Source organism: Macaca mulatta, chromosome 3 (genome assembly GCF_049350105.2).
Source record: "Macaca mulatta isolate MMU2019108-1 chromosome 3, T2T-MMU8v2.0, whole genome shotgun sequence".
NCBI classification, from domain to species: domain Eukaryota; kingdom Metazoa; phylum Chordata; class Mammalia; order Primates; family Cercopithecidae; genus Macaca; species Macaca mulatta.
This window is the reverse complement of record NC_133408.1, coordinates 70512963-70573910: the sequence shown is the minus strand read 5'-3', so window position 1 is coordinate 70573910 and position 60948 is coordinate 70512963. Positions and strand designations below refer to the sequence as shown.

At 43.2% G+C, this 60948-nt stretch overlaps 1 pseudogene; it reads left to right on the top strand.

Moving 5' to 3' along the window:
* Positions 1-3808: 3808 nt before the first annotated feature.
* LOC100424508 (glycine cleavage system H protein, mitochondrial pseudogene) lies at positions 3809-4311 on the top strand (annotated as a pseudogene).
* The last annotated feature ends 56637 nt before the right edge of the window (positions 4312-60948 follow it).

The window sequence follows — 60948 nt, the reverse complement described above, 5'->3', positions numbered from 1 at the left end:
TTTATATTCTGTATTTTAATCATTTTTTGATAAAGTGTTGAATGGCACTTTCTGTTTGAAAATATTTTCCATGAGAAGAAAGCAAAGAATAATACCCCTGACGCTTTATTGTAAAAATCTCTGTGCCTCTTTTCCATTTATTTATTTATTTATTTATTTATTTATTTATTTATTTTAAGACGGAGTCTCTCCCTGTCGCCCAGGCTGGAGTGCAGTGGCCGGATCTCAGCTCACTGCAAGCTCCGCCTCCCAGGTTCCCGCCATTCTCCTGCCTCAGCCTCCTGAGTAGCTGGGACTACAGGCGCCCGCCACCCCCTCCGCCAATTTTTTGTTTTTTTGATAGAGACGGGGTTACACCGTGTTAGCCAGGATAGATTTGATCTCCTGACCTCGTGATCCGCCTGCCTCGGCCTCCCAAAGTGCTGGGATTACAGGCGTGTGCTCGGCCTAATTTTTGTGTTTTTAGTAGAGACGGGGTTTTGTCATGTTGGCCAGGCTGGTCCCAAACTCCTGACCATAGGTATTCTGCCCATCTCTGTCTCCCAAAGTGCTGGGATTACAGGTGTGAGCTACCATGCCCAGGCTTTTTTAGATACTGATTGTCTTCACCCAACCCAGCTTATTTCTTGGAGACACATTGCTGGTTAGCCAATCAGATGCTGCCATTGAGGGTAAAGCACAGAAATAATTTCTGCCCTCTGTATTCTCTAAGATTTGTGAAAGAAAAAATAGTATCCCCAAAGACAAAAAACCCAAACACGACCCCAGTGAAATGGTACAAGAACTTGGAAAGTAAAAAGCACCTGGGGCACTCACTGAGGCACAGGGCAGTGTCTCCTGAGAGGGTGGTCTTTGAGAACTTAAGCAGGATGGAGTGGGAGAATCAAGTGATTAGATGGCCTGATTTGACATGTGAGTCAGACACATTTGTTTCCTTATTAGTACTGCGGCTCATTAGGTTTGTTACCTTGAGAAAATTTATTCACTTATTTTGACTTCAGCTTTTAAACTGTAATTGGCATTTTATTAGTAGGACTTAAAAGGTAAGAAAATGTTCACAAAGGGCATCAAAGAGGTGGGTTTCAGAGTAAATTAATATCTGATTTCATACTCCATTTGTTAACAATTCTCATTTACCTTTTTCTTGCCCAGAGTGAGTTCTGGAATTTTCTGAGGTGTGTGTGTCTTTTTTAAATGGCTGGGTGATTAAAAACAGAATTCCAAGACTTAGCTTTTAGAATGCTACCAAGGAAAAGAATAGAAAAAATGTCTTTCATTTTGACTGCAGAAAATAAATACAAGAAAATGTGGTAAATAATTAGTGAGTTTCATAGATTTATTTAAACATCACTTCCTCTTTTGGCAGAGTAAATTTGTGACACTGACTATGTTTTATATCCTATCATCTTGATTTCTGAGATTTATGCTAAATTTTATGAGCTGAAACTTGGTACTCCTAGAAGTGTTGCCATATGACTAGTTGTTTACTACATAATTTTTATTTTATTTTATTATGAGACAGTCTCGCTCTGTTGCCTAGGCTGGAGTGCAGTGGCACAAGCTGGACTCACTGCAATCTCTGCCTCCCATGCTGAAGTAATTCTCCTGCCTCAGCCTCCCGAGTAGCTGGGACTACAGGAGAGTGCCACCACGCCCGGCTAATTTTTTTTTTTTTATTTTTAGTAGAGACGGGTTTTCACCGTGTTATCCAGGATGGTCTCGATCTCCTAACCTTGTGATCCACCTGTCTCAGCCTCCCAAAGTGTTGGGATCACAGGTGTGAGCCACCGTGCCTGGCCTACTACATAATTTTTAATAGAAATAATAATGGGTTTATTTTCTGAGAGGAATATATACTTTTGCATTTCTTATTGAGGTATAAAATATAACTGTTGGCCGGGTGTGGTGGCTCATGCCTGTAATTCCAGCACTTTGGGAGTCCAAAGCAGGCGGATCACCTGAGGTCAGGAGTTCAAGACCAGCCTGGCCAACATGGTGAAACCCTGTCTCTACTAAATATACAAAAATTAGGCGTGGTGGTGGGTGCCTGTAATCTCAGCTACTCAGGAGCCTGAGGGAGGAGAATCGCTTGAACCTGGGAGGCAGAGATTGCAGTGAGCTGAGATTGTGCTACTGCGCTCCAGCCTAGGCGACACAGCAAGACTCTGTTTCAAAAAAAAAAAAAAAAAAATTCTTATATTAACACCATGTTTGAGTAATTTTGCTGGATTTTTCAAACAGTTTCAAAAACCAAATTAATAACTGACATGGAATAAAGGCTTGAGCCCAGTGACTTCAAGCTAAGGCTAATATTGAGTCTGCAAAAGGAGGTTATTAAAGGCCCAGTTAGTTCTTTCTGGGGAGCCGCCCCTGCAGATGTCCCAGCTTGCTCACCCCAGGCATGGAAGAAGGCTTTATACTGAGAGAAGCTACAGAGCCCTGGAAAGGTGGGGACCCACAGGCAGATGCAGTTAAGGTTAAAATGGAAAAGGAATGGGAGGGTCTTACTGAAAATAAAGTTGTTATTTTGAGGCAGTTTCTAGATTTTGTAAAATAAAACAAAATTAGGTTTATGTTAAAACATTTGAATTTTAAAAGAGTATTGCAACAGAAGGAAGTACCAACTATAAAATCTTTAAGGATTGCAAAGCTTAGGCAGACAAAGGCTTTCATAGGGAGGAGCAAACAAGATTAGAAAGAAGGTGGAAGGGGAATGGCAAATGGAGTGAGAAAATATCAGATTTTGGATTAGAAAGTGTTGTACCCTGAAGTCAGCATGTTTTTAGGAAGGGCATAAAATGGAATTGTATGTTGGCTCAGACTGGTGGGAGGCATCGGGGCAGTATGGCTTGCTGCCTGGATGGATGTTGATAAGATGTTCTTGTGGCCGGGCGCGGTGGCTCAAGCCTGTAATCCCAGCACTTTGGGAGGCCGAGACGGGTGGATCACGAGGTCAGGAGATCGAGACCATCCTGGCTAACCCGGTGAAACCCCGTCTCTACTAAAAAATACAAAAAACTAGCCGGGCGAGGTGGCGGGCGCCTGTAGTCCCAGCTACTTGGGAGGCTGAGGCAGGAGAATGGCATGAACCCGGGAGGCGGAGCTTGCAGTGAGCTGAGATCCGGCCACTGCACTCCAGCCTGGGTGACAGAGAGAGACTCCGTCTCAAAAAAAAAAAAAAAAAAAAAAAAAAAAAAAAAAAAAAAAGATGTTCTTGTAATCAGGCAGTTTGGCCGTTTTTCCAGCAAGATGTAATAAGGAGGTTGCTTGGACTTTTACACAGACGGGTGTGATAAGAAAGTCCGGTGGTTGGGCAGGATGTTTGTCACGGCCCGAACCCCTGTGGAATGTTTCATTCTGACCATTGTCTGCGAAATGGTGGGGCTTACAAAATGGTGCAGCTTGGACTAACAGAATTCAAGTTTTAGACAGTGCATTGGTGTTGGACAATTACTTGATATTTAGCAAACTACGGATTTGGTGCCAGAAGAAAGATATCTCAGAGGCCTAGCCTGGAATGGAACTCTAGGTCTGGGAATGGGAGGCTCTGCTCTCCTGTACACAGGCTGTCACACTGCCCAGTGTCCTGTGATTCCAGGTTACCTCCCAGGGTGAGAGAGGACTGAAAACTTAAGAGGAAAGGAGCGCTGATAACAGATTCCCTTTTCCCCACAGCTGCCACCACAGGATTTTCACCCACTAGCAAAGATACCTACTAGAGGCCCCGCCCCGCCCCGCCCCGCCCCTCCCCCCCTCCCCGCGCAGTTGGCGTAGGCGTAGCGCTGCGACCCCCAGCACCCCTGCGAACATGGCGCTGAGCATGCGGGCTGTGCTCTGCACCCTGCGCGGCAGTCCTGTCGCCTGCCACGCCCTGCCCGCCTAGGCCCTGGCAGCTGGGGGTGGGCGCCGTCCGGAAGCTGCGCACGGGACCCGCTCTGCTCTCGCTGTGTAAATTCACAGAGAAACATGATAACAACAGAAAATGGTATTGGAACACTGGGAATCAGCAATTTTGCACAGGAAGCGTTGGGAGATGTTTACTGTAGTCTGCCTGAAGTTGGGACAAAAGTGAACAAACAAGATGAGTTCGGTGCTTTGGAAAGTGTGAAAGCTGCTAGTGAACTCTATTCTCCTTTATCAGGAGAAGTAACTGAAATTAATGAAACTCTTGGAGAAAATCCAGGACTTGTAAACAAATCTTGTTAAGAAGATGGTTGGCCGATCAAGATGACACTGAGTAACCCTTCAGAACTAGAAGAACTTATGAGTGAAGAAGCATATGAGAGATACATAAAATCTATTGAGGAGTGAAAATGGAACCCCTACATAAACTAGTGTGAAATAACGCAACCCAGCAGAGTTGTCCTGAATTAGTAGTGGATGGAAGACTTAGAATAGCAACTTTTAGCATTACCAATGGGGATAAAAAACTGTTAACACTGCTAATGAAAGAAAATGCCCTGAGGCCGGGCGCGGTGGCTCAAGTCTGTAATCCCAGCACTTTGGGAGGCCGAGACGGGCGGATCACGAGGTCAGGAGATCGAGACCATCCTGGCTAACACGGTGAAACCCCGTCTCTACCAAAAAAATACAAAAAATTAGCCGGGCGAGGTGGCGGGCGCCTGTAGTCCCAGCTACTGGGGAGGCTGAGGCAGGAGAATGGCTTAAACCCGGGAGGCGGAGCTTGTAATGAGCTGAGATCCGGCCACTGCACTCCAGCCTGGGCGACAGAGCGAGACTCCGTCTCAAAAAAAAAAAAAAAAAAAGAAAATGCCCTTTAACTTTCTAATGATTATGGATAAATATATTACGTGTCTTTTTCACAATATCCTATGATTTTTAGTCTAGGCTCTAGTATTCAGAAGTCATGAAATTATCCATGGTAAAAACTGGCTATAAAAATTACATAATTCAAAGATAACGTTATTATTCTTAAGCCTTATATAATATTGTAAATTTGGGCTGAAATAATGATCTTTCTACTGGAAATAACTGAGAGTGAAGAGGTTTCTGTTGCTTGTACAGTGTCAGATGAGGAACAACACTATCTTAATTTTGCAATACACTGCATTTGCTGATGGTATTTTTATACAGTGAAGCAACAGCTTTGCAGCAAAATAATAAAATACTTCTTAATCATGTTTTTTGTTTTGATGTTAATAGTTCATTTAGTGACTCTGCTAGTATTTGTGAAAGTGCTAACTTTAACTTATGGAAAGTTACTTTTTAAAAGAAAATATAAGCCAGAACAATGAAAAGCTCCAAGAAAATGTTTCCTTTAGTCACAAATCTGGTTTTTCTTAAGCCAAGATCTGTCACCTTTAACATAATAAAAAATAAAAATAAATCACCAACTTTGATTTTCTAAAAGAAAAGATACTAGACATTGACGTGCTCACACCCCTTCCAGGACTAGGCACCACCTGCAGGAATTTTGCCACAGCATATTTTATCCTGGTATTTCTTGCCAAAACCCACAAAAGTGTCTACAAGACTCCTGACATATTCCTGTACCAAGACACTGAATCTGCAGTACGAACCTGTTTTCTCCACCAGCCTAGGATTCTGGACCATCAGTTCATAATCTCGTCTGCCTGCATGGACACAAATCAGAGGACAGCCCTACCTGGGCCACTGTCTGTAGCACAGACCAGTCCTTCCACCTACATTGTACTCTCCCCAACCCATGGATTTTGTTTTTTCTTTTTCTTTTCTTGTCTTTTTTTTTTTTTTTTAAGATGGAGTCTTGCTCTTTTTGTCCAGGCTGAAGTGCAATGATACAATCTCAGCTCACTGCAACCTTCACCTCCCGGATTCAAGTGATTCTCCTGCCTCAGCCTCTCGAGTAACTGGGATTACAGGCGTGCGCCACCACACCCGGCTAATTTTGTGTTTTTAGTAGAGATGGGTTTCACCGTGTTGGCCAGGCTGGTCTCGAACTCCTGACCTCAGGTGATCTGCCCACCTTGGCCTCCCAAAGTGCTCTGGGATTACAGGTGTGAGCCACCATGCCTGGCTGATTTTTTTTTTCTTTTAACTTTCATTTTTGATTCAGGGGTACACGTGCAGGATTATTATATAGGTAAAATTGTGTCACGGGGTTTTGGCGTGCAGATTAGTTTGTCACTGAGGTACTAAGCATAGCGCTAAACAAGTATTGATTTGATCCTTTTTGTCCTTTCATCCTCCACCCTAAACTAGGCCTCAGTGTCTGTTGTTCCTCTCTTTGTGTCCATGTGTTCTTCTTATTTAGCTCTTATAAATGAGAAAATGCATTTGGTTTTCTGTTTCTGTATTAATTTTCTAAAGATAGTGGTCTGCAGCTTTATCCATGTTGCTGCAAAAGAAAATAATCTTGGTCTTTTTTATGGCCACACAGTATTCCATGATGTTTATGTACCATATTTTGTTTTTATTAAGTCTTTTGTTTTATTTATTTTTAGAGGCAGGGTCTCATGCTGTACCCCAGGTTGGAGTGCAGTGGTGTGATCTTGGCTCGCTGCAGCCTCAACCTTCTGGGCTCAAGAAATCCTCCTACCTCAGCCCCCCAGGTACTTGGGACTACAGGCATGCACCATTATGCCTGGCTAATTTTTCTTTTCTTTCTTTCTTTCTTTCTTTCTTTCTTTCTTTCTTTCTTTCTTTCTTTCTTTCTTTCTTTTCTTTCTTTTCTTTCTTTTCTTTCTTTTCTTTCTTTTCTTTCTTTCCTTTCTTTCTTTCTTTCTTTTCTTTTCTTTCTCTTTCTTTCTTTCTCTTTCTTTCTTTCTCTCTCTCTCTCTTTCTTTCTTTCTCTCTCTCTCTTTCTCTCTCTCTCTCTTTCTTTCTTTCTTTCTTTCTTTCTTTCTTTCTTTCTTTCTTTCTTTCTTTCTTTCTTTTCTTTCTTTCTCCTTCCATCCATCCTTCCTTCCTTCCTTCCCTCCTTCCCTCCTTCCCTCCTTCCCTCCTTCCCTCCTTCCCTCCTTCCCTCCTTCCCTCCTTCCCTCCTTCCCTCCTTCCTTCCTTCCTTCCTTCCTTCCTTCCTTCCTTCCTTCCTTCCTTCCTTTCCTCTTTCAACAGAGCCTCCCTCTGTTGCCAGGCTGCAGTGCAGTGGCGCAATCTTGGCTTACTGCAACCTCCGCCTTCTGGGTTCAAGTGATTCTTGTGCCTCAGCCTCTTGAGTAGCTGGGATTACAGACACACCACACGACACCCAGCTAATTTTTGTATTTTTAGTAGAGACAGGATTTCACCATGTTGGCCAGGCTGATCTTGAACTCCTGACCTTATGATTTGCCTGCCTCAGCCCCCCCCAAAGTGCTGGGATTACAGGCGTGAGCCACCGCACCCGGCCTAATTTTTCATTTTGTATTTTTTGTAGAGATGGGGTTTTTCCACATTTCCCAGACTGGTCTCGAACTTTTGAGCTCAGGCAATCCAAATCCCTTGGCCTCCCAAACAGGCATGAGCCGACATACCCTACTATATTATATTTTCTTTATCCAGTCTGTCATTGATAGGCATACCAGGTGATTCCATGTTTTTGTTATTGTGAATAGGGCTGCAGTGAACATGCATGTGCATTGTCTTTACGATAAAATATATTACTTTGGGTATATATCCAATTATGAGGTTGCTTTGTCAAATGGTAATTCTCTTTTTAGTTTTGTGACAAATTGTCACACTGCTTTTCACAGTGGTTGAACTAATTTATACTCCCACTAATAGTGTATAACCATTCCCTTCTCCAACCTTGCCAGCATCTGTGATTTTTTGACTTTAATAATAGCAATTCTGACTGATGTGAGATGGTATCTCATTGTAGTTTTTCTCTGCATTTCTCTGATAACTAGTGATGTGCATTTTTTTCATATGCTTGTTAGCCACATGTATGTCTTTTTTGAAAAGCATCTGTTCATGTCTTTTGCCTATTTTTTAACAAGGTTGTTTTTTCTTATAAATTTATTTATGTTCCTTATGGATGCTGGATATTAGACCTTTTTCAAAAGCATAGTTTGCAAACATTTTCTTTTGGTTTGTGGGTTGACTGTTTACTGTTGATAGTTTGCTGTGAAATAGCTCTTTAATTAGGTCCCATTAGTCAATTTTTGCTTTTGTTTCAATTGTTTTTCTTATCTTCATCATAAAATCATTGCCAGTTTCTATGTCTAGAATGGTATTTTCTAGGTTGTCTTCCAGGGTATTTAAAAAAAAATATATATATATATATATATATATATATATATATATATATATATATATATATTTTTTTTTTTTTTTTTTTTTTTTTTTTTTTTTTTTGAGACAGAGTCTCGCTCTGTCACCCAGGCTGGAGTGCAGTGGTGTGATCTCGGCTCACTGCAAGCTCCTCCTCCTGGGTTCACGCCATTCTCCTGCCTCAGCCTCCCCAGCAGCTGGGACCACAGGTGTACATCACCATGACCTGCTAATTTTTGTATTTTTAGTAGAGACAGGGTTTCACCATGTTAGTCAGGATGGTCTCAATCTCCTGACCTTGCGATCCACCTGCCCCGGTCTCCCAAAGTGCTGGGATTACAGGCGTGAGCCATTGTGCCTGGCTGGGTATTTTATAATTTTAAGTTTCACATTTAAGTCCTTAATTTATCTTGAGTTGATTTTGGTACATGGTGTAATAAAGGCATTTGGTTTCAATTTTCTACATAGTGTTAGCTATCCAGCACTATTTATTAAATAGGGAATTCTTCCCACATTCCCCTTGTCAGCTTTGTTGAAGATCAGATGGTTGTAGATGTGTGGCATTATTTCTGGGCTCTATACTGTTGCATTGGCCTATGAGTCTGTTTTTGCACTAGTGCCATGCTGCTTTAATTACTATAGTTCTGTAGTATAGTTTGAAATCAGATAATGCCTCCAGCTTTGTTCTTTTTGCTTAGAAGTGCCTTGGCTATTTGGGCTCTTTGTTGGTTCCATGTGAATTTTTAACTAGTTTTTGTTGTTGTTGTTGAGCATGTTTTTGGTAGTTTGGTAACAATAACGTTAGCTCTGTACATTTCTTTGGGCAGTATGGCCATTTTAATTATGTTAATCTTTTATATCCATGAGTACAAAATAACTTTTTATTTTTGTCATTTCTGACTTCTTTGTTTTTCTTTTTCTTTTCTTTTCTTTTTTTTTTTTTTTTTTTTAAGAAGGATTTCCACTTTGTCTCCCAAGCCAGAGTGCAGTGGTGTGATCTCGGCCCACTGCAACCTCTGCTTCCCAGGTTCAAGTGATTCTTCTGCCTCAGCCTCCAGAGTGGCTGGGATTACAGGTGCCCACCACCACACCCAGCTGATTTTTGTATTTTTAGTAGAGATGGGATTTTGCCATGTTGGCGAGGCTGGTCTTGAACTCCTGACCTCAAGTGATCTTCCTGCTTTGGCCTCCCAAAGTGCTGGGATTATAGACATGAGCCATTGTGCCCAGCCCATTTCTGACTTCTTTAAGCAGTGTTTTGCAGTCTTTGTGGTAGTGATCTTTCACCTCCCTGTGTAGCTGTATTCCTAGATATTTTATTCTTTTTGTGGCTATTGTGAATGGGATTTTTTTTTTTTTTTTTTTTTTTTTTGGCTTTTGGCTTTTGGCTTGGATGGTGTTGATGTACAGGGATGCTAATGATTTCTGTACATTTGTTTTGTATCCTGAAATTTTGCTGCAGTTGTTTCAGTTTAAAGAGCGCTTCTTCTGAGACTATAGAATTTTCTAGATATAGAATCATGTTGTCTGAAAATAGGAATAGTTTAACTTCCTATTTTCCTGATTAGATGCCTTTTATTTTTGTCTCTTGCCTGATTGCTCTGTCCAGGACTTTTTTTTTTTTTTTTTTTTTTGAGATGGAGTCTCACTCCATCACCCAGGCTGGAATGCAGTGGCACGGTCTCAGCTCACTGCAACCTCTGCCTCCTGGGTTCACACGATTTTCCCACCTCAGCCTCCCGAGTGTCTGGGACTACAGGGACATGCTACCACACCTGGATGGTTTTTGTATTGTTATTAGAGATGGGGTTTCACCATATTGGCCAGGCTGGTCTTGAACTCCTAACCTCGTGATCTGCCTGCCTCGGCATAGGAGTGGTGAGGAAAGGCATTCTTGTCTTGTGCCAGTTTTAATGGAGGAATGCTTCTGGCTTATGTCCATTCATTATGTTGGCTCTGGGTTTATCATAGATAACTCATTATTTTGAAGTATGTACCTTCAATGCCTAGTTTGTTGAGGGTTTCTAAGAGAATGTTAAATTTCATTAAAAGCTTTCTGCATCTACTGGGATACTCTTGTGGTTTTTGTCTTTATTTTTGTTTATGTGATGAATCATATTTATTAATTTGTGAATGTTGAATCAACCTCATATCTCAGGGATAAAGCCTGATTGATTATAGTGGGTTAGCTTTTTGATGTGCTGCTGGATTCAATTTGCCAGTATTTTGTTGACGATTTTTGCACCAGTAGTCATCAAGAATATTGACCTGAAGTTTTCTTTTCTTTCTGTTTGGTTTTTTTTTTTTTTTTTGAGACGGAGTCTCGCTCCATCGTCCAGGCTGGAGTGCAGTGGTGCCATCTCGGCTCACTGCAACCTCCGCCTCCTGGGTTCATACCATTCTTCTGCGTCAGCCTCCCGAGTAGCTGGGACTACAAGCACCTGCCACCATGCCCGGCCAATTTTTTTTTGTATTTTTAGTAGAGATGGGGTTTCACTGTGTTAGCCAGGATAGTCTCTACCTCCTGACCTTGTGATCCACCTGCCTCGGCCTCCCAAAGTGCTGGAATTACAGGTGTGAGGCACCGTGCCCGGCTGAAGTTTTCTTTTTCTGTTTTAGCTCTGCTAGGTTTTGGTATCAGAATGATGCTATTCTTATATAATATGTTGGGGGTGGAGTGCCTTTTTTGTACTCTGGTAAAATTCAGCTGTGAAACTCTCTGGTCCTGGGGCTTTCTTGGTTGCTTGGCTAGTTATTAGTAATTCAGTTTTGGAGCTTGTTATTGGTCTATTCAGGGATTCAATTTTTGTTGTTGTTCAGTCTTGTTAGGATATATTCAGAAATTTATTTGTTTCTTTTATATTTTCTAGTTTGTGTGCATAGAGATGTTCATAGTAGATTTCAATAGTTATTTGTATTTCAGTGGGGTCAGTGATAAGGTCCCTTTTGTCATTTCTAATTATGTTTATTTGAACCTTCTTCATTAATCTAGTTAGTGGTTTACTAGCTTATTAAATTGTTCAAAGATTTACTTCCTGAATTTCTTGAATTTTTTTGGTATAGTTTTTTTTAATGTCTAAACCTCCTTTAGTACAGATCTAGTTTTGGTAATTTCTTGCCTTCTGCTGGCTTAGGGGTTGGTTTTCTCTTCTCATTCTTTTATTATGTTAGGTTGTTGAGGGCTTTTTAACTTTTTGATGTGAGCATTTAGTGCTATAAATTTTCCTCTTAACACTGCCTTAGCTGTGTTGCAGAGATTCTAGTATGTTGTATTTAGTTCTCATTTGTATCAAATAACGTTTTGATTTCTGCCTTAATTTCCTTATTTACCCAAACGTCATTCAGGTGCAGCTTATTTAATTTCCATGTAATTATATGGTTTCAAGTGGTTATCTTTGTGTTGAATTACATTTTTATCAGTCTGTCATCTGAGTGTGTGGTTGGTATGATTTTGGGATGTTTGAATTTGCTCAGTGGCTCAGTGACTCACATCTGTAATCCAAGCAGTTTGAATTCTCAGTCTAAGCTCAGGAGTTCAAGACCAGCCTGGGCAACATGGTGAAACCCCATCTCTACTAAAATACAAAAGTTAGCTGGGCGTGATGACACGGGTCTCTAATCCCAGCTACTAGGTTAGGCCGAGACAGGAGAATCGCTTGAACCTGGGAGGCAGAGGTTGCAGTGTGCCGAGATCGTGCCATTGCACTCCAGCCTGGGTGACAGAGTGAGACTCCGTCTCAAAAAAAAAAAAAAAAAGATTAACTCCCACTCTAACCACATGTGTTATCTATAGATTTCAGACTTAGTATAGAAAAACATTCTTTAAGAAGCATTGTTCCTGCTCACCATCCCCACCTGGTCACGTACCTCATGCTTGCTTAATCTATCACAAGCTTTTCACATAGACCCTTTAGAGTTGTAAGCCCTTAAAAAGGGCCAGGAACTGCATGGGGGGAGCTCAGTTCTTGAGACGCAAGTCTGCCGACGCTTCCGGCTGAATATAAGCCTCTTCCTTCTTTAACCCGATGTCTGAGGGGTTTTGTCTGTGGCCCGTCCTGCTGCTGGTATGATTTTGGGATGTTTGGATTTGCTGAGGATTGTTTTATTTCTGATTGTGTGGTCAATATTTTAGAGTATGTGCCACATGGTGATGAGAATAATGTATATTACGTTGTTTTTAGATACATTTCTGTAGATGTCTATTTAGGAGAGTTTTGTGGATGTCTGTTAGGACTATTTGTTCAAGTGTTGAGTTTAGGTCCTAGTATCTTTGTAAAATTCTTGCCTCAATGATCTATTAGTGTTTCTGGGGTGTTTTAGTTGTCCCTTGTTACTGTGTGAGAATCCAAGTTTCTTCATAAATCTCAAAGAACTTGCTTTGTTATGTGCAGCCATATATTTTAAAATAACACCTTTCTCTCTTCTGCTTTTTTCCCCACAAACATTCTTGCAGTGTGCAAAATTCAGATGTCCTGGAGTTCAATAATATGTCTAGAGACCTGGCTATTGTAGGAGAAAATATAAATCAGAAACAAGAGGCTTTGGCTGGGCGTGGTGGCTCATGCCTGTAATCCCAGCACTTTGGGAGGCTGAGGCGGGCAGATGACAAGGTCAGGAGTTTGAGACCAGCCTGGCCAATATGGGTGAAACCCCGTCTCTACTAAATTACAAAAATTAGCTGGGCGTGGTGGCGCGCGCCTGTAGTCCCAGCTACTCGGGAAGCTGAGGCAGGGGAATTGCTTGAACCCCGGGAGGCAGAGGTTGCAGTGAGCCAAGATTGGGCCACTGCACTCCTTCCTGGGCTACAGAGCAAGACTCTGTCGCCCAAAAAAAAGAAACGAGGCTTTATTCTCCTTTGTAAAAATAAGAGAGGATATTTTGCCAATTTCTCTTTTCTTAAAGCATTCAGATTATATGTAGATTTTTTTCTTTGTTGTTTTGAAAGATATGTAAATCTTAGTAACCACTGTAGAAACCTTTTGTTATTATTTTTGACTCAGGATTGTCTTTATCGAGGACCTCAGATTAGTTTTTGTTTTGACAAAGGTTTTTTTTTTTAATTTTTAGTCTTTTAAAGTAGACAGATTTGTTTAGATTAAAGCTCATTTCAAGAGCACACAAAAATTGAGCACAAAGATAGGATTAAATTTAGCAGTACAGAATGATACACTTTAATATACCCAGTTCCTTTGACAAAAAATACTGATTATCCAAAGTAATTATGTAATATTTGCGGGCTGATGTACTTACACTGCAAAAGGTTCAGTGTATGAAAAGTGAAGTCTGTAGTTGTACTTTAGTTTCTGTTTATTACTTCAGAACAATAAGAATAGTTATGTGTAGTGTTTGTAGAAAAAAATTAAACAGTATTTTCTATAATAGTATAAATATAAAGCCACAGTATTTACTTTGAATAGATCCCTTAAATAGTCATTTTAATATTTTATTCATACTTTTGAAATATAAAGGGTTTTAATTGAATTATGGTTACAGACAACTTAAAAAATGTTTATGTACATTATGGGTAGTATACAAATTATTTATACTTAGATATTTACATCTAATATCCAAAGAAAATTCACTACCAAATTGTTACAGTAGATATTAGTCTCACATGCTTATTAATTTATCCAAAGGCATAATTATGGGTAAGCGTGATTTTAGTGTCTTTCATTTCACTAAATTGGAATGCTGCCGTTACAGGACAAGGGTGATGTGGGCACCCAAAAACCATAATACTTTGTTAGTTAGCCATGTTGCAAGCTCAAATATATGCCACCAAATGAACAGTCATATTTCAATTCTTCATCAAAAAGTGCTGATGGAAATGGCCAGATATATTTCAATATAAATCCCCTATTCAATGGCTAGGAGATGAGAGCCCCAGAGATGGGAGAGAAACCACGTTACATTCTGGTAAGAATATGCCCCATTTCTTCATAACGCTCATGTTTCTCATGCTGAGAGTAGCTGTGCACTTTGAGTGTTTAGAAAGAAATTTCATTTAGGGGAATAGTTTCTGGTAAACTTGATCAATCTTATATCTAATCTGAGTTTTTTAAAGAATGCTTTTAACTTCTTTTTCTCAAGTAGGCTGAGACAGGAGGATCACTTGAACCTGGGAGACAGAGGTTGCAGTGAGCTGAGATCGCGCCAACCCCGTCTCAAAAAAAAAAAAAAAAAGAAATCAGCCTTGAGTCTCTGCTCTTTGGCTTATCATTGGGCCATCAGCCCAGGGTCACTAGGAATCCTCTCACTGTCACCTAGACATCTTCGAGACATTTGAGGATGCCAGGGCAGAACTGTGTCAGGCAGACAAGAGTGGTTAATTATGCTTCTGATTATGAATCATCCTGTGTTTGTTTTTCCCTTCATACAAGAGATGTTTTTGGTTGGTATCCAGATGAGAGTTTCTCAGTTTCCTGGTATTTGGGTCAAAAACAAGGAGGAGGCCTGGAGACTCAAACAGATTAACTAATTGCTTTTGCTTCATATGGTCATTAGAAAAATAGATTAAGCAGTCATCATCCTTACCATTCAGAAACTGTTAGTCTAGACTTGCTACTAAATAAATGGGTAAATTCAGCATCATGGTTGGCACAATGAATAGATGTGTGCAAAAAAACTTTACTTGGGCCACTTTATGTTGTTGTGACTTCTGAAGTTGTCACCTGAAGAGATATTTATGGACACAAGAGTTATTTCTATTTATTTTACCTTGCTAAGAATACATATTTATCTTCTAATAAAATTACCCTAGAAAACCCTAAAAACATTAAAATTACACAAACGGTGGGATTTAAGTTTCTCTTAGGTAAGCTTAGGGAAAACAACTGGAAATACCTCTGTGGCATAGAGAGCAGAATTCTACATAGAGTCCACTACCTGCCCCCAGCCCTGTTCAAATTTACTCTTTTTGGAGGCCTTATTTAGGTCTGGCCCCACCCTGGAGTCATGCCTCACAGAACTCTCATTAGAAGAGATTAGAGTATGAATCCTGCAGCCTTTCTAGAGCCAGTGCTCACAATTGCCTGAAACCTAAAAGTAGACACATTTAAAAAAAAGTATTTATTTTAGGGTCATAATTTAAAAAAATTTTTTTTAAAATTAAAACCAGTACTTGCAGACATTCCATTTAGCGACCTGTTTTCTATTTCTGCAGATCCTGTAGTTGCTTCACAAGTCACAAAAAAGTAAATATAAACACAATTACACTTTTTCTAAACTACATTAACCTCTTGTGTATCCCTCTTTCTATATTTACCTTTTATACATTATTTTAAAAATCAATGACAGAAACAAAAGAAAACATAAAAATACTGGGCCCTTTATCTGAATTCTAGGAATTTTTGAACACTTAGTACCAGCTCCCAAGGTGTTATGAGGATTAAATTGCATAATGTGTAATTTCCAGCAATGTGCCCTATAACAATCTCTTCAGCACATGGCACCTGCTTAATAAACATTGCATTAGTACATGTGAAAATGTTGTTTTCCCAATGCACATTTATTCAGACATGGCTGCTTTTTGTTTGTTCTGTAAACTTTAAAGAGCCAGCAAAAAATATGAAAATCAGTTGTCTTCATTTGTCCTAAAGTTGGCTTATTGAATTCACTTGTTCTGCCTTGGTTGGGAAGAAACATGACCTCTGATCTACTTCTGAGGCTTTATTACCAAACATATGCATATATGGGCATTACCTAAACAAACCCATGAAACACATTTTGTGTGTATACGTCTTTATTTTTTATTATTATTTTTTTGAAACGGAGTTTCGCTCTTGCTGCTCAGGCTGAAGTGCAATGGCGCAATCTTGGTTCACTGCAACCTCCACCTCCCAGGTTCAAGCGATTCTTCTGCCTCAGCCTCCCAAGTAGTTGGGATTATAGGCACCCGTGACCACGCCTAGCCAATTTTTGTATTTTAAATAGAGACAAGGTTTCACCATGTTGGTCGGGCTGGTTTTGAACCCCTGACCTCAGGTGATCCACCCACCTCGGCCTCCCAAAGTGCTGGAATTACAGGCGTGAGCCAGCACCCGGCCAGTGTGTATCTGTTTATCCACAATCTTATATTTAAATGTAAATTTAAAAATCCCCCACGAATAACTAAGTCAGAGGTTCTTTCCATAGCCTTTACCTCCAGGCCAGGTGAATCCAGTCAGCCAATTCACTTTGTGAAGATTTATGTATTCCAAGCCAAACACCAAACCACATTTTTTAATGTGAAAATGTCCTTGATACTGGCTCCAAGTGTTTCACATTTAGTTTTTCATTAAATGAGCCCGCTTGTGGTTCTAACCATTCATCTATAAACAGTCAGAGATGCCTAACAACAGTGGGCCTAGACTTTCTCACAAACAAGCTCTGACCTGCTTAATAAAATCCACCTTTGACACTTCAGCACATGTTCACTATTACCTGGTAGAAATGTGGTAAGGTATGCTGGGCACCGTGGCTCACACCTGTAATCCCAGCACTTTGAGAGGTGGAGGCAGGTGGATAAACTCAGGTCAGGAGTTCGAGACCAGCCTGGCCAACATGGTGAAACCCCATCTCTACTAAAAATATAAAAATTAGCTGAGCATGGTGGTGCACACCTGTGATCCCAGCTACTTGGGAGGCTGAGGCAGGAGAATCGCTTGAACTTGGGAGGCGAAGGTTGCAGTGAGTCGAGATCATGCCACTGTACTCTAGCCTGGGTGACAGAGTGAGACTGTGTTTCAGAAAAAAAAAAGTGGTCAGGTACCATATACCATAATTTTAGTAACACAGTGTATCTTCTGAAAACAGACTTAGACTTTCTTTTCTTTACCATGAAGACCCTACTCTAGTCACAAAGATGTAAATACAAAAGTGTACTTTTACATCCCACACTCATAGAAACAAATTAGCCCCTATCTTGACAGAAGCTATAAGAAGAAATAAGCATTCTCAAATTTGGGTGAGTGCCTTTATGCTCAGGCTGGTTCATATGCGAGCCCATTTTTACCAGAAAAAGAAGAGTCAACCTTGACCTGGCAATGAATGATTCCCACGACCTTTTATTTTCAACTTTAGTCTCACATAATTGAGCAAAATGGACCAATGCTTCGTTTATATATATTAAATGCAACAGGATGTTGTACTATTGTAGATATAGTTTTTAGGGTATAGAAGTTTATACCTGCATGAAAGTTTTAAAAATTAATTTCGGTATCAATACCTATCAAATACTTCTACCACCTATATCTTTATTCTGTATAAATATGGTTACAAAATTGCATCGAATACATCTGCATATAGACGTATTTAGGTAGATAAACACAAACAGGATTATGTGGGTATGTTTATATAAATATGTATACAAAGCATGTTTCCAAAAGACATTTTTAATACCCAACTATATACTAAAAATGCAGATGTACACTTGCTGTTCTACTCTGTGGCACAATAGCATCCCAGAATGAAACACAGCCATACAATGTTGTTTGTATAAAACATAAGCAAAGTTCACCTTCAAGGGCAAGGTCTGGAAAGGAAGCTGCCAGTATAGAAATGTATTGCTTTATGTCCAGGTTAACACTTCAGGGTCCTGCTTTCTTTCTAGGTGTGTGAATGTGCTATTCACATCTAGCATTTGGGGTCTCAGTTGAGGAATCTGCAGTTCCTATTTAGATAATTGACTGGATGTACCCACCTAGGCTGAGTTGATTGGCTGATAGAAATCATCTAAGGTGAGCTAATTGGCTAATAGATACACCTGGGCTGAGGTAACTGGCTAGTTGAAGTCACCTAATTTTACTCCCTTTGAAAGTCAGGTGCCGGGCGCGGTGGCTCACGCCTGTAATCCCAGCACTTTGGGAGGCCGAGATGGGCGGATCACGAGGTCAGGAGATCGAGACCATCCTGGCTAACACGGTGAAACCCCGTCTCTACTACAAAAATACAAAAAAACTAGCCGGGCGAGGTGGCGGGTGCCTGTAGTCCCAGCTACTCGGGAGGCTGAGGCAGGAGAATGGCTTGAACCCGGGAGGCGGAGCTTGCAGTGAAGCCAAGATCCGGCCACTGCACTCCAGCCTGGGTGACAGAGCCAGACTCTGTCTCAAGAGAAAAAAAAAAAAAAAAAAGTCAGGTGCCTACTTAGGTTTCTCCCAAGTGCACTTTCCTTCTTGCCCACTCCTGCTCTGGGGGGCGGGGGGAAGAACCTAATTTTTTGTTTTTTTTTGAGACTGAGTCTCGTTCTGTCACCCAGGCTGGAGGGCAATGGCGCGGTTTCAGCTTACTGCAACCTCTGCTTCCTGGGTTTAAGCCATTCTCCTGCCTCAGCCTCTTGAGTCCCTGGGATTATAGGTGCCCGCCACCACACCCAGCTAATTTTTTTTTTTTTTTTTTTTAAGTAGAGACGGGGTTGTGCACTTTGGCTAGTCTGGTCTTGAACTCCCGACCTCGTGATCCGCCCATCTCGGCCTCCCAAAGTGCTGGGATTACAGGCATGAGCCACCTCACCCCGCCTGAAATAACCTATTTTTATAATTTATAATTTTTATAATTAAATTATACTTTATAATTAAATTTTATAATTTGCTGATTGGAATTACCTGGGCTGAGATAATTTGCTAATTTTAAAAAAACTGTCCTGGCCGGGCGAGGTGGCTCACTCCTGTAATCCCAGTGCTTTGTGAGGCCTAGGCGGGTAGATCACCTGATGTCAGGAGTTTGAGACCAGCTGGCCAACATGGTGAAACCCCATCTCTACTAAAAATACAAAAATTAGCCAGGTGTGGTGGCCCATGCCTGTAATCCCAGCTACTCAGGGGGCTGAAGCAGGAGAATCGCTTGAACCCGGGAAGTGGAGGTTATAGTGAGCTGAGATCGCGCCACTGCACTCCAGCCTCCGAGACAGAGGGAGATTCCGTTCCCTTCCCCGTCCTCCACCCCCACTCAAAGAAAAACCAACTGACCTGAGCTAATTAGCTGGTTGGATTTACAAGTACTGAGTGGCTGGGATGAGTAGAGAATTCACATCTGACTCAGTTTTATTTCAAGGCTTTATTACAAGACATAATAGACATTTATATAACCCTGTGTGTTTGTATTTTTAGTCTATCTACATTTTTATTACTGTATCTAAATCCGTAGAGTAAAACTTCCAAAATAAACTGAAATGTGCTTTTAATATCATAGTCAAAGTAACTGCTCTTGGCTTTTCTTTTTTACCCCATAGGTTCACTTTTCCAGCCAAAAAATCCCACATAAATATGATATGGTATTCCTATGTCACATTTTCAAAAAAATAGATAGCATAAATTGATGAAAGCTGTAAAGAAAAATTTCTGGCACTTTCAAATTTAACAGTAACACAGCCCACCACTGAGGCTCTGAATCTCACATGAGGAAGTTGTCAAAAGCTTGTTGGAGAGCTTTTAAGCTGAAGCTGCTTTATCTTTAGTTCTGTGTTCACCAGAATTAGAGTGGTCAGCCTTGACCTGGCAGTAAATGTTTCTCGTGGCCTTAGTGCATTTTCTTTTTGTTTTAAATCTTATTTTACTTTAAGTTCCTGGATACATGTGCAGAACGTGCAGGTTTGTTACATAGGTATACATGTGCCATGGTGCTTTGGTGCACCGATCAACCCGTCAACTAGGTTTTAAGCCCCACATGCATTAGGTTTTTGTCCTAATGCTCTTCCTCCCATTGCCCCTGACTCCCCTGACAGGCTCTGATGTGTGTTGTTCTCCCTGTGTCCATGTGTTCTCACTATTCAACTCCCACTTATGAGTGAGAACATGCGGTGTTTTGTTTGCTGAGGATGATGGCTTCCAGATTCATCCATGTCCCTGCAAAAAACATGATCTCATTTTTATGGCTACATAGTATTCTATGGTGTATATGTATCATTTTCTTTATCCAGTCTATCATTGATGGGCATTGGGTTGGTTCCATGTCTTTGCTATTGTAAGTAGTGCTGCAATAAACATACATGTGCATGTATCTTTATATTAGAATCATTTATATTCCTTTTGAGTATATATCCAGTAATGGGATTGCTGGGTCAAATGGTATTTCTGGTTCTAGATCCTTGAGGAATCATCACACTGTCTTCCACAATGGTTGAACTAATTTACACTCCCACCAACAGTGTAAAAGCATTCCTATTTCTTTACAGCCTCACCAGCATTTTTTATTTCTTGACTTTTTAATAGTCACCATTTTGACTGAATCCTGCCTATTCCTGCTTCAAGCAAACCTCCATGACCCAGATGAACTCAGGTTCTGCCTGTCCCCAAACCCTAGCCTTGGCCTCTTTCTCTCTGGGCTTAGCATCCTTACCTGGCACAGAAAGCTCAAAGCTCCTGGCTTGCTTACATCATTAAAGTGCTACATTATGAAGACTCAGTGAAAGCATGAAACTGTATAATTGTATGTTTGAATACTTTCAACAAGTGCAAATGTATAGGCTTAAAGAAATAGAACTGGCCAGGTGTGGTGGCTCGTGCCTGTAATTCCAGCACTTTGAGAGGCTGAGGTGGGCGGATCACTTGAGGTCAGGAGTTCGAGACCAGCCTGGCCAACATGGTGAAACCCCATCTATACTAAAAATACAAAATTAGGCTGAGCTCGGTGGCTCATGCCTGTAATTCCCAGGACTTTGGGAGGCCGAGGAGGGTGGATTACCTGATGTCAGAAGTTTGAGATGAGCCTGGCCAACATGGCGAAACCCCGTCTCTATTAAAAATGCAAAAATTAGCTGGGCATGGTGGCACATGCCTGTAGTCCCAGCTACTAGGGAGGCAGAAGTTGCAGTGAGCTGAGATCGCGCCACTGGACTCCAGCCTGGGTGACAGAGCGAGACTGTCTCAAATTATATATATATACACACACAGACGTACATATGTATAAATATGTATATGTGTATGTATGAATGTGTATATATGTGTGAATATGTATATATATGCAAATATATGTATATATGTGTATGTGTCTGTATATGTATATATGTATATGTGGGTATACATGTATATGTATATATGTATGTATACATATGGGTTTATATATATATGTGAAATAAAACAATTATGTGCACTTTTTAGACCCAAGAGTTGAATCCCTGGAACTTAACAGCACAAGGATTTTTCAGGCAATACAGAGAATTGCATGAATACAATAATCTTTTTAAATTCGTAATTTGAGTTAACTTTTAGATAACTCTTGAATTAGACAAAATTATTCATTTTTCAATGAGAACCCATGTTTTTGGCACATTTAATATAAACCTATGGAGCAAAAATGTTTGAACTGCCCATCAGATGAGCATTTCATAGATGAGGACCATTCCACAATTTCGAAATAGATTTTCAAAATACTACTTTGTATCTTATCTATGTACCCAGTGTTTTCATTTTTAGCCATTTATTTAGACTACTTCTGAAAGCTGAGATATTACACAAAGGTAATTTAACATTATTTGTTAACCATTTTAAAGCTTGAGAACATTAGGTGTTTATGTAAAAACCTTTAAGTTAAATACATGGACATTTTGTTGATAACTCAAAATGTGTAGCTTTTTTAATACACCATATTAAATGTCTCATTTATTAAAAATCACAAAAAAATTATTCTACCTTGAGCTGGGTTTATAGTTTTATAATTTTTATGCTAAATGTTGACACCTAATGAAATATGGCACAGAGGTGATATTGTGACTGTTGCACACCCAGATGACAGTAAAGATTGTCATTCTTTAACAGTAACACAGTCCACCACTGAGGCTCTGAATCTCACATGAGGAAGTTGTCAAAAGTTGGAAAATTGCCTCTCATAGGTGAATCTGGTCCACAGGTGGGTTGGTGACTCTCAGACCAAGATTCAGCACAGCTGTGAGGCTGTGACTTCACTAAGGGTACACAGTCTGCAAGAGGGACTGAGGCTGTCATGCTTGGTTCCAGTCCACTGTTGAGATTATGAGTCATATACTGAGACCCAACATACAGGAAGTGTTACCTCTCATACCTATAACTGGGAAATGTACAGCATTGTTCATTTTATCCCTGGACTTCCCTGCAGGTGTGACTGAGAAATAAACCTCTGCCCAGCCTTTGACTTATTTGACTTTTCTGCCTCAGACAGCCCACCTATGGGATTGTGACATGTCACTAGACCCCACAACTAGGTAATGTGACTCTCTTCTCCTGCCTTGGCACTGTCTAAAGGGGGCATGTGATATATTGCTTGTCCTTAAACTCAGGTGATGTCACTCTCTCCTCCTGCCTTGGCACTGCTTATAGGGGACATTGTGACGTATCACTGGGCTCCACACCTATAACCCACATTATGTAACTCTCCACTCCTGGGCCCTGCTCATAGTGGCCATTATGACATATTGCTGACTCCAAAACCCAGGTGATTTAACTCTTTTGCCTTGCCCCAGCCTGCAGAGGGCATTGTGACACACCTCTGCAAACATCACCAAGGTGATGTAACTCTCTTCTGACAATTCCGTGTTCTAAAAGGTGATTGTGACATATTACTGAGCTTAGCACCTAGCTGATGTGACTCTTTTTTTCTTCCTAGATTCTGCCTGCAAAGAAGATTGTGACATATTGCTGGTTGCAGCACCACGGTGATATTACTCTTTTGCCTTGGCACTGCCCCCAGAAGGCATTGTGATATGTTGGTGGTCCCAGCTTCAAGGGAATGTAAGTATCCTCTCTGGACCCTATCCACAGAGGGCATTGTAACATATCTCTGGGCCCATTAACTGTTTGATATGACTCTTCTCTGACCTGGGCTCTGCTCACAGGGCTCATTGTGACATGTTTCTGGGACCATCAACTAGTTGATGTGACTCTCCTTCTCTGCCTAGGCCCTGTCCGTGATGGGGATTGTGACATACTGCTTGATCAAGCACCTAAATGGTGTGACCCTTTTCTCATGCCTGGACCCTGCCCCATAAAGCAATTGTAACATATTGCTGAACCCAGCTTCTAAGTTATGTGACTCTTTGCCTTGATTTAAGCCCTATAAACAGAAGGCATTGTGACATATCTCTGCTTTTCTCACCTGGATGAGGTGACCCTCCTACCTGGGACCTCCTCAGGGAGTATTGTGAGAATTTGCTTGACCCAATACCTGTGTGATGTCACTCTCCTCTACCGCTTGGCTTCTTTCCACAGAAGGAATTGTGATCTGTCACTGGGCCCAGCATGCAGGTAATACAACTCTCCTGCATGGGCCCTGGCCACAGGAATGATTGTGACAGATTGCTGATGTCAGCCCCCTACGTGATGTGACTCTTCTGCCTGGATCTTATTTTCTAAGCTCATTGTGACATAATGCTGAGCTGACAATCAGATTAATGTCACTTTTCCTTTTTTTGTGGTTTGTTGAGATTTAGGGTCTAATTATTATTTATTTTTTAAAAAAGAATTTACAAGATACAAAGGTCTCACAATACATTATCACTGATGATTGCTGTCTTTTTCTTTGTTTGTTTGTTTGAGACAGGGTCTCCCTCTGTCGTCCAGGCTGGAGTGCCGTGGCAGGATCTTAGCTCACTGCAACCTCCGCCTCCTGGGCTCAAGCAGTTCTCACACCTCAGCCTTCTGAGTAGCTGGGATTACAGGCACCCACCACCACAGCCTGGCTAATTTTTGTATTTAATAGAGACGGAGTTTCACCATGTTGGCCAGGCTGGTCTCAAACTCCTGACCTCAGGTGATCTGCCCGCCTTGGCCTCCCAAAGTGCTGGGATTACAGGCGTGAGCCACAGAGCCCAGCCTATTGATGATTGCTATCTTGACACCTTAACACAGGCCCTGATAGAAAGAACATGGACAGCGTGAGTCTGTTGGAGACTACCCCATGGACAAGCAGAATAAACTACAATGGGTTTGATGACAAATGATGTTGGGCCAGCCTGTTCCAAAAGCAAGCCAAGATGCAGTAGAAACCAATACGGCCTTTCTGTGGGGGAGGCATGAGTGTACTCCTTCTACCACAGGGACTCCCCAACACTGGCAGTGTCCATGCCTTATTCCACCACAGCAACCACAGAAAATGGTAAAATGGTCTTTTGCTGCTTTTTGCAGAGCTATTCGGGTTCCCAACTTCTTATTTCTGTCTTCCTCTTTATGTTTCAGTTCCAAATTCTTAAAGCAGTGTGGGTACTTACCATCTTGAATTTTTCAAGATCCAATTCTGCCCAGTGATAACACACTGAACTCTGCCTCCCAAGCCTATGGCTCTTGTTCAGAGGACATGTTGCCCTAGGCCCGACTGCCCTCAGCCCTGCTACTGGCACTGCAGTTTTCTTTTTGGGGTGTGTTTCTCTCCTGGCTTGATTCAGAAGGTACCTTAGCTCTGCTCTTTTCTCTGCTGCTCTTTTTCAAGCTTTGACAGCTGCTTTGGGTCAGAAGTAGCAGCACGGGGAGCTGATGATTCCAGGTCTATGGTCACAGGCCCTGGATTCTGAATGTGCACCTGCATGTGGGCCCCAAACTTGCCTGTATATCTTATGCAGCTGCTCCAGGAAGCCATTGTACAAGCCTTCTGCCTGCTCTGTGGGCATTGCCAGGTGGGCCTTTTTTTTTTTTTTTTTTTTTTTTTTTAAAAAAAACCCTGTCTACTGGTAACATTGTGACATGCATCTAGATGCAACACCTAAGTGTGTGTGTGTTGTTTTTTTTGTTTTTTAATGTAGTGTCCCTTTGTTGCCCAGGCTGGAGTGCAGTGGTGCAATCTCAACTCACTGCCACCTTTGCCTCCCAGGTTCAAGTAATTCTCCTGTCTCAGCCTCCTGAGTAGCTGGGATTACAGGTGCCCATCACCATGCCTGGCTAATGTTTTGTAATTTTAGTAGAGATGGGGTTTTGCCGTGATCTCGAACTCCCATCGTAGAGTGATGGGATAGGCCTCCCTGCCTCGGCCTCCCAAAGTGCTGGGATTACAGGCGTGAGCCACCACGCCCGGCCAACCAAAGTGATTTAACTCTCCTGTCTTGCCTGGGATATATCGCTGGGTTCAACATTCAGGTAATGCGACTTTCCTGCAAGGACCCTGTCCGCAGAGGCATTGCGACAGATTGGTAAGTCTATCACCCAGGGGATGTAACTCTCTTCTTTGAGACCTGCCTACAGGGGGCGTTGTGACTTATCTCTATGCCTATCACTCAGGTGATGTGATTCTCTTTTATTGCCTTGTTTTTGCTCACAGAAGAGATTTGGAACTATTACTGGCCCAGCACCCCTTTGATGTGACTCTTCCATTTTTCCTATATTCTGCCCACAGAATAGATGTGACATATGGTGGGACCCAGTACCTACATGATGTGACTCCTCTTCTGCCTGGGCCTTGCCCTCAGGAGATATTACAATATATTACTGGACCCAGCAACTAAGTGATTTGACTGTCCTGTTTTGCCCTGCTTTCTGGGAGGATTGTGACATAATTGCCTGGTCCAGTACCTAGGTGATGTGACTCTTCTCTTGCCTGGGCCTAGTCCACAAGGGACATTGTGACATATTGCTGGACCTAGCATCCAAGTAATTGTGACTTTCCTGCCTGGTTGTGACATATTGCTGAACCCAGCACCCTGGTGATGTGGCTCTTCTGCCTGGGTTTTATTCTTAGGGGTTTGTGACATATCTCTGCATTCATCAGGTATTTGATGAGAACTCTCCTCTCTGATGTGGGCTTTGCCCAAAAGAAAGATAGTAAAATATCTCTTGACCTACCACCTAAGTGGTGTGTCTCTCCTCTATTGCTAGTGCTCTGCTCAGAGTGAAATTGTGATGTATTGCTGAGTCTAGCAGCTAGGTAATAAGATTCTTCTATATGGGCCCTGCCCAAAGGGGTGTTATGACATATCCTTTTATTTATCACCTAGGCAAAGTGACTGTCTTTATTTGCCTGGACCCTAACCAAAAAGAGAATTGTGACATAGCACTGGATCCAGCACCTTGGTGCTTTTTTTTTTTTTTTTTTTTTTGCCTGGAACCTGCATATTTTGGGTATTGTGACGTACTGCTGAGCTCAACACCCAAGGGATGAGAGACTTTTCTGGGCCCTGTCTACAGTAGCCCTTGTGACATATGTCTGCATTTTTCACTTTGGGGCTGTGATTTCCCTCTTTTTCTTGCACCCTGCCCAAATGGAAAATTGCAATATATCACAGGGCCCAGCAAACCAGGTGATGTGTCTCTTCTCATTTGGCCTTGCCCACAGGGAGCACTGGAATATATTGCTGGGCCTGGTGCCCAGGGGATTTGACTCTTTTGCCAGTTGCCTGCTCTCAGAAGGGTATCGTAACATATCTCTGGCCAGGCACCTGGGAGATGGGACTCTCCAGCTGGGTCCATGCTTTCATGGAAGATTGTGACATATCCCTGGCAGAGAGGCAGTCGATGTGTCTCTCTGCTTGCTCCATGCTCACGGATGGGATTGTGAAACACATCTTAGCCCAGCTCACATATGCAATGAGGACTGTCATATCTTGAGCCAGCCAATAAGAGTGATACCATGTATGTTAGGTAGCCTTAAGGAAATGGGTAAGATTCTGGGTCTTCTCTCTATACTAAGGTCATAGAGGATTACCACTCTTTTGCATGTTGTATAAAACCTTCATTTGGTGCAGAGAATGTTATCACAGAGCCCAGCAAAAATATGAGACTGTGGTTTTTGTATGCACTTTCCACCAAGTGCTAGGATTGTCACCCTTTAAACATGGAAAGAACCCACTGGTGAGGTCCTTAATCTTACACCTGGGCACAGTCCATAGTTGGAATAGTGACTGTCATATGTAATTGTCTGGCTAAAGTTGGGATGGTGACTCATTTCTAGATCATAGGCAGGCAAGGCCTCTCATATCTGGACCCAACCAATTGGAGAGATGTTGACTGTCATACTTGGGCTTAGTGCTACAGGTTCAAACATGGGTCTATACCAGCAAGAAGATCTCAGTGGATTTCCAACTCTCATGCATACCATATAAAACCCTCAGATAATACAGAGGGTGTCTTAACATGGCCCCACACAGAGGCAACATTATGACACTTGTATGCACACCCAGCCAACAGTAAAGATTGTTATCCTCACACATGAATGCAGCCCCCTGTTGAGGTTTGGAATCTGACACCCAGAAAGAGTCAGAAGTTGGAAAATTGACTCTCGTGCATGGATTTTTTTTTTTTTTTTTTTTTTTGAGACTGAGTCTGGCTCTGTCGCCCAGGCTGGAGTGCAGTGGCCAGATCTCAGCTCACTGCAAGCTCCGCCTCCCGGGTTCCCGCCATTCTCCTGCCTCAGCCTCCGGAGTAGCTGGGACCACAGGCGCCCGCCACCTCGCCCGGCTAGTTTTTTGTATTTTTTAGTAGAGACGGGGTTTCACCGTATTAGCCAGGATGGTCTCGATCTCCTGACCTTGTGATCCGCCCGTCTCAGCCTCCCAAAGTGCTGGGATTACAGGCTTGAGCCACCGCGCCCGGCTTCGTGCATGGATTTTATCCATAGGTGGGTTGGTGTCCCTGAGACCAACATTCAGCACACTTGTGAGCCTGTGAGTCCACTAAAACAGTCTGCACAAAAAAACTGAGGCACTAATTCACAGATACAGTTCACTACTGACACTGTGACTCCTGTACTTGGTCTCAACATACAGGTGGTGTTTACTCTCGTATTGAAAACTGGGATGTGTCTGGGAGTGTTAATCTCATCTGTGGACCTTTGTGCAGATGGAACTGTGACATATGCCTCTGCCCATCACCTGATTTGACTCTTCTGCCTGGGACCAGACAACAGATGGGACTGTGACATCACTGGACCTAGCATTTAAGTAATGTGACTCCATTTGTCTGCCTTGGTGCTGCCGATAGGGGGCATTGTGACATGTTGCTGGGAATTGCACCCAGGTGATGTGAGCCTATTCCCCTGCCTTGGGGCTGCCCCCAAAACACATTGTAACATATCACTAATCTCTGCACTCAGGTTCTGTGACTCTCCTGTCTGTGCCCTGCCCACATGGATTATTGTGACATATTGCTGGGTCCAACACCCAGGTGATGTAACTCTCCTGCTTGAGTCCTGCCTTAAGTCCAGGGGGCATTGTGAAATATCTCTGCACTCATCATTCTGGTGATTTGACTCTCTTCTTGCCAGGTCTCTGCTCACAGGGGGGATTTTGATATATTGCTAAGTCCAGCACCTAGCTAATGTAAGTTTTCTCTTCTTAGGTTCTGCCTGTAGAAAAGATTGTAACATAATGCTGGGCCCAACTTCAAGGTGGCATTACTTTTTTGACTTGCCCTTGCTCTCAGAAGACATTATAACATACTGCTGGGCCCAAAACCAAGGTTATGTTAAGTCTTCCTACTAAAACTTACCCACAGAAGACATCGTGACTTATCTCTGGGCCCATCAACTATTTGATGCGACTGTACTTTTATCTGAGATTTTTTAATAAAAGAGATTTTGACATATCTTTGGGCCCGGCACCTAGGTGATTTGACTCTTCTCCTGCCTGAGCCATGACCAGAGATGGAGAGTGACTTATTGCCTGAACCAGCACACAAATGTAATTATTCTGATTTCTTCCCAAAGAAGTAATTATGACATATTTTTGAGCCCATCACCTAAATGATACAATTTTTTGTTTCCTGACCCTTGCCCATGGAGGTGATTGTGAAATACAGCTGGGCTCAGCCCTTAGGTTATGTGACTCTCCTCTTTTTTTCTGAGCCCTATCCACAATGGGCATTGTGACATATCTCTGGGCCCGTCACCTAGGTGATGTGACTCTATTTTCTGGGCCTTCACTCAGGCTATATTATGATATATGCCTATATCTAGCACCTAGGTAATAGGACTCTCCTATTCTGTATGGGCCGTGCATATATTGTGTACTGTGACGTATTTCTGGGTCCAGCACCTAGGTGATTTTGCCCTCCAGCACAGCCCCATTTGCCCTCAGGATTATAATATATCTTTCCATTCATCACCTACATGATGTGACTCTTTGCTTTTGTCCTGCCAAAAGGGATTGTGACATTTCACTGAACCCAGCACCTAGGTGATGTGACTCTCCTCTTATGATTGGGACTTAGAATTTTTGGTAGTGTGACGTACTGCTGAGCTTAACACCTAGGCAGTTGGAGGCTCTTGCCTGGGCCTGGCTCACAGTTGCCCTGTGACATAATTTTGCATCAATCATCTGGGAGATGTGACTCTTCTTTTCTACCTTCACTCTGCCCAAAGGGAAAATTGTCACATATCACTGGGCTCAGCAACCAGGTATGTGTCACTCCTGCTTGTGACTTGCCAACAGAGAGCATTGTGACATACTCCTGAGCCAATCACACTGGTGATGGGACTCTGCTTCATGTGACTTGCTTTCAGGAGGAAATTGTAACATATCCCTGGTTGAGCACCCAGGTAATGTGACCCCTCCTGCCTCACCCCTGCCCTCTGGAAAGATTGTGACATATCCCTGGCCTATCACTGAGGTGATGTGACTCTTCTGTTGGCTCTCCGTGGACAGTTGGGATTTTGAATATACCTTGGCAAACTTGACAGGTATGATGAGGACTCTCATACCTCAAACTGGCAAATAGAAGAGATACTGTCTTTCATAAGTAGGCTTTAAAAACTGGGTAGCATTCTGAATCTCTTCTTCACACAAAGGTCATAGAGGATTACCACTGTCTTGCATATAATATAAAGCCCTCCGGTAGTCCACACAGTGTCACCAAAAGGTGCAAAGCACAGATGAAATTGTGCTTTTCACATGCACACCAACCACTGGGATTCTCACCCTAACACATTGATGAAACCCACTGGAGAGGTCCCAAATCTAAAATATAGATGCAGTCCAGAGTTGGAAATGTGAGTGTCACATATGAACATCCAGCCACAAGACAGTAACAATTTTAACTGAAGACTGCGTTGGGATGGTGACTCATTTCTTCCTTTTCTCTTTTCTTTTGAGACAGAGTCTCGCTCTGTCACCCAGGCTGGAGTGCAGTGGCGCGATCTCAGTCACCACAACCTCCACCTCCTGGGTTCAAGCAATTCCCCTGCCTCAGCCTCCAAAGTAGCTAGGATTACAGGCACGTGCCACCACCCCCAGCTAATTTTGTGTGTTTTAGTAGAGACGGGGTTTCACTATGTTGGCCAAGATGGTCTCCATCTCCTGACCTCGTGATCCACCCACCTCGGCCTCCCAAAGTGCTGGGATTACAGCGTGAGCCACCGCGCCTGGCTGGGGATGGTGACTCATTTCTTTTTCTTTTTCTTTTTTTTTTTTTTGAGATGGAGTCTCGCTGTGTTGCCCAGGCTGGAGTGTAATGGCATGATCTCCGCTCACTGTAAGCACTGCCTCCTGGGTTCACGCCATTCTCCTGACTCAGCCTCCCGAGTAGCTGGGACTGCAGGCGCGCGTCACCACACCTGGCTAATTTTTGTATTTTTAGTAGAGATGGCGTTTCACCACGTTGGCCAGGCTGTCTCGAACTCCTGACCTTGTGATCCACCTGCCTCTGCCTCCCAAAGTGCTGGGATTACAGGCGCCCGGCCAATGGTGACTCATTTCTAAACCCAGCACACAGGCAGGTGAGGACTCTCCAATCTAGATCTATCCAGTTGGAGACATATTTACTTGCATATCCAGGCTTAGAACCATTGGTATGATCATTTGTCTATATCATCACAAAGGTTGCAAAGAAGACTGTGACTCATGCATACTGTATGAAACACTTGAATAGTGCTGAGTGCTGAGCTCAGCACACAGGTGACATTGTGACATTTAGATGTACATTCAACAGACAGTAAAGATTGTTGTCATTCTACATGAACACAGTCCACTGTTGAGATTCTGAATCTCACACCCAAAGTCAGTCGAAAGTTGGAAAATTGACTGCATACGTGGCTGAATCTCATACGTGGATTCAGTCCACAGGTGGGTTGCTGACTTTCAGACCAAGATTTAGCACACCCGTGATGTTGTGAATCCATGGAGGAGACAAAGTCTGCAGGAGAAATTTAGGCTCCCAAACACATATCTAGTCCACCACTGAGATTGTGACTTGTGTACTTATGTTGTGGGAAATTAAGGAACTGGAGAGATCGAATGAAGGGCAGGAAGTGTTTAAGGTGTGTACTGGCTCAGTGGACATGTGTCCTGAAAGTCTGAGCCCCGAACAAAGAACTCAGTTGCTTTTAAGTATTTTGAGGCGGGCACTATGTGAAGCAGGAAGCAGGCTTACAGAAGCAAGAACAAAGGCTGCTGTGATATTTTTGCAGCATGTCTTACATCTTTGGGAAAACTTGGTTTGTAGCTTATGCTTATTTGTTTTGTGACCTTGCAGCTAAGAAAGGAACGAGCTTATAGACCCTACAAAATATGTGGAGCGTACATATGGTTAATGTTTTTTGGGACAGGCAGTTAATATTTTTTTTAAACTTTAACTTTGTGGGGGGCTATGTAAATTTTTTTCAGCCTTGGTTAATACAACAATTCATTCTATGAGCTATTATTATTTGTCTATTACTCTAATCTTTACCATTATTACTTATGCTATTATTTTGTCATTTTCTTAATTTCTTACTTCACTTGTACCCAACCTACAGTGAGCAGTGACTCTCATACTAAGAACCAGGAAAGGTGTGAGATTGGTAGTCTCGTCCCTGGACCTCCTGCAGGTGTGATTTTAACATACACCTCTGCTCAGTACCTGAGTGATTTGACTCTCCTGCCTGAGTCCAGCTTGCAAATGAGATTGTGACATATCACTGGACCCAGCACCTTGGTAATATGACTATCCTCCTGCTTTGGCACTGCCCACAGAAGGTATTGAGACATATTGCTGGGCCCAGCACTTTTATGATTTGACTCTGCTGCTTGTACCCTGCTTTCAGGAAGGGATTGTAGCATATCTGGCAGAGCACCTAGGTGATGTGACTCTCTTGCCTGGTGCCTGCCCTCAGGGAATATTGTGATATATTTTATGATCCAGATCAAGGTGCAATAGTAAGTGTTGTAACTTGAGTCAGCCAATAGGAGAGATACTGTTTCTTGTAGCTAGGCTTAGGGTAATAGGTAAAATTCTGGGTCTCCTCTTTGTATGAAGGTCATAAAGAATTACCACTCACTCACATACCTTATAAAGCCCTCAAGTGTTACAGATAGTGTAATTACAGGGCCCAGCACACAGGTGAGATTGTTTTTTCTATGCACACCCTGCCAACTGTTAGGATTGTCACCCTCACACATTGAAAGAGCCCACTCATGAGGTTCTAAACTACACACATGTATGAGGTCTACAGTTGAAATTGTGATTGTCATATATCAACGTCCTGCTGCAGTTGAGAGGATGATTCATTTATAAACCCAGCTCATAGGTAGGTGAGAACTCTCATATCTGAACCCAGCCAACTGAAGAAATGTTAGCTCTTCTACTTGCTCTTAGGTCCACAGGTACAATCATGGGTCCATACCAGCATGAAGGTCTCATACCAAATTTATTTTTTTGTTTTGTTATTACTATTTTTTCGAGACAGTCTCTCTCTCGAGAGGCTGGAATATAGTGGTGTCATCTCAGCTCACTGAAACCACTGCCTCCTGGGTTCAAGCAATTCTTCTGCCTCAGCCTCCTGAGTAGCTGGGACTACAGGCGTGTACCACCACACCCAGCTAATTTTTGTATTTTTAGTAAGATGGACTTTCACCATCTTGGCCAGGCTGATCTTGAACTCCTGACCTCGTGATCTACCTGCCTTGGCCTCCCAAAGTGCTGGGATTACAGGTGTGAGCCACCGCACCTGGCCAACAGATTGCCACATTCTAAAGCCCTTGGGTGGTACAGAGTGTGTTTTTAACAGGGCCCAGCACACAGGTCAGATTGTGTTACTTGTATACATACCCAGCCAATTGTAAAGTTTGTCATCTTTTATAAACACAGTTCATTGCTCGGGTTCTGAATATCACATCTGAAGGTGGTGGAAAGTTGGGAAATTGACTCCCCTACATAAATTCCATTCACAGAATGATGAGTGACTCAGGACCAAGATTTAGCACATTTGTGAGGCTGTGACTCTGCTACAGGTACGCAGTCCACAGGGGAGATCAAGGCTCTCATGCACGAATCTATCCACTGTTAATATTGTGACTTGTATACTTAGAAAGAAAATACAGGGGATGTTGAATCTTACCAAGAACTAGGACATGTACAAGATTGTTAATCTCATCCCTAGACCTTTTTGCAAGTGTGATTATGACATATGCCTCTTCTCAGCACCTGAATGATTAGACTCTTGCCTGCACCCAGCCCGCAGATGGAAATTGTGACGTACTGCTGAACCCCAACCTAGGTGATGTGACTCTGTTCTTTTTCCTTGGTACTTCCCACAGGAGCATCTTGACAGATTGCTGGACCTTGCACCCAAGTGATGTGAGTCTCCTCTACTGCCTTGGTGCTTTCCATAGGGGACATTGTGACACATTGCTGGGCAGCACACCCGGGTTATGTGACTCTCCTGCCTGTGCCCTGCCCACAGGCGCCGTTGTAACATTTTACTTGGTCCAACACCCAGTTGATGTAACTCTCCTGCCTTGGCCCTGCCTACAGGGTCATTGTGTGTCATATCTCTGTTGCCATTACTGTCATGATGTGACTCTCTTCTCTTGGGATTTTATGTGTTGGCATACTTCTAGGGTCTTGCATTAGTTCTCCTAACCCACCCAACTCCTGATATCTCACTGGGAAGCTACTGATGACCAGTTTTAGGTGTTTTCTATTAGGAGACTGCTGTTCCCTGGCAACAGCTGTCACCAGTTATTACTTTAGCGAGACAGTTAACTGCCTGGCCATTACCTGATTGCCACCTGACATTTCTGGTGTGTGTGGAGTGGGGCGCCCTTTCTTGCCCTGCTTATACCAGACTAGCTACCTACTGTCACACTGCATGTGACATATGGCTGGGTCCAATACCTAAGCAAGGTGACTCTCCTGCATGGGTCCTGCCCAAAGGGTATTATGATATATTTTTACATTCATGATTTAGGTGATGTGGCCTTCTCCTTCTGCCTGGTCTCTGCCAACATGTAGGATGGTGATGTATCGCTGGACCTAGCACCTAGGTGATGTGACTCTCCTCTTTCATGGGTCCCACATATGAGTACTGTGACATATCACTGGGCCAAACTTGTAGAATTTGGGAGGTACCTGCCTATGCCCTGCAAACAGGGCTCTAGCCCTATGACTCTCAAGACCCTGGTGACATATCTCTGTATTCCTCACCAAGGAGATGTGACTCCTCTACAGCCTGCACCTGGCCCACAGGGGAGAATGTGACAATAACATTGACTCGGCAACAGGGTGATGTGCTTCCTTTTCCTGGGCCTTGCTCCCAGGGAGCATTGTGACATGTCTCTGGGCTCAGCACCCAGATGCTGTGACTCTGCTGCCTGTGCCCTGCTTTCAGAACAGGATTGTAACAAATCCCTGGCTGATCACCCAGCTGATGTTACTCTTCTGACTGGTTCCTGCCATCAGGGAAAATTGTGACATATTCCTGGCCTAGTGCCCAGGTGATGTCACGCTCCTGCTTACTCTCTATCAACAGGTGGGATTGTAAAATATATCCTTGTTCAGCTCATGGGTGAGATGATAACTCTCATGCCTCAAACCAGCCAATAGGAGAGATACTGTTTCTTTTTTTTTTTTTTTTTTTTGGAGACGGAGTCTCGCTCTGTCGCCCAGGCTGGAGTACAGTGGCCGGATCTCAGCTCACTGCAAGCTCTGCCTCCCGGGTCTACGCCATTCTCCTGCCTCAGCCTCCCGAGTAGCTGGGACTACAGGCGCCCGCCACCTCGCCCGGCTAGTTTTTTGTATTTTTTTAGTAGAGACGGGGTTTCACTGTGTTAGCCAGGATGGTCTCGATCTCCTGACCTCGTGATCCGCTCGTCTCGGCCTCCCAAAGTGCTGGGATTACAGGCTTGAGCCACCGCGCCCGGCCGATACTGTTTCTTGAAGCTAGACTTAGGGAAATGAGTAAGATCCTGGATCTCCTCTGTATGAATATCATAGTGGATTACCAGTCTCTCACATATATAACTTTTTCAGGTGGTACAGACAGTCTCATCACAGGACCCAGGACACAGGTGAGATTGTGTTTTTCATATGCACACTCTATCAGCCATTAGGATTTTGCCCTCACACATGGACAGAGCCTACTGGTAAGGTCTTGAATCTCACATGTGGATGGAGTTGAAATTGTGACTGTTATTTGTGAACATCTGGCTGTAGTTGGGGTGGTGACTTATTTCTAATCTAGCTCCGAGGCAGGTGAGGACTCTTATTTTTCATTTTTATTTTATTTATTTTATTTTTTTGGAGACAAAAATCTCACTCTGTCACCCAGGCTGATGTATAGTAGTTCAATAACGGCTCACTGCAACCTCCACCTCCCGGCTTTAATTGATTCTCCTGCCTCAGCTTCCTGGGTAGCTGGGATTACAGATGTGCCCCACCGCACCGGGCTAATTTTTGTATTTTTAGTAGAGATGGGGTTTCACCATGTTGGCCAGGCTGGTCTCGGACTCCCGACCTCAAGTGATCCACCTGCCTCGGCCTCCCAAAGTGCTGGGATTACAGGCATGAGCCTCCATGCCTGTCCTCTTTTATGTGGAACCAGCCAGTGATAGAGATGCTGACTCTCATACCTGGGCTTAGAGACACAGGTACAATCATGGGTGTATACCATCATGAAGGTCATAGAGTGGTTTGCAACTCTCGTTAATACTGTAGAAAGCTCTCGTGTGGTACTGAGAGAGCCTAGAACACAGGCAAAATTGTGACACTCATATACATACCCAGCCAACAGTAAAAATTGTTGTCTTTACACATGAACACAGCACACTGTTGAGGTCCTGAGTCTCTGTCATGAAAACAGTAAAAAGTTGGAAATTTGACTTTTTTTTTTTTTTTTAAGAGTTTCACTCACTCTGACACACAGGCTGGAGTGCTGTGGTGCACTCTCAGCTCCTGCAACCTCCACTTTCTGGGTTCAAGCAATTCTCGTGCCTCAACCTCCTGAGTGGCTGGAATTACAGGCATGTGCCACCACACCCAGCTAATTTTTGTATGTTTACTACAGACAGGGTTTCACCATGTTGCCCAGACTGCTCTCAAACTCCTGGCCTCAAGTCCTGCCTTGACCTCCCAAAGTGCTGGGATTATAGACATGAGGCACCACCCCCAGCCTGGAAACTTGACTCTTATATGTGGATTCAGTTCACAGTATTTAGCACATCTGTGAGTCTTGTGACTCCAGTAAGGGTACATAGTCTGAAGGAAAACCTCAGACTCTCATAAACAAGTTGAGTGCACCATTGAGATTGTGACTCTTGTAATTAGATCCAACATACAGGAGGTGTTGACTCTCAGATTTAGAACTGGGACATGTGTGAGATTGTTAATCTAATCTCTAAACCATCCTGCAGGTGTGATTGTAGCATATGTCTCTGCTCAGTACTTGAGTGATTTGACTCTCAAGTCTGGGCCCAGTCCATAGGTGCAATTGTGACATATCACTGAACCCAGCACATGTGACTCCATACTCCTGCCTTGGTGCTGCCCACAGGGGAGATGGTGGAATATCCCTGGGCCTTGCATCCAAGTGATGTAAGTCACCATTTCTTTAATGTCTCTGCCTATAGGGGACACTGGGGTGTTCCTGGGCTCAAAACTCAGCTTATGTGATTCTCCTATTTTTTCCCTGCCCACCTGGGCCATTGTGACATATTGCTTAGTGTAACATCCATGTAATGTAACTCTTCAGCCTTGGCCTTGCCTACGCGAGCATTGTGATGTGTCTCTGCACTCATCACCCAGGTAATATGACTCCTGTCTGGTTTCTGTTCAGATGGGATATTTTTGCCTATTGCTGGGTACAGCACCTAGCTGATGGGACTCTTCCCATCTTTCTAAGGCCCACCCACATGAAGATGTGACATTTCACTTTGCGCTACACTAAGGTGACATTAATGTTGCCTTTGCCCTACTTTCAGAAGACATTGTGACATATTGCTGGGCCCAGCACCCAGGTGATGTGAGTCTCCTGCCTGAGCCTTGCTCACAGAGGGCATTGTGACATATTTCTGACTTCATCAACTCTTTGATGTGACTCTCCCATCTTACCTGGGCTTTGCCCATAAGAAGAAATGTGACATAGTTCTGGCACCAAAACCTAGGTGATGTGACTCTCTTCTGACAGGGTCATACCCACAGAAGAAAGATGGCTTATTGCCAAACCCAGCACACAGGTGAGGTAATCCTTCTGTCTGGTCCCTGCCCACAGGGGTTATTTTGACATATCTCTAAGCCCATCAGCTAGATTATGTGACTGTCTTCTTGTAAACTGTACAGAGAGAATATTGTGACATATCACTTGGTCCAGAACCTATGTGATGTGGCCGTCATGACTGGGCCCTGCCACTTGGGGTGATTGTGAAACAGGTGGCATGAGCACCTAGGTTATGTAATACTTTTCTTCTCTGTTAGCCCTACACACAGAGGACAATGTAGCATATCTCTGGGTCTTTCACATAAATAATTTTACTTTTTTGCCTGGGCCATGTCCTGTGACATATCACTGGACCCAGAAACTAGGTGATGTGACTCTCCTCTACTGCTTAGGTTCTGGCAAAAAATAAAAAAATTGTGGTGTATCGCTGGGCCAGTACCTAGCTAATGTGACATTTTTCTATTGTCTGGACCCTGTGTATTTGGGTATTCTGACATATCGCTGGGCTCAACATGTAGGGAATGGGAGTACCACCTGGGCCCTGCTCACATGGGGCCTTGTGACATATCTCTTTATCCATCACCTAGGAAATGTGTCTCTCCTCTTCTGCCTGCACCTTGCCCACAAAGAAAATTGTGACATATTACTGGGCTTAGCAACCAGGTGATGTGTCTCTCCTGCCTGGGCCTGGCTGACAGAAAGCAGTGTGATATATTCCCGGGCCCAGCAAACAGGTGATGCCTAGTCCCTGGCCTCCAGGAAGATTATGGCATATTCCTGGCTCCAAAAAAAACAGGTTATGTGACTCTACTTATTCCCTATCCACCGGTGTAATTGTCACATTTATCTTGGCCCAGCTCACAGATGGCATAATAAGTCTTATACCTTAAACCAGCCAATAGCAGAGATCCTGTGTCTCTTAGCAAGGCTTAGGCAAATAGGTGAGTTCACGGGCCTCCTCTTTATAAAGATTATAAATGCCACTTGCATATTGTGTAAAAGTCTTGAATGGTACAGAAAGTGTCATTGCAGAGCCTAGCACACAGGTAACGTTGTGTTTCTCATATGCTCACCTAAAAACCCTTAGTATTGTCACCCTCCCACAAGGATGGAGCTCACTGATGAGGTTCTTAATCTCAAACACAGTCCATAGTTGAAATTGTGACTGTCATATGTGAACATTCAGCCAGAGTTGAAATGGTGAAACATTTCTAAACCCAGCTCACAGGCAGGTAAGGCATCTTCTATCTGGACTCAGCCAGTTGGAGACATGTTGACTCTCATACCTGGGCTTAGGGCCACAGGTACAATTATGGGTCCATACCAGCATGAAGGTCTCACACAAGATTGTAACTCCCAGTACATAGCCCTCAAGTAGGACAGAGAATGTTCTAATAAACCTCAGGACACAGGTGAGATTGTGACACTCATAAGCATACCCAGCCAACAGTAATGATTGTCACCCTCCCATATGAACACAACCCATTGTTGAGATTCTGAATCCCACAATCAAAAAAGTGCCAAAAGTTGAACATTGTTTATTTCAGTCCACAGGTGGGTTATTGACTCTCAGACCAAGATTCACTATACCTGAAAGACTGTGACTCCACTAAGAAAACAGTCTATGAGAGGAATTGAGGCTCTTGCCCATGGATCTAGTCCACTGTTGAGATTGTGAATCATGTACTTAGGCCCAACATAAAAGAGGTGTTGATTCTCATACCTGGAATCTGGACATGTGCAGGATTGTTAATCTCATTTATGAACATTCCTGCAGCTGTGATTGTGACATATGCCTCTGCCCAGCACCTGAGTGATTCAACTCTTCTGCCTGGGCTCAGTCCACAGATTGGATTGAAACATTGCTGAACCCAGGACCTAACTAATGTAAATCTATTCTCCTGCCTTGGCACTGCCCACAGGGAACCCTGTGACATATTGCTGCACCCACCACCCAGGTTATGTGGCTCTCCTGCCTGTGCCTTGCCCACATGGGCTGTTGTGACATATTGCTGGGTCCACACCCAGGTGATATAACTCTTGCCTAGGCTCTGCTTACAGAGAGCATTGTGACATATCTTTCTGCTCATCACACAGGTAATAAGACTGTTTCTGCCTGGTTTCTCCTTACAGGGTGTATCAAAACATTGCTAGGCCCAGCACCTAGCTGATGTGACTCTTTCTAGGTTTTGCCCACAAGGAACATTGTGACATATCACTGGGCCCAACAACAAGGTGATGTTGCCCTTTTGCTTTGGCCTTGCTCTCAGAAAGCATTGTGACATATTGCTGAACTCAGCACCGAGGTGATGTGAGTTGGTATGCCTGTACCCTGCTAACAAGAGGCATTGTGACATACCTCTGGGACCGTCATCTATTTGATGTGACTCTTACCTGAGCTTCTGTTATAATAGAGATTGTGACATAACTCTGGGCCTAACAGCTAGGTAATGTGACTTTTCTTTTGCTTGAATCATGCCTAAGGAAGAGAGAGTGATGTATTACTAAGCTTATCACATACATGGTGTAATTTCTTCTGCTCGGTCTTTGCCCACAGGAATCATTTTGCTATATTTCTGATTTCATCACCTAGTTGATGTGACCCTTCATTTTTTCAGACTTGTCTGCAGTGGAGATTTGCTACATATTGCTTGGCCCAGCTCCTATGTGATGTGACTCTCCTCTCATACCTGAGTGCATTGTAGGCTACATATTGTTCATTTCTGAAATTCCCTGCTTCCTGTAGAGCTGCCTGCTTTTCAGCTGCAGTTAGGGTTTGGTTTAGGAGCAGCGTAACATCCTTCCATGTAAGGTGAAACACCTTAGTTAAATTTTGGAAAGCTTCTATATACTTATTGGGGGTCATCAGAAAATCAGCCTATGTCTTCCTTTATTTGGCTAAGGTCTTGTATTAAGAGAACTTGAGGTGGCTCTCAATAAGGGGGATTCTCAGATGGCTTCCCTGCAATTTGCTTTTCTAGTTCTGGTGAATAATTTTCTATAAGCCTGCCTGATATGACTTTTTAAAAAGCTGTGTTGATCTTACAACGCTTGCAAAGGTTTAGTATAAATGCCATGCCCTTGTGCAAAAGAAAATGAGTTGCTTTATTCTTCAAAGTCCCAAGGTTAAAGAAGTTCCAGTGTTATAGAATGCACTCTAGAAGGGTGCAAGCTGAAGTTGGTCTGTTGCCCATCTAGAAAAAGTGAGAATAAAAGAGTCCTTTTAGTCTCCCTTTTTTTGGGTATGACCAAGGGTGAAGGGGAAAACAGTTGGAGTGTCACCTCTACTCTTTTCTCTCCTTGGTTCCTGGCACCATGTTAAATGTGTCACTCATGGTTGTGGGTGTGACCTCTCCAAGCCATGAAACCAGATGAACTAGGTGATGGTTTTAGCCACAATTACCCACATAGCCTTATTTGTCCACTTGTGATTTCCCTTTGACTTTCTAGACTTGTGTGATCTGTGTGCCACCCCAAAAAATGGATTTCGGGAAAGAGTATGTAATAGTTGCCTTTGGGTAAGGCTCATTTAATGGAGGGATTGTGCTAGATGGAACTCTGTATTCTACTCTTATGTCCCGTGCTAAATCATTTACCCTTAGAAAATGATTCTGGTTAACTTTTGGATGTAAAGTCCCCTTACTAATTAAGTACTATTTTAGTTAAAGACAGAATAGGTGCCTTAAAGAACAGTAGGGACCTAATGGCATTTTTCTGCTGATAGGACAGTATTCAAACTAAAATTTGGCTATGGAGGACATTTTACTCTTAATTGTTAAAGGCAGCATTTTCTCACTCACAGAAGGGCATAGAGCCTGATTTTTAGTGGTGCAAAAAGAGAATTGGGAAGCTACAGTGTATTGCAGAAGGGTGACAATGTGCCTCATGGAGAGAATTTCTATTTCCACTAGGGGGTGCTGTTGGCTTAGAAATACCATGTGCTCACCAGAGGCTGTGTAGAGAGAGATGCTTATTGGGTTACTACGGTATTTGCCGATGTTTCCTAACAGAACTGTTTCCCTGAATTGTAAAAATTCCCGCACATTGCATACACAGAAAAGATAAAAGACATGGTGACTACAGATAGAAAAGGAGAAATTTTGCAACAGGATACCTGGAGATTCTCTTTGCTAACACCTGGATGGGTGGTTAGAGGCTGGCTTTAGTCCAGAAGACTTTGGATAACACCAGGGTGTGCCCTGGCCTGAAATTTTCAGTTGCTCCAAAACCTCTCTCAGCCCCATGTAATGACTAGGTCCTCCATGAAAGAAAACTGGTTTAAAGCATGACCAATGTGTGTATTGCGGGGGGTTCATCCTCTCCCCAGTAAGCCTCACATTTGAGTCCAAGAACAGTAGCCATACTAATCATATTTTTTAATGACTGTTTGGATTACCTTCCTTCCTTTAATTGTTTTCAGGAGAGAACTTACTAAAAACAGTCAAACAGGTTGCTAATTCCCATGAAGTCTGTCTTAAAAATAATTCCCTGAACAGGTGGCTCCTTCCTCCTAAAACCCCCCAAATAGGAAGCTATCCAGGGGAGGACTGGCAGATAGACTTCACCCACATGCCAAAGACAAAGGGTATCCAATACCTTCTGTTATGGGTATATACTTTTGCTAACTGGGTGGAAGCATTTCCATGCCCAAAGGTCTCTAAGGTAACAAAAGTGTTAATTAATAAAATAACTCCAGCCAGGCGCGGTGGCTCAGGCCTGTAGTCCCAGCACTTTGGGAGGCCGAGGTGAGCAGATCATGAGTTCAGAAGTTTGAGACCAGCCTGGCCAACATGGTGAAACCTCGTCATTTCTAAAAATACAAAAAAATTAGGCGTGGTGGTGCACACCTGTAGCTATTCAGGAGGCTGAGGCAGGAGAATTGCTTGAACCTGGGAGGCAGAGGTTGCAGTGAGCTGAGATTGCACCACTGCACTCCAACCTGGGTGACAAAGCGAGACTCTGTCTCAGAAAAAGATAAAACAAACAAACAAACTCCCTGCTTTGGTCTACCTAAATACCTTCAAAGTGACAATGGCCCCTCATTTAAGGCAGCTGTCACATGGGGGTCTCAAATGTGCTAGGCATAGAATATCGTCTCCATTGTGCTTAAAAACCCCGATTCTCAGTAAAGGTAGAGAACAAGTAATATTATCAAGAGACACCTCAAAAAACTTGTCACTCTTCCCATGGCCTTACTTTGGATAAGAAATATGCCTTCCAAGTTAGGTCTAGGCCGGGCATGGTGGCTCAGCCCTGTAATCCTAGCACTTTGGGAGCCTGAGGCAGGTGGATCCCAAGGTCAGGAGATCGAGACCATCCTGGCTAATACGTTGAAACCCCATCTCTATTAAAAATACGGAAACAAAATAAGCTGGGCATGGTGGTGGGCACCTATAGTTCCAGCTACTCAGGAGGTTGAGGTGGGAGAATGACGTGAACCCAGGATGCGGAGCTTGCAGTGAGCCGAGATCGCGCCACTGCACTCCAGCCTGGGAGACGGAGCGGGACTCTGTCTCAAACAACCAAACAAAAACAAAATTAGGTCTAAGCTCTATAAATGGCCTTTTCTTACCAATGATTTTTCTATTAAAACAGAAAACTTAATTTGGTTAAGTATGTAACCTCTCTAGCTCACTTCCAACAAAAATTAACACAACTAGCAGTAGCCTAACCCCAAGAAATAGGACCACCTTTATTTAACCCAGGAGATTTGCTATTAGTAAATCTCACACCTCTCTCTCTCTTTCCTTAAGCCCAAGCTGGGAAGGGCCCTACACTGTTCTTTTTTCAACCCCCTCTTCCCTTGGCAATAAAAGTTACAGGTATCTGGGGGGCGTGGTGGTTCATAACTGTAATCCCAGCACTTTGGGAGGCCAAGGTGGGCGAATAACCTGAGGCCAGGAGTTTGAGACCAGCCTGGCCAACATGGTGAAACCTCATCTCTACTAAAAATACAAAAATTAGCTGGGCTGCATGGTGCGGGGCTGTGATTTCAGCTACTCGGGAGGCTGAGGCAGGAGAAACACTTGAACCCAGGAGGCTGAGGTTGCAGTGAGCCAAGATCACACCACTACACTTCAGCCTGGGTGACAGAGCAAGACTCCATCTCAGAAAAAAAAAAGAAAAATTACAGATATCAACTCTTGGATACATCACACTCAAGTCAAGGCCTGAAGAACTGAGGGAGCAACCCCTTACAAGCCCAGAGGAATGTCCTGAATATCAGTGTGAAGAAACAGAAAATCTTAAGCTGAAAATCATAAAAGATAAGTAACTGAGGGCTACTCATCTTACTCACTGCTACCTCATCAGATACTTTTTGTCATTTCTGTTTTTCCTCTCCAAGATTGCCATCAACTATTAAAACTTCTCTTTTAACACATATTTACAAGAGAATTTTAAGTATTCATAGGATTGCATTCATAACTTCATAGAACCCCAAAGGGAAATTCTATATCTTGATGAATAAAATTTATAAATAAAAATTATCTACTACATCACTCTTGTGGGAGCTGCTAAACTCACTCTATTTGTAGTAGAACTATACACTAGGGCACTCACAGTGTGGAATTCTACTTGCAAAATTTGAATTGCCATAATACTTAGCCTAATTATCATTTTTATAAAAGGAATAATAATTGAATAATTGTAGAAAAAATTTAGTCAAGGTTGCTTTGCTTAATTATTATCCTCATAGCAAGGGTAATAGTTACAGACAAGAAATAAGCAGGAAAGTTATACAATCACTGAGCTTGATACGACTTTTTATTAATGATTGGCAATATGATGCACTCTAAGCTATGGAAAGAAGGTTATAAATAAGAGAGATTTTATAAGCAAGGCTTGTATGGTAAATTCTTACCCTAAAAAGTCTGGTTCTAAAAGGAAGGATATTTAAGACAAGTCAGAAAGTTTAAGAATGTTGTAAGATAATCTGTGGAAGTCATGAATGAACTTAATAAAGGAGAGAAATTGCCTAGATTAACACAAGTTACTTTAGCCACTGAATAGTGTATTTCTCTCAATCATATTGCAAGTTATAAAAAATTGCCTGAACCTAAAATTATCTCCTGATGGCAAGCCAAGGGGATAAATGTATGTTTCTCAAAGAAAAATGTTACTTTTATATTAATGTTTCTGGTAATGTATAGCAACATCTAGTGGAGGCCTACCCCTATTACAAATCTATTGAAATAACAGGTATCAAACTCTACTGTCATAGTTATGACCTATAATACTCTCACTAATAATAATAATCTTAATACTCATGTTAAAACCCTATATTCTAAAACTTCTTGTAAAATTTATCTCTTTTTACCTAGAAGAAAACTCCAAATGGCGCTGCAAACAGAACCACCTGTGGACATGTCATTCTTCCGAGAACACTTAAATAAACCTCAGGAGGAGTCTCAGCTGCTGTTCCCCCACACGACACCCCTTTTCAGCAGGAAGTAGCCAGAAAGATTCGTTGTCCAACACCCCCAATAGCAGTTAGAATACCATCTTCTGAGGGGTGAATAATATAGGAGTTAAAAAAAATTATTTTAGGCAGTTAACAAGGGTACAAGAGTTCTCGGTGGAATTTTCCTTCAATGAAAAGCAACCAAAAAACCATTTCTTTTCTAAAAGAAAGCAGCCTGAAAAGTCAAACTGCAAGCATAGATAAGCAAGCTGGAAGTTTGCATATGTAAATGCGGGCAGCTGTACTAAAAGCCAAGTACACTCAAAATGGTGATTCCCTCTCCCTTTACTTTGTCACCATGTGTGTGGGTGTCATGGTACCGGCCAGGTAGAGGCCACATTTGCATAATAAGATTAGTGTGGGAGGGCCCGTTTCCTCGTGTGCTAAGTAAATGCCACACCTGGTCAAACCAATTTCCTGGGCCATATATAAATCAATCACCACCTCCTCAAGCCTCTCTATAAAATTGATCACATTCTGCTCCAAACCTGGAAACCTGCTATGGTGACCCACTTTCTCGACAGGAGGAAGCTCTCTCCCTCTCTCCTGTCTTTTGTGTATTAAACTTTCTGCTCCTTAAACTCATTCCGTGTGTGTGTTCGAGTCATTACTCTTCTCAGAGCAGGACAACAAACTTCGGGTGTTTCCCCAGACAATGAAGCCACTTCACTATGACTGCTGCGTGTGCTCTGCTTTCAGGAGAGGATTGTAACATATCTGTGGCTGAGCACCTAGGTGATATGACTCTCCTGCTTGATTTCTGCCCTAAGGGAAGACTGTGACATATCCTTGGCCAAAAACCTACATGGTATGATTCTTCTCACAACCCACAGGTGGGTTTGTGACATACATTTTAGCCAGCTCACAGGTGTATTGATTACTCTCATACTTCAAACCAGCCAATAGAAGAGATACTGTCTTACATAGCTAGACTTAGGAAAGAAAGTAAGATGATAAGTCTCCTCTTTGTATGAAGGTCATAAAAAGTTACCAGTCTTACATATCATATAAAGCCCTCAAGTGGTACAGAGAGTGTCATCACAGGGCACACTAAATAAGTGAGGTTATGTTTCTCATATGTACACCCCACAAACTGTTAATATTGTCACCCTCACACACATAGACAGTGCCCACTGGGGAGGTCCTTATTCTCACATGTTGACACAGCTCACAGTTTGGACTGTGATTGTCACATGTAAACATCCAGCTACAGTTGAAATGGCAACTCATTTCTAATTCTGGCAGGTTAGATCTGTTCTATGTAGACACATTGAATTGGAGAGATGTTTACTCTCTTATTTGAGCTTTGGGCTACCGGTAGAATCATGGGTTCATATAAACACAAAAGTCTTAGAGCAGATTGTGACTTTATATTGTATAAAGCCCTCAGGTGTTACAGAGGGTGTCCTAACAAAGCATGGAATACAGGTGAGATTATGATACTTATACATACACCCAGCCAACAGTAAAATTGTCATTCTTCTACATGAACACAGGCCACTGTTGAGGTTCTGAATCTCACATCTAAAAAAAGTTGAAGTTGAAAAATTAACTCATACACGGCTTTGGTTCATAGGTGGGTAGGTGACCTTCAGAACAAGATCAAGCATATCTGTGAGGCTTTGACTCCATTAAAAGGACATAGTCTGCAGGAGGGATTGAAGCTCTAGTAGATGGATTCAGTAAAGTGTTGAGACTGTGGGTCATACACTTAGACTCAACATACAGGAGGTGGTGCCTGTCATTCCTGGAACCTGGACATGTGCAGGATGCTTAATTTCATGCCTGGACCTTTCTGCAGCTGCGATTGTGACATACACTTCAGCCTAGCACTTGAGCAATTTTACTCTCCTGCTTGGACTCAGCCGACAAATTGAATGGTGATGTATTGCTGCACCCAGCACTTAGTCGATGTGAATTTATTCTCTTGCCTTAGTTTTGCCTACAGGGAGAATTTTGACATATGACTGTTCTTCACACTTAGGTTATATGACTCTCTTCTCTTCACAGGGCCACCGGGCCCCTGTGGGGGATTTAATCCCCCAGCCTGTGCTCTGCCTACAGAAGGCATTGTGACGTATCTTTCCACCATGGCCCAGATAATGAGACTCTCTTTATTTGCATGGTTTCTACTTACAAGTGGAATTGTAACATATCACTGAGCCTAGCACCTCACTGATGTGACTCCTCTTCTTCCTAGATTTTGCCTACAGAGGACATTGTGACATATCATTGGGCTCAACATCAAAGTGACATTGCTTATTTGTCTCGGCCTTGACCTCAGAAAGCATTGTGACATATTGCTGGACCCAGTGCCAAGGTGATGTGAGCCTTCTCCCTGGATGCTGTTTCGGAGCTATTGTAACATACCTAAGGACCCATTGCCTATTTGATGTGGCTCTCCTCTATTACCTGAACTTTGCCCATAAGAAAAGTTGTGATATACCTCTAGGCCCCGCACTGAGATGTTGGCACTCTTCTCCTGCCTGTGCCATGCCTACAGAAATGAAAGTGACTTATCACTGTGCCCAGCAAACACATGATGTGACTCTTCTGCCTGGCCTGTGCCCACAGGAATTATTGTGATATACCTCTGGGCTCATCACCTAAATAATATGACTCTCCTCTTTTTTCTTAAACCTGACCACATTGGGGATTGTCACACATTGCTTTGCCCAGCAGCTATGTGATGTGATTCTTCTCTCACGCCTGAGCCCTGCCCTCTGGGCCGATGATGACATAGAGCTGGGCATAATCTTTAGGTTATGTAACTTTTCTTTCTAAGCCCTATCCAAAGGGAATATTGTGACGTATCTCTGAGCCCCTCACCAAGGTAATGTGACTCTCCTGCCCAAGGCGCTTCCTCAAAAGGTATTATGACATATTGCTGGTTCCAGCAATAGGTGATATAAACCTACTCATCTACTTGGGTCTGCCTAAGAATTGTGATGTATTTCTGAGCCCAGCACCTAGGTGATGTGATTCTTGCCTCTTGCCTGGGCCCTGAATACATTATGTATTGTGATATGTGGCTGGCCCCAGCACTTAGGTGATGTGACTTTCCTCTTTAGGCTTGGCCTTGCATGTTTTGAGTATTTGTGACATATCACTGGGCCCAAAACCTAGGAGATAGAAAGATATTGCCTGGGCCCTTACCACAGGGGACCTTGTGACATATCTCTCCATCCATCACCTAGGAAATATGGCTCTTCTCTTCAGCCTGCACTCTGCCCACAGAGAAAATTGTGACATATTGCTGGGCCCAGAAACTGAGTGATGTTACTCTCTTGCTTGGTTCTTGCCCAAAGGGAGCATTGTGAAATATTCCTGGCCTAGCACCCAGCTGATGTGACCCTTCTGCATGCTCCCAATTCACAGGTAAGACTGTGAAATACACTTTGGCCCAGTTCACAGCTGCGGTGATGACTCTGTTACCTTGAGCCAGCCAATAAAAGAGACACTGTCTCTCATAACCAAAACAGCATGGTAGTGGTAGAAACACAGACACATAGGCCAATGAAACCAGAAAAGAAAACTCGGAAATAAGACAGCACATTACAACCATCTGATCTTTGACAGACTTAAACAAACAAGCAATGGGGAAAGGATTACTTATTTAATAAGTGGTTCTGGGAGAACTGGCTAGCCATAAGCATATAATTGAAACTTGACCCCTTCTTTACACCTTATACAAAAATTAACTCAAGATAGATTAAAGACTTAAGTGTAAAACCCAAAACTATAAAAATCCTAGAAGAAAATCTAGGCAATACCATTCAGGACATAGACATGGGCAAAGATTTTATGACAAAAACATCAAAAGCAATTTCAACAAAAGTAAACAATGACAAATGGGATCTAATTAAACTAAAGAGCTTCTGCACAGAAAAACGAACTATTGTCAGGTGAACAGGCAACCTACAGAATGGGAGAAGGGTTTTGTAATCTATCCATGTGACCGTCTAATATCCAGAATCTAGAAGAAACTTAAACACTTTTTTTTTTTAAAAAAGAAACTCCATCAATAATTAGGCAAAGGACATGAACAGAGACTTCTCAGAAGAAGACATTTATGTGGCCAAAAAACATTTTTTAAAAAGCTTAACATCACTGATCATTAGAGAAATGCAAATCAAACCACAATGAGATACCATCTCACACCAGTCAGAATGGCACTTATTAAAAAGTCAAGAAACAACAGATGTTAGCAAGGCTGCAGATAAATGGGAATGTTTTTACACTGTGGGAATGTAAATTAGTTCAATCATTGTGGAAGACACTTTGACAATTTCTTAAAGACCTAGAACCAGAAATACCATTTGACCCCACAATCCCATTACTGGGTATATACCCAAAGGAATATAAATTATTTTATTACAAAGATACATGCATGTGTATGTTCATTGCAGCACTATTCACAATAGCAAAGACATGGAATCAATCCAAATGCCTATCAATGATAGACTGGATAAAGAAAATGTACATATACACCATGGAATACTATGCAGCCGTGAAAAAGAACAGGGTCATTTTCTTTGCAGAGACATAAATGGAGCTGGAAGCTCTTATCCCCAGCAAACTAATACAGGCACAGTAAACCAAACACCACGTGTTCTCATTTATAACTGGGAAATGAGCCATGTGAACACATAGACACCAGTAGGGAACAACACACACTAGAACCTGTCTGGTGAAGCAGATGGAGGGAGAAAATCAGGAAAAATGGCTAATGGATGCTGGGCTTAATATCTAGGTTATGGGTCGATAAGTGCAGCAAATCACCATGACAACATTTACCTATGTAACAAAACTGCACACTCTGCACGTGTACCCAAGAACTTAAAAAATTATTATTTATTTCTTTTAAAAGAGAGAGAGACACGGTCTCTTACAGCTAGGCTTAGTCCTCTTTGTACAGAGCTCATAGAAAATCATCACTTTCTCACATATGGTGTAAAGCCCTGCAGTGGTACAGGGAGTGTCATTACAGGGCCCAGGACGCAAGACAGATATTGTTTCTCATATGGACACCCTTCCAACTGTTAGGCATTTCACTCTCACACATAGAGCCTCCTGGTGAGTTCCTAAATCTCACACATGAATGCAGTTCATAGTTGGAATTCTGACAGCCATATGTGAACATCTGGCCACAGTTTGGATGGTGACTCATTTATCAACCCAGCTTGTAGGCAGGTAAAAACTCTCCTATCTGGACCCAGCCAATTAAGGAGATGTTGACTCTAATACTTGGGCTTAGGGCCACAGGTAGAATAATGTTTCCATACCAGCACGAAGATTCTAGAGTAAATTGTGACTCTCATGCATACTGTATAAAGCTCTTGGGTGGTACAGAGTGTGTCATAACAGGGAACAGCACATATATGAGATAGTGACACTTGTATTCATACCCAGCTGACAGAAAAGATGTCATTCTTCCCCATAGACATAGCCCACTGTGGAGGCTCTGAATCTCACACCAGGAGGCAGGTAAAAGTTGGAAAATGAACTCTTACTTATATGTGGATCTGGTCTACAGGTAGGCTGGTGACTCTCAAATCAAGGTTCAGCACACCTATAAAGGCTGTGACTTCACTACAGAGACACAGTCCATAGGAAGGATTGAGGCCCTCATGCAGAGATCCAGTTCACCATTGCGACTGTGGCTCATGCACATAGACTTAACATTCAGGAGACAGTGCCTCTTATACCTAGAACTAGGGCATGTGCAAGATAGATTGTTAATCTTATTCCTGGAGCTTCCTGCAGGTGTGATTGTGATGTATGCCTCTGCTCAGCATTTGAGTGACTTAATACTCTTGCCTGCCCCAACCAACAAATGGGATTGTTACGGATTTTATGTGACTCTTGTGCCTGTCCCCTACCCATGTGGGCAATTGTGATGTATTGCTCGGTTCAGAACCCAGGTGATGTTACTCTCCTGCCTGATTCCTGGCTACATAGAACATTGTGATATACCACTGCAGCCATCACCAAGGTGATGTGACTCTCCTCCTGTCTGGTTTCCACTCACAGGGGTAATTGTGACCTATCACTGGGCCCAGCACTGAGGTGATTTTATTATTTGCATCTTACTGGGTTCTGCCTACAGGGAAGATGGTGATATATCACTTTGCCCAGCACCAAGGTTACATTACTCTGCTGCACTGGCCCTGCTTTCAGAAGGCATTGTGACATATTGCTGGGCCTTTCACTTAGATAAGACGACTCGCCTCTCCTGCCTTGGTGCTTCCCACAGAGGGAACTGTGACATACTACTGGGCCACACTGCCAGCTTATGTGACTGTCTTGCCAGTGTTCTGCCCACGTGGGCCATTGCGACACTTGACTGGGTCCATCATTCAGGTGATGTAACTCTCCTGCCTGGGTTCTACCTAGAGAGGGCATTGTGACATCTCTACATTCATCATGCAGGTTATGTGACTTCTTTTCTGCCTGATCTCAGCTCACAGGGGAGTATTGTGCCATATTATTTGGTTCAGCAACTAGTTGAGATGATTCTTCTCTTCTTCATAATTTCTGCCCTCAGAAGAGATTGTGACATATTGCTGGGCCCATCACTAAAGTGACATTACTCTTCTACTTTGCCCTTAGAAGGTATTGTGAACTAATGCTGGGTCAAGCACCAAGGTGATATGAGTCTTCTGTCTTGACCCTGGTCACATGAGGCATTGTGACATATCTCTGGGCCCATCTACTATTTGGTGTGACTCTCCTTTTTTACCTGGTATTTGCCCATAGGAAAGATTATGGCATATCTCTAGGTTTAGCACCTAGTTCTCTCCTGCCTGGGACACGCCCACTGAAGTGAAGGTGACCTTATCTCTAGGCCCAACACACAGATGATATGATACTTCTGTCTGGTCCCTGCCCACAGAGGTCATCATGATAGGTGTAGGTATTGTATACCTTGGGGCTATCACCTTGATAATGTGACACTCCTCTTTTTCCTGGGACCTGTCCACAGTGGTTGTTGTGACATATTGCTTTGCCCAAGACCTGATTTCATAGTTTATGCTACTCTCCTTTACCCTAAACCTTGCCCATGGGGAAAATTGGGACATATTTCTGGACCCCTCACCTAGGTATTGTGACTCCTACCTGGGCCACCACCTCTGGTGGTATTGTGACATATGACTTGACCCAGGACCTAGGCAATGTAACCCTTCTATACTACTAGAGCTCTTTCCAGGCAGAGAGTGGGATTTATTGCTAGTGAAGCACTCAGGTATGTACCTGTTCTCTCCTTCCTGGGATCCACATTTGTTGGTTATCGTGACATACTACTAGGTCCAACACCTAGGTGATTCAACTCTTTTGCATGGCCCCTGCTCACAGGGGTATTATGATGTGTCTTTTCATTCATCACCTAGGTGATATGACAATTCTACCCTTGCTCTCCCAAAATTGGAGATTGTGACATATCATTGGACCCAGCACCTAGGTGATGTGACCCTCCTCTTTTGCCTCAGTTTATTGTATTTTGTGTATTGTGACATATTACTGGGAAAAACACCTAAAGGATGGGAGGCTCCTGCCTGAGTCCTGCCCACAGGGGGTCTTGTGACATGTTTCTTCATCCATCAACTATGCAATATGACTATTAATCTCTGCCTTGGTTCAAAAAAAATAAATAAAAAAGAAAAGAAAAGAAAAAAGAATTGTCATTAGACCCAGCAATTTGTAACGTAACTCTCCTCTCTTTTCTGGACCCTGGATACATTGTGTATGGTGACATTTGGGTGGGTCAACACTGAAGTGATCTGACTCTTTTGAATGGCCTCTTCCCACAGAAGTGTTATTGCATAAATTTTCTTTCATCACCTAGATTGAATTGTTAATCTAATCCCTTGATCTTTCTGCAAGTGTGATTGTGAAATATGCCTCTCCCCAGCACCTGAGTGATTCGACTCTCCTGCCTTGGCCCAGTTCACAGACAGTATTATGACATATTGCTGAACCCAGCACCTGGGAGATGTGACTTTATTTTCCTGCCTTGGTATTGCCCACAGTGAGTATTGTGACACGTTGCTTGACCTCGCACCCAGGTGATGTGAGTCTCCTCTCCTTTCTTAGCATGGCCCACTGGCAGCATTGTGACATATTGCTGGCCCCCACATCCAAGTTGTGTGACTCTCCAGCCTGTGCCTTGCCCACATGGGTCATTGGGACATATTGCTGGATCTAACATCAAGCACATGGGTTACTGGGGCATATTGCTGGGTCCAACATCAAGGCAATTTAACTCTCCTGCCTGAGTCCCACCTATAGGGGACATTGTGACATATCTCCATGCCAATCACCCAGGTGTTATGACTCTCTTCTCCTATTTTATCCCTGTTCACAGTGGGGATTGTGACATATCACTAGCCTAGCACCTAGCTGATGTGACTGTTCTCTTTTTTCAAGTTTCTGTCCACAGGAGAGATTTTGTCGTATTGCTGGGCTGAACACAAAGGTGATGTAAGTTTTCTGCCTTGGCCCTACCAAAGGAAAGCATTGGGACATATTGTGGACCCAGAACCAAGGTGCTGTGAGTCTCCTTCGTGGATCCTGGCTGCAGGAAGCACTGTGACGTATCTCTACACCCATCAACTATTTGATGGAGTGCTCTTCTCTTGCCTGGGCTTTTCCCACTGGAGATATTGTGACATATCTCTGGGCCCATGATCTAGATTACATGACACTCCTTTTCTTCCTGGGACCTGTGCACAGTGAAGATTGTGACATATTGGTAGACCCAGCACCTACATGAGGTAACTTTCTTCTCATACTGGGGTTATGCCCACTGTGGTGATTGTGACATATAACTGGGCCCAAACCCTTGGTTTTGTGACTCTCCTTTTTTTTTTTTCTGAGCCCTACACAAATAAAAAATTAGAACACATATATGGACCCCTCACTTAGGTGATATAACTCTCCTCTCTTGCCTAGCTGTGCCGACAGAAGTGAGAGTAACTTATGACCAGCACACAGGTGATGTGATTCTTCTGCCTGGTTCTCGCTGACAGGAGTCATTAAGACATATCTCTGGGCCTATCAGCTAGATGGTGTGACTCTCCTTTTCTGCATGAGACCTGTCCACAGCGGGATTTGTGACATATTGCTGAGCCCAGCACCTGTGTGATGTAACACTCCTCTCATTCTCTGGCTCTTCCAAATAGAGTGATTGTGACATGAAGCTGGGCCCAGCCCCTAGGTTATGTGACTCTTCTTTTCTTACTAAGCCTTACACATGGAAAAAATTGCAACATGTTATCGAACCCCTCACCTAGGTGGCATGGATTTCATGACTGAGCCATTCACTCAGAGGGTATTGTGACATATTTTTGCACACACACTGATGTGATATGACTCTCCTCCTTTGCTTAGGCCCTGTCCAAGGAGGTATTTTGCAGTATCACTGGGCCCAGTACCTAGGTTATTTGACTCCCCTCTTCTGCCTGGGCCCTGAATACATTGTGCATTGTGACATATGGCTGGGTCCAAAACATAGATTATGTGGCTCTCCTCAATGGACTTTGCCCATAGAAGTATCAGAAGACATTAATAAAAGAGATTAAAATCTCTAATTCTACACCTAGGCAATTGGACTCTTCTTTTCTGCCTGGGCACTGCACACAGCTGAGACTGTGACACTCATGCATACCCAGCCAATAGCATCAACTTCTATCCTTCCACATAAACACAGTCTGCTGGTGAGGTTCTTAATCTCACACCCAAAGGCAGTTAAGAGGGGAAATTGACTCTCATATATAGATTGGGTTCACATTTGGGTTTGTGACTCTCAAACCAACATTTAGCAAACCTGTGAGGCCATCTCTCTACTAAGAAGACACAGTCCACAGGATGGATTGAGGCTCTCATGCTTGGATCCAGTCCACCACTGAGACTGTGACTCATGTAGTTATACCCAACATAACATTTCACTGTGCCCAGCACCTAGCTGATGTGACTCCTCTTATTTCTGGGTTCTGTCTCCAGAGAAGATTGTGAAATATTGCTAGGCCTTTCACCTAGATGATGTTACTATCTTACCTCGGCTCTTTCCTCAAGGAATATTGTGACATATTGCTGGACCTAGTACCTAGGTGATCTGACTCTTTTCTGCTGCTAGGGCTCTGCCTAAAAAAAGGATTTTGTTGTATTGCTGGGCTTAACACCTAGGCAATGTGACCCTCCCCTCCTACCTGGGTTCTTTATACATTGTGTATTGAGACATAGGGTTAGGTACAACACTTAGGTTATGCAACTGTCCTTGATGGGCCCTGCCCTTAGGGGTATTATCTTTTTATTCATTGCCTAAGTTATGTCACTCTCCTTTTCTGCCTGAGCTTTGCCAGAAGGGGGCATTGTGACATATAACTGGACCCAGCACCTTGGTAATATGACTCTTCTTGTTTTCCTGGGCTCAGCATATTCTGGGTACTGTGATGTATCTCTTAGCCCAACACCTAGGTGGTGGGAGGCTTCTGCTTGGGCCCTGTCCACAGGGGGCCTTTTGACATGTTTCTGTGTTTATCACCTAGGAGATGTAGCTCTTCATTCTGCCTGAACCCTGGCCACAAAAAAAAAAATATCGTGACCAATTGCTTGGGCTGGTAACCAGGTGATGTGAATTTCCTCTCCTGCCTAGGCACTGCCCACAGGGGGCACTGTGACATATCACTAGGCTCCACACCCAAGGTATGTGATTCTCCTGCCTGTGCCCCGCCCACATAAGGCATTATAACATATTATTTAGTCCAAAACCCAGGTAATGTAACTCTCCTGCTTAGACCTTGACTATAGGGGGCATTGTGACATATCTCTACGTGCATCTCCCAGGTGATATGACACTCTCATTCTGCCTGATCACTGCTTATGAGGGGGATTGTAAAATATCACTGGGCCAAGCACCAAAGTGACATTACTCTTTTCTCTTTGGTTTGGCCTTGCCCTCAGAAGGCATTGTGACATATTGCTGGACCCAGCACCAACATGATGTGAATCTCTTTCCTGAACTCTGTCCACAGGGGACATTGTGACATATCTCTGGGTCTGTCAACTATTTGATGTAATTCTCTACTCTTACCTGGGCATTGCCTGTAGAAGAGGTTGTGACAATTTCTTCCTGAAAGTAGAACACAGGCAGCAGAGTTACATAACCTGGGCACATGGCCTAGTGATAGTTCCCAATCTTCCTTGTGGGCACGGTGCAGGTAGGAAAGTCACATCTTCTAAGTGACAGATACAGATAAATATCAAAAGGCCCCCACGTAGGCAGGATCCATGCACAAGCCTCCCATCTTCTAGTGGTGGGGCCCAGCCATTTGTTACAATACCCAAAATATGTGAGGCCCAGGCAAAAGGAGAGAGCCATATGACCTAGGAGCTGTGTTCAGTGATATGTCACAATCCTTCTATTTGGCAAGGCTCTGGTGGAATAAGAGAGTCACATCACCTAGGTAATAAAGAAAAAGATATTTTAAAATACCCTGTGGGCAAAACCCAGGCAGGAGATTCACGTCATGTAGGTACTGGACTCAGCCATATGTCATAACACACAATGAATACAGGACCCAGGCAAAGGAGGAGAGTCACATTATTTAGGTGCTGAGCCCACACATATATATCAGAATCTCACTTTTTGGCAAAGCCCAGGTATGAAAAGAGCATCACATCCAATAGATGAGGGGCCTAGAGCTATGTTACAATGCCCTGGGTGGGCAGGGACCATGTGGAGGATTAAGGTAAAAGAGAAAAGTTGCATGAAAAATTTGTAGATTAAAAAATATGTCACAATGCTCCCTATGGGTAGGGACCAGGCAGAAGAATTACATCGCTTGTGTGCTGAGGTCAGCAATAAGTCATATTTTTTTTTTCTGGGGGGGTTTGTCCAGAAGGAGGGGACCCAGAGACAGAGATATGTCACAATCTTTCATAAGCAAAGTGCAAGTAAGAATAGAGATCACATCAAATAGTTGATAAGCTTTGAGATATGTCACAATGTGTCTCCAGGCAAAAGAGGCACATCATTTTGGTGCTAGGCCCAGCAATAGGGCTGAATGCCTTTCGAGGTCAGGGCCAAAGCAAAAGAGTAACATTGTGTTAGTGTTGGGCCCAGTGATATGTCACAATTTTCCCTGAAGACAGAACCTAAAAAGAATAGAAGAGCCACAATCCCCTCTGTTAGCGGGAATCAGGAAGGAGAAGAGATTTGTGTAACATGGTTGATGGGTACACACATGTATCACAATGTCCTCCGTAAGAAGTTCCCAGGCAGGGAAGTTTTATTACCTAAGCGTCAGGAATCAGGAAGGAGAAGAGATTTATGTAACCTGGTTGATAGGTACACAAATATATCACAATGTTTCCTGTAAGCAGTGCCCAGGCAGGAGAGTTACATTACCTAAGTGTTAGACTCAGCAGTATGTCCCACTGGCCCATGTGGGCAAGGCACAGGCAGAAGAACCACAAATCCTTGAGACAGGGTGCAGCAATATGTCATAATGCTCCCTGTATACAACATCAAGGCAGAAGAAAAGACTCACATAACTTGGGTGCAAGACCCAGCAATATGTCACAATTCTTCATGTGGGCAGTGCCAAGGCTTGAGAATAGAGTCATACCACTTAGGTGCAGGGTCAAGCAATATGTCACAATTTTATCTGTGAGTTCACTCCAGGCAGCAGAGGCAAACCACTTACATGCTGGGTAGAGGTGTATGTCACAATCACACTTGCAGGAAGGTCCAGGAATACGATTACAATCCTGCACATGTCCCAGTTCTAGGTGGGGGTGTCAACATATCTTGTATGTTGGGTCAATCTCTCCCAAGAGGATTGACCCTACACTCATATGCATATCCTGCTGACAGTAAAGATTGTTATTTCCGATGAACACAGCCCACTATTGAGATTCTGAATCTCACACCTGGAGGCAGTCAAAAGTTGGAAAATTGACTCTCATAGGTGGATCATGTCCACAGGTGTTTTGGTGACTCTCAGGCTAAGATTCAGCAAACCTGTGAGACTATGACTACTAAGGTGAGACAGTCTGCAGAAAAGATTGAGGCTCCCATGCACTGATCCAGTCCACTGCTGAGATGGTGACTCATATACTTAAACCCAACATACAAGAGGTGTTGACTTTCGTACCTAGAACCCGGACATGTGTGGGCTTGTTAATATATCATCCCTGTACCTTCCTACAGGTGTGATTGTTAAATAAGTCTCTACCCAGGTCTTAAGTGATTTCTCTTGCCTGGGTCTAGCTCACAGTTCAAAATGTGCCATGCTGCTGGACCCGGCACCTAGGTAATGTGATCTAGTCTTCTGTCTCAGTACTGCCCACAGTGGGCATTGTGACATATCACTGGGCCTTGCACCCAGGTGATATGAGTCTTCTCTTCTGCTTTGGCACTGCCCAAAGTAGACATTGTTACATATCACTAGGCCTTGCATGCAGGTAATGTAACTGTCTTGCCATGACCCTGCCTACAGGAGGCTCCATGATGTCACACTCTTCTTCTACCTGTCTTTGCTCACAGCAGGTATTGTGACATATTGCTACGCCCAGAATCCAGCTGATGTGACTCTCCTCTTTTTTCTAGGTTCTGCCCATAAGGGAAATGGTGACATATCACTGTGCCCAGCACCAAGGTGACATTACTCTTTTGCCTTGGCCCTGCCGTCAGAAGACATTGTGACATATAGCTGAGCCCAGAACCAAGGTGATGTGTCTCCTGCCTGAAACCTGCCCACAGGGGCATTGTGATATATCTCTGGGCCAATCAACTATTTAATGTGTCTCTCTTCTCTTTCCTGGGATTTGCCCATAGGGAAGATTGTGACATATCTCTGGTCATAGTACCTAGGTGATATGACTTGTTATTCTTGTCTGGGCAATTTCCACAGAAGAGAGAGTGACTTATTCCTGGGCTCAGCACACAGGTGATGTGATTCTTCTGCCGGATCCCTGCCCACAGGAGTTATTGTGACAAGTCTCTGGGCCAATTACCTGGATAATGAGACTCTTCTCTTCTTTCTGGGACCTGTCCACAGCAGGGATTGTGACATATGGCTTGGCCCAGCACCTACCTTTTTTTTTTTTTTTTTTTTTTTTTTTTTTTGAGATGCAGTTTTGCTCTTGATTTCTAGGCTGGAGTAAAATGGTGTCATCTTGGCTCATTGCAACCTCCGCCTCCTGGGTTCAAGCGATTCTCCTGCCTCAGCCTCCCAAGTAGCTGGGATTACAGGCACCCGCCACCACACTCAGTTAATTTTGTATTTTTAGTAGGGATGGGGTTTCTCCATGTTGGTCAGGCTGGTCTCAAACTCCTGACCTCAGGTGATTCGCCTGCCTCGACCTCCTAAAGTGCTGGGATTATAGGCGTGAGCCACCGCGCCCGCCCACCACCTACCTTTTATGATTCTCCTCTTATTTCTCAGCACTGCCCACTGGAGCGATTGTAATATCTAGTTTGGGCAAGCCCTAAACTTACATGACTCACTTCTTCATGAGCCATACCCACAGGGGACATTGCGGCATATCTATGCCCCCCTTATTTAGGCGATGTGAGTTTTTTTCTTGGGGCCTACCCTCAAAGGGTATTGTGACAAATTGCCAAACTCAGCACCTAGTTTATGTGACTCTTTTCTATTGCTTGAGCTATGCCCTGAAAGGGACTGTGATGTACCACTGGGCCTAGCACCTAGGTGATGTGACTTTCATCTTCTGCCTGGGTGCTGTATATATTATGTATTGTGACATATGGCTTGGTTCAATGAGACTCTTCTGCATGGGATCTGACCATAGGGGTATTATGACACTTTTTTTTTATTCATCACCTAGGTGACGTAACTCTCCTCTTCTTCCTGGGCCTCACATCAGTGGACCAAACACCTCTGAGATTTGACTCTCTTTTTTTCTCAAATCCATATACTTTGGATATTGTGACATATTGCTGGGTCCAAAACTTTCAGAATGGGAAGTTCTTGCTTGGGCACTGCCTTGTGATAAATACCTGCATCGTCACACACAGGGCCTTGTAATATATATCTGCATCTGTCACCAAGGAGATGTAACTCCCCTCTTCAGCCTGCATTCTGCCCATATGGAAGATTGTGACATATTCCTCTCCCAGCCACTGGTTGATGTGACTCTCCTGCTCAATCCTTACCAACTAATGACATTGTGACATATATCTTGGCCTAACTTCTATGTGTGATGATGACTCTCATTCCTCAAATTAGTTAGTAAAAATAAATACTCTATCTTATAGCTGGGCTGAGGGAAAGAGGTAAGATGCTGAGTCTCCTCTTTGTACAACGATCATAAAGAATTACCACTTTCTCCCACATTGTATAAAGCCCTTGGGTGATACAGAGAGTGTAAATTCAGGCCCAGCACACAGGGGAGATTTTTCTTCTCATGTGCACACCCAGCCAACTATTAGCATTGTCACCTTGACACATGAAGAGAGCCCAATGGTGACATCCTCAATCCAACTTATGGATGCAGTCCACAATTAGATTTGTGATTACATATGTGAACATCTGAACATCTGGCCACAGTTGGAATGGTTACTCATTTCTTTTTTTTTTCTTCTTTTTTTTATTTTGAGACAAAGTTTCGCTCTTGTCGCCCAGGCTGGAGTGCAATGGCGCAATCTTGGCTCACTGCAACCTTCACCTCCCAGGTTCAAGGGATTTTCCTGCCTTAGCCTCACCAGTAGCTGGGATTACAGCTGCCTGCCACCACACCTGGCTAATTTTTATATTTTTAGTGGAGATGGGGTTCCATCATATCAGCCAGGCTGGTCTCGAACTCCTTACCTCAGGCAATCCACTCGCCTCGACCTCCCAAAGAGCTGGCATTACAGGCATGAACCACCACGCCCAGCCCATGGTTACTAATTTCTAAACTGAGCTTGTAGGCAGGTAAAGACCCTCCTATCTAAAGCCAGTCATTTTAAGAGATGTTCAGTCTCATATCTGTGCTTACAATCACAGGTAAGATAG